The sequence below is a fragment of the Haliotis rubra genome, unplaced genomic scaffold (assembly GCF_003918875.1).
Source record: "Haliotis rubra isolate DU_JTF1 unplaced genomic scaffold, ASM391887v1 Scf542, whole genome shotgun sequence".
Classification (NCBI taxonomy): Eukaryota; Metazoa; Mollusca; class Gastropoda; order Lepetellida; family Haliotidae; genus Haliotis; species Haliotis rubra.
This window is the reverse complement of record NW_025767238.1, coordinates 443494-515582: the sequence shown is the minus strand read 5'-3', so window position 1 is coordinate 515582 and position 72089 is coordinate 443494. Positions and strand designations below refer to the sequence as shown.

The following is a 72089-nucleotide window of genomic DNA, read 5'->3' as shown; positions in this document are numbered from 1 at the left end:
GCGTTTCTTGTTTGGGATAGTATATGTACATTCCAGAAGTTGAATCTTAGTGGACTGATTCTGATAACACCATTAACTGAATTGTTTAGTACAGGCTCGACTAACTTGGGTCTCGTCTCGATTCCGTTATTTACAAGAGTGAGTGAGTGAGTTGTCGGCTTTGTAGTACGCCGCTTTCAGCAATATTCCAGCAATATCACGACACGGGTCACCAGAAATGGGCTTCACACATTGTATCCATTTTAGCAAGCGAACCCGGTTCTTCGGCGTGACGAACGAACGCTTTAACCACTAGGCTACCCCACCGCCCCTTTATATAGTACGCTGAAATACAGATAGAGTATCCCTTAATAACGTAATAGCAAAAAGGGACAAGTTCAATTTCTGCTCTCTGAATAATGTCCATTGAATTGCATGGGCGGTGGGAAGCCTAGTGGTTAAAGAGTTTTGCGAATATTGCTAATAACCTACTGTTTATTCGTCCTGAATGTCAATTGGTTATTAATTATAGTATCTGTTTTGTGTAACCAAACCTGGACAAGACATGCTTTGAAATGTGACTTGTGGGTTTGTTTGTCGTTTAACGCCGCACTCGGCAATATTCACCTATATGGCGGCGGTCTGTAAATAATCGCGTCTGGACCAGTCAATCCAGTGATGCATGAGCATCCATCTATTGGGATACGATGACATGTGTCAACCAAGTCAGTGAGCCTGACCACCCAATCCCGTTAGTCTCCTCTTACGACAAGCATGAGTTGCTGAAGACCAATTCTAACCCGGATGTTGACAGGTACGCTATATTATACAACGAACGTGCTGCCGCAGTGCAGGCTGTTGCAGCATTGGTGGGATATTGGTGTCTTAATTAGTAGATCTAACCACCGCCACTGGTAGGGTATCGTTATTCCATTAATACTGATCTATAATTGACCATTAACGTCCTATGTTATTCAATAATTGCAATTTGTCTATTTGAATAAGGCAGTTACGGATGTTAAGGATTGCAACCAGTGGCCTTTCTGACCTGACTGACCGCCACAACATGTACTTCAGAGCTAAACAATTAATGGACTTCTAATTAGCGTGAGTCATAACAGCCGGCGTCAGTCTGTAAATAAGCCCTTCGTTTTTAACAAGGACGGAACACAGCTAGTTCGGTTTCTAAGGTGCCATCATTTACTGTGCAGAGTTAGGGCCCTTTGACTGGCCAGGAACTTGTGATCGTATGTTAGGTTCCAAATAAGCACTGATTCTTTTTCTACGCTTTCAAGTACCGTCTTCCAGCAACAAGCTGAAATTCCTTCCAAACCGAGATGAACTTAATCACTCGATCGTCAACGCAAAATTTAATTTCTAAGAAGACGGTTAACATTACCGTCGCATAGAAAACTGTCACTCTCCTTTTGGTCCCTCCCTCTTTCTCCCACTAAATTAGCATATACAACTAGGCTCCGCCCACCCCACCTACTAAATGTGTCTCTGCAGCGATGACCAGTAAATGGTAAAAGTGCTGACGCAGCACATTTTCCAGTGGCAAGAAGGTCAATTAATGTAAATGTTATGTTTATCAGTTCGCAGCTCCAAAACGATCTCTGTATAAGTGATTCAAAAGTTGACTCGAATTTATTCTACCGTGAAAGCGAAGCCAAAAATTCGAAAGGGCCGTGTCATTCATCTTTTCTTCACATCTTTTAATGCGGTTTGGAAGTATTGCAGCACAATGGGGCGGGTCTGAAAGAGATTTGACAGTTTAGCCGAGGCATTTCAAGATGAATGGGCTTTGCGGTATTATTGCGTATGCTAATAGGTATTCAAATCTTGTCATATGGGTCATATGTTGACATATAGGTGCCCCGTAACCGCATCTCATTGTGTACCGTTTAGTTCAATCCCAGCCGATGACCCTGACTGTAGGTGACACTTTATGTGTTCCCGATCGTACAGGAGCTCGGAGTAGTTTCGCGATCTTAAAGGATCCGCAGGCCGTATGTCCCGTTTAAAGAGACTTACACAGTCGTATGTAACATAATCGAAGTATGCCAAATATCTTATACACACACGTCTTTCATTGTCAATTGTAAACGTAGAATGGGATTGTAGACTGAACTGCAAAGATTGATTGCTTGCTTGAGTGATTGATTGATTGCTTGATTTCCTAAAAGAAATCTTCATCCCTTGTGCGATGCCGACGACAACAATGATAATAAAAATAATTTTCTTACTGGAATAATAAATATTTCTGTGAAGCGTTTTAAGGATAACAGTCGTACTACCCTCACTGCCTACCAGGTACCCATCAGGTTATATTTAGAACAGGTTTTCATGAAAAGGTGAGCGTATCCTGCCGCACAGGTGCCAACCGTAACCAAAACATTTAAAGTTCACCTGAAGAGTGAGTGAGTGAGTTTAGTTTTACGCCACACTAAGTAATAATACATCTATAAGGCGGCGGTCTGTAAATAATCGCGTCTGGACCAGACAATCCAGTGATCAAGACCATGAGAATCGATCTACGCAACTGGGATACGATGACATGTGTCAACCAGCGCCTTGAGCAAGCACTAGTTGCCTGGATATGTGCGCTATATAAATATCTTATAATAATAATAATACGATGACATGTGTCAACCAAGTCAGAGAGCCTGATCACATCCCGTCAGTCGCTTCGTACGACAAACATGGGTTACTGAAGATCAATCACGGATCTTCACGGGTCAAAAACAGTGCAACAAATGGCTGAAGTCCAAATAATTTTTGTTGACGTGTCTGCTATAAGACGTTTTGAAAGCCTGGTGTTCTGAATGCTGTATCCCTGATCAAAGAACTGTTGAGGTAGCTTGTTGTCCGAGCTTGTACGCAAACTGCAGTTTGACGAGTTACTGGAGGGTCAATATGATATCGACCATACATGAAGCTCTAAATTGTCATAGGGTCTACCCCAATGCTGATATTGTCGGATGGTTTGAGAACCGTTGAATAGAATTACGGTCATAAAACGGCTACCCGAGTGTCCATGAACTAGATCACTTCAAACACAGGTGTACGAATGAAAGATGTAGTGTCCAAGGTGTTCGAGGTGGTGAAGTGGAATGTGGGTTAACGTCGCAATGTTTGCACAGAAAAAGTGACGAGTATTTGCATTGTCTGTGGCTGTTTTTACTTTGCAGGATTTATGCCGTGTTTTGTCCATTGAGATGCCACCGTTTAACACGGATAACTCGACTTAGCGCCAACCAATAATTGATGTATCCGTTATCACTTTCTATGACGCGGTCAGGGAATCGAACCACGCACTTTCCGCTCTCCGGTCTGACACCCTGTCTACTGGACCACGGACCGACCAGTATGTTCTAAGAACTCGTCCCAACAGGTCGTTTTAAACGATAGAGTGTTCGACTTTCGGGGTGAAAGTCTCGAGTCCTTGTCGTAATCTGTAATACTCAAAGTAAAATCAGCCGGTAGAATATCGCAAGGCCCCGAGCACTTGCTCCATCCCATCCTAATTGTAAACAATTGAAATACGGATGTCTTTGTGCTTTGTAAAAATATACTGAAACAAAAGGAAATTTAACTTTATTTAATCAAACGTTCACAAATTTCAAGAATAAGGGGCCACAAATGTTTAATTCTCTAAATATGCAGCTTTTTAATCTAGTCGGTTACCAGTGAAAGCTCGTAGGGACTGTATGTGAGATTGGAGTTAAATTTAGATACTGCCTTGTAATTAGCCTTGCACGAGTCTCTAAGGTTTAAAAATAATAGTATAAATGATAACGTCTAAAAAAAACAATAAACAACAGACTAGGCCTAGGGTCTTTACTGCACTGTCTGCTTATCAAGACTTGCCTCTTCGAGGGATAGAATTACTATACATCCAAGGACTCAGTATTCAGTACAGCCTTGGAGCAAGGCTACCTTGTGATATACAGGATGTGTTTAAAGCGGTGGAAAACGTTACCACATCCAGTTGCCTGGCTGCCTAAAATGATTGATAGAATCATGCTGCCATGTTGTCATGCTGTCATGTAAAACCGTGTGTATTCCCGTTTGATGTGGATTAAATATGACAACCAAGAAGTGGTTTATTCGAAGGTCACGTACTTGATACGGATGTCACAGCTGTGTTTTGAACCTTAACGTTTTAATATTGTTTTCAGCTTGGAAACATTCTGATAACGTTTTCACTGTCATATCGAAATCCAATTTTCAATTATATACTTTAAGTATATATTAATATTATATGTGTATATACTAAATATTCCTGTACTCTTTACGAGGAAAACTCGTATGAATGTACATGAATGTACAGATGCTTTAATTGCTGTTGTTTTTGTTTGATGCAACGTATTTTTTTAACTCACTATAGTTTGATAATCCCACATAGTAGTTAGGCGTTCATAGTGGTTAAAGCGTTCGCTCGTAAAGCCGAAGGCACGGTTTGATTCCCCACATGGGTACAATGTATGAAGCCCATTTGTGATGTCCCCCGCCGTGATATTGCTGGAATATTGCTAAAAGCGACGTAAAACCATACTCAGTCAGTTAGGCGTTCATCTTCTCAAGTTGAACTCGAACAGCGCCAGACATGAGCCTTTGCAGGCTCGACCTCGGCTGACCTGGATTACGAGGGAAGAGGACCTGTGCTCTGACCGTGTGTCGGTATACAGTACTTACTCAGCAGACCGCACCAATGCATCACGTGATACACGATAAGGCCATACCAGCATTTGCATTTTTCGGTTCATGGAATTTCATCAATCATTACCTGAATATCACAGTCGGAAAAATAAATATTACTCTTTTCTATCCGTGATTTCTAGGTGAAATTAAAGCAAAACTTCACTAAAAGAAACTTATGATAATTATGTCATAACTTTACTCTGGCCACTGCAATCTCCATATCAAGAAGACAAACAACGGGAGCTTACGGAAAATATACCGCATTTCCTACAAAAAGAAATGAGCATACACTTCCACTGACGTGTCCGATCGTTCCGCTAAATCCCCAGTAAGAAATTAACCTTCAGAATAGGACGAGTTCCACCTACATCTTGTCACGTTGTATGTGATGTACAGGTCGTTCGTAAATGTACAGGCTCGACTAACTTGGGTCTCGTCTCAATTCCGTTATTTACAAGAGTGAGTGAGTGAGTGATAGGCTTTGTAGTACGTCGCTTTTAGCAATATTCCAGTAATATCACGGCGGGGACACCAGAAATGGGCTTCACACATTGTAGCCATGTGGGGAATCGAACCCGGGTCTTCGGCGTGACGAGCGAACGCTTTAACCAGTAGGCTACCCTACCGCCGAAATGTTTGGGATTTCGGTCTGCTTATAATGATTTGCTAAAGTAGAGAGAGTAAAAGGAACAAAAACGAAACACCTAGAAAAAAACGCAAAACAAACTGAAATGTGTGAGGCGTATTCAATGACTTGTGACCTCCTCAAGGCCAGCGAGTACACGTACTGACACCAGTAACTTTACAACTTGTTTAATTAAGCAATATCAGGTCACCTTCTTTGACGTTCCCGGCGTTTATAGAAGACGTCGTGGTATATACATGAATTACACCCATCTTTTGATGAATTTATGGACAACTTGTGGAGGTAAACAGGGGCATCTATTTGTACCCACTCTGTTATTGATAGTCACTGAAATGGATATAAAAGTTTCCGCTGACACTGTTTATTTCTTTGTGTTGATCGCTCTTATCTATTTGCGAAGGTGTCTTGATTTTAATATTATTACTGAGTTATTGATATATACGCAGAGAAACAAATAAAGGAACACAGGAAAATTCAAGAGTTCCTTTATTATTTTCCAGTTTTCATCACCACAGCGCTATTCAAAACTGGTGATGAAAACTAGAAAATATTAAAGGAACACTTGAATTTGCCTGTGTTCCTTTATTTGTTTAAGTACGTATATTATAGAATAATAGTGTTTGAGTGAGTGAGTTATGTTAGTCGCCGCTTTGAACGGTATTTCAGTTATATTACGACTTGTCAGCTAGCAAACCTAGAAACATAATGTTTTGCGAACCCGGTTTTGAAACCGCAGTCATAAGTTTCTAGTGTCTTCGGTCCCTTGGACATTTGGGGCCCCAGTGCAGCGGTTGCTATGGATACTGTAACACATATGCTGCAAACAACGCAAAGAGACGTATACATGTGTACCGCCTGAAAGAACACAGACAGTGAAACTCGACATCGATTCGAAAAGGTTTAGAAATGAAATTCGCTTTGCGGTTTAGTAGTCAAAGGGGATGGCTGTGTTGAGTTACATTCTTTGGGCATACCATAGACATATTAACGCAGGTTCAAGGTTTGTAAATATTATTTATTATCCATAAGGTGAAATATAAGCAGTGTCATATATATCATATGTGCACATATCACATTTACCTAGCAACACATTTCTGTATTTCGTTGTGTGTGACGTCATTAAATAATTGAACGTGACGTCAATGAAGGGGGCTGTCACACCTGCTTACCGTGTTTAACTGCACAAATGTACATGAATAAAATGGATAATAAAGAAATTATCACACTCGAGCAAACTTTCAACACTCGTTGATTAGAATAAGATGTAACTTTGATAAACTCGTGTTGATATATTTGAAATCAGAAGACACTTGGGTGAGATTGCGGAGGAAAAACATAATTCCCCAAGAATCGCTGCCCTGTTATGCGAAACTTGCGCGTCATCAACATTTCAATTCCATTTGTGTCCATTCGGCGTGCAAGAATGCTTTGATGCTGGGTTCGAATCCCAGATTAACCCAGAATATGTTTCGAGATGAGTCATTAGCATGCACGTGTTCGTTGATCTCACCACAGCTGTAAATATCTGATACCTCCATCATTTCGTTGTTTTCTTTCACATTAAGCTAAGAAGCCGTGATATAACTGAATAGATAGGTCAGTCTAAGTAAACTTAGGCTCAGTATTTGCTCGTTACACTGCTATACTGATAGTAACGAATAATACTGAGCCTAAGTTTACTTAGACTGCCAGTTAGGTCGACGTTGTATCAGAAGTGTTCAAGATGAGTAAAATACTTCAGCCAACTGTTTGACAGCCTATGGCGCCGATTTGATATATGATATGTAACTCTTGGGAGACAGAATCATTTTTCTGACAATTATTAATCAACACGAATACATACAGGAATACAAACAAGAAGGAATCTCAAGAATACATACATACATACATATGGTATATATATCCAAATTAATTTTGCACATGAGTACAGCGCCTCAACTCAGTGAGTGAGTGAGTGACTTTGGTTTAACGCCGCTTTTAGCAATATTCCAGCAATATCACGGCGGGGGACACCACAAATGGGCTTCACACATTGTACCCATGTGGGGAATCGAACCCGGGTCTTCGGCGTGTCGAGCGAACGCTTTAACCACTAGGCTACCCTACCGCCCCAGTGAGTGAGTGAGTCAGCCAAAGCACGAACAAACGAGCACAAAAGATGCATTTTTAAATAATACAGTAACAACCGCACATGAGGCCATCTCCCCCCCGATAAACACATCCACTCAAATGTACCCATTGCATCTGTTTTACCGCACGTCACAGCCTCTGACCCGTGTCTCCTGAAGGTCACAGCTTCAAGGGTCACGGGTTAATGCTCCTGCTTTGTTTTAAGCATGTACACACAGTGCATGTGGGTCTGCTGTTGACTCATGTTCTTTAAAGCACGCTGACGATTTCCCCATCCCCTGGTGACAACACAGAGGTAGGTATGAAATTACGGAAGCCTTATGATGCCACTGTGGTCGCGTTATTTTCTCGAATAATACCTCGATTATTTTCTCGTTGTTTTCTCGAAATTTTCGATTGTTTCTCCATGCTTGAAATGAACTTGAAATTACGAGATATATTCGACATTATAAGGAAATATTCGATGTTACGAAGAAATTCGAATTTCCGTGAAAATTGTTGAAATAACGAGAATAATCAAGCAAATGCACGTTTTAAAGAAGTTTCGAGTTTTTTAAGTGCACATGTACACTTGGTTGGTAGTGGTGGTGGTGGGTGGTGGTAGTCGTAGAAGAAGTAGTAGTTGCAACAGCCGCGGTAGTAGGAGGAAGAAGTAGTAGCAGTACTAGGAGTAGTAGTAGTAGTTTAGCCGCCGCCGCCGTCGTCGTCGTCGTAGTAGTAGTGGTAGTAGGAGGAGGAGGAGTAGCAGTTGGTGTGGTGGTAGGTAGTAGTAGTAGTAGTAGTAGTAGTAGTAGTGGTAGTAGTAGCAGTAGTAGTAGTAGTAGTAGTAGGTGGTAGTGGCAGTTGCGGTGGTGGTGGTGGTAGTAGTAGCAGGAATTGTGGTGGTGGTAGTAGTAGTAGTAGTGGTGGTGGTGGTAGTAGTAGTAGTAGCAGGAGTAGTAAGATAGTAGTAGTAGTAGTAGTGGTGGTGGTAGTAGTAGTATAGTAGTAGTAGTAGTGGTGATGGTAGTAGTAGTAGTAGTGGTAGTAGTAGTAGCAGGAGGTAGTAGTAGTAGTAGTAGTAGCAGGAGTAGTAGTAGTAGTAGAAGTAGCAGGAGGTAGTAGTAGTAGTAGTAGTAGTAGTAGTAGTAGTAGTAGTGAGTGGTTGAATCTTTCTCTACGAGAGTAAGCTAAAGCCACCACTTCCTCGTATCGTCGTGGTGTTAATGGTAGGAGACGCCTTGTGTCACCAATGCGTGGCATCTCTCACTGCGGAGACGCGTGTTCATCTGTCACGTATCTTTATTCAACTTCCAAGTCCAGAGGAAGTGGCGGTCGTTGCGGGCATCCGAGAAAAAAGAAACTTTTAAAATATTTTGTATGACTGTTATCACGTTTCTTTTTACTAAAGATCGAGTGTCGGAATTAAGGTGGTGTAGTTTTAAAGCATACGCGTGTGTCCAAAATCTCAGGCGTTGTCTATTGGGCTGACAAAAACTGAAAACATAATCTAGGTGAAGCCATGGTGAGTTTCTGGGACTCTTTAGACATGCAAACTTGCATCGAATACATGTATTGTTATATCAACCCCTTTGTTGATTACTTTCCATTGTTCATTTTCCTAGCAGATTTGTTTGCTATTTAACACCGCACTCAGCAATATTCCAGCTATATGGCTGCGGTCTGTATGTTACCGAGTCTGGACTAGACAATCCAGTGATCAACGTCATGAGCATCGACCGATGAGATAGGTTGAGAAAGGTGTCTCCTATACGATGCCGTTTAGAAGAGGTCTTTAGCATCACAAACCTTTACTAAGAGACTACTAACGGGATCGGGTGACTTTCTTGATGCATGTCCGGGTTCGATTCCCCACATAGGTAAATGTGTGAAGCCCATTTCTGGTGTACCCAGCGGTGATATTGCTGGAATATTGCTAAAAGCGGTGTAAAACCAAACTCACTCACTATCTGGTCCTGACTCGATTATTTACTGACGTAGACATTATTGTAGCTGAATAATGTTTTAATGAATTACACATATAATCCAAAACTGTGAGCAATCGTCCTCAAATTTTCAGAATAGGTAAAACCAAGAGGTAAACATCACAGATTCGATATAAACAATATAGGCAGTTAAAAAATACTCAAAACTCAAAAAAATTTAAATGTTAGAATAAAATGCTGCTTAATAATACGATTCTCCACGTATTTTCTTAAGGGCCATGAAATATTCATATATATGACGATCAATAGTGACCATCGCCTTTCATAGTAGAGTTCTACTTCAAGTATTTACATAGATGATGGAGAAATGAAAGCAACAACACCCGACAGCAGAACAACACGCGAGATCTCGCGGTAACACCTTCACTATACCCGTGTTTGTATGTTTGTGTTTCATTGTGGATATAATTCATTGAACGAGAATATATATTGATATCAGTCAAATAGAAATGGGAAAGAACTTTCATCTTTCGTTCACAGTATATTTAGTATAAATACAAGAACGTAGCACCTAAACAGTATGACGGTTAAATGGCAAGGGTGTACACTAGACTCTAAAAGGCCATTGGGCACGTATGTTTATCTTGGTGAGATGACCCAGTGAGTTGAATATCCAAAGGCTTTGACAGCGTTTCTCACAATAACTCGTGATATACACTGTAACATACAGACCATCTGTTTCAGTTTGGGGTAATACCTTGGCTGGAATCAAAGACTTTCTTTCATCAAGGAAGCAATGTGTACTTACCAATGGAAGCAGTTTACTTGAACTTACTTTCCACTGTGGGGTCTGTGTTGTGACCATTCTGAATTCTTGAATAATACGCGATGCAGCTGGATACGTTTAATTCTAAGAAAACAGAGTTTATGATTTTTAGTCATATTAATATTTGTCAAGTACCTGATCTTGTTTACGATCACTCTATGTATTGGGGCGTGTCAAATTCACACAAACAGGCGTTTTAACTGATCTAATAATGTTGCCTCTGTCACGGAGAGAGTTTCAGAAACTCGTTTCATGAGAAAATTAATATTTGCTCAGACATTGGGTCTCTAGGCGTTCCCTTTACACTTGAAAGGGTAAAGTTAGGAACAATGAAGAAATGCCAAATCTTGTTATGTTATGAAACTGGTTGGCCGGTTTCACGTTTTAGAAGAAGACTTTGTGCATTAACACAAACTTCGTTATTTTCTTGCAACCTGCTCCAGGTATACCAAACATCTTTCTGAATCCTCAGAAGAACTATCAAAAGCATAAATATATTATAATCCAAACAAGGGAAATAGGGTGGGGAGGCGTTCGGGCCTATTTGAAACATATACCCGTAGGGTTGGAACTCCGGACCGCCTGATTTTGTCTCTGCTGTGTCCAGGTATGTCCTCATCATGGCCATGCACTATGCGTATGTCATACGCATTCAGATATAATTTCAGATAATAATAATAATGATAATCAAAGTGCAGCCATGGTAGAAAAGTTCAGGTAAAAGCTTGATGGAGTTCTGAAGGTGGAACTGGTTGGAGAGTGAGCGAGTATGGTTTAACGCCACTCTTAGCAATATTCCAGCAATATCACGCGGGTGACACCAGAAATGGTCTTCACACATTAAACCATGTTAGGAATCGAACCCGAGTCTACGGCGTGATGAGCGAACGCTTTAACTACTAGGCTGCATCACCGCTCCGATGGAGTTCTGAAGGTGGACTAGGTTGGAGAGTGAGTGAGTGAGTATGGTTTTACGCCGCTTTTAGCAATATCTCAGCAATATCACGGAAGGGACACCAGAAATGGGCTTCACACGTTGAACCCATGAGAGGAATCAAACCCTAGTCTTCGGTGTGACGAGCGAACGCTTTAATTACTAGGCTTCCCAACCGCCCCGGAATAGGTTGGAATACAAGGGGAGTACAAGTACGAAGCACAAGGGGATGACACGATGATGGGTGAGTGAGTGAGTGAGTTATTATTTAACGTCACATCGGCAATATTTCAGCCATATCGTGACGAGAACATATTTGATTTTGAAGTGGAATATATGTATAATATAAAAACCTGTCGACGAAGGACAGTATAACAACTAGAATATCACAATTAGAATTATAACTAGCGTGGAAAGTTTAAAACTAATAGCGCTATATGGACAATACAATATAACACGATGGTGGGAAGGAGAATCATCCAAATCGAGGCTTTTTGGACGGAAAAAATCTTCCAACCAACACACCTGATTCAGTACCTTTCGCGAACACCTGGTGTCATCAGTGATTTTCATTGATCCGTTCATATAACAATCACAGCTATTTCTTTCTTTTCACCAAACGGAATGTGATTCTGAGGATAGTCAAGGCTGGGTATTCTTTCACAATGACGTTCTATATTACGAAACAAACTAAGGTTTCAATTTATTACCACCTAAAGCACCGATTGCCCAACCTACTTTACACGACACCACTGCGAATGTCAAGGTCATTGAACTAGTTCAGAGCCTATCGCCTCAGGTTTCTACAACGCAGTTCTATTGAATGGAAGCTCTGAATGAGCTACTCTAAATCTGCTTACAGAATTGCTTCTTTGAAACTGAGTCCGTATGTGTGAGTTCGCTGCAGTCCGGTCGCTTGTAACAAACAACTTTGGCCTGGCATATTTGGGACGCACCATTGGATGTTTGGAAAATGGAGGCTGAAACTGAAAAATATTATTCAGCTCAGGAAAGTTTGATTCGACAAATTTGATTGGTTAATTCCGACTAATTTAACCTTTTGAATTTGAAATGTATAAACTTCTGAATTACCTCTTGTTGTGCATAACGCCTGTTTGTGGAGCAAATTGATCACGCCAGGCTCACTTTACTAAAACAGTAGTGTCCCTAGTATTGGGTCGATAGTTTTCCACATAGCAAGGCCAACTTCGTTTCCAATAAATTCAAGTCCAGTCCTTGGCCATTCATGTAACATGTAACTCAGAAGGTTTGATTGTTTGGTTGTTGCTCAGCAATATTCCAACTCAAGAGTGAGTGAGTGAGTTTATTTTTACGCCGCACTCAGCAATATTCCAGCTATATGGCGGCGGTCTGTAACAAATCGAGTTTGGACCAGACAATTCAGTGATCAACAGCATGAACATCGATCTAAGCAACTGGGAACCGATGACATGTATCAACCAAGCCAGCGAGCCTGACCACCCGATCCCGTTAGTCCCTCTTACGACAAGCATGGGTTACTGGAGATCAATTCTAACCCGGATATTCACGGATTCCAACTCATTGGGTACCGACCTTCGTGTTGAGGGAACCAAGCTGCTTGTTGGTATTGGTGTAGCGTGTAACCCGTTCGGCTCGTAAACTGGCATGGCTCATGTTGACATCCTGTGGGTGGGTCCGTGGTTCACGTTATCGTACAACGGTTTCTTTGGTCCTGGCTCTAATCCTTAACAGATCAAAGTCTGAGGCCCCTGACCTTGTTGAATCAAAACGAACGTTCGTTATAGAACGCGTGAGTGAGTGAGTGAGTAAATTGATAATATGACAGTTTTGTACCAAGTCTGTTACATTCAGTACTAAAACCCAGGGCCTAGATTTTCGAAGCACTCTTAGCGCTAAGATAGTCGTAAGTGCCATTCATTAACATTAACTTACGACTATCTTAGCGCTAAGAGAGCTTCGAAAATCTAGGCCCAGGAACATAACCAGGGCCAAACTGGAATCTAAATTGACGATCATGGGTTCCTGACACACCCAAGGGACGCAACTGTTCACAACGAAATCTTGCGCTTAAGACGGAAGGTTCAGCAATGCACCAGGGCCAATAAAGGACTACACACACATATCCTCGCGGGTTTCCTATTCTCGCGGTAAACACGTTTTCTGCCGATATCACCGATGCGCGACACGGAGCGGTTGTTAACCTTGCCGACCGGTAACTAGGAAGTGGACCAAGTCTGCGAGTGATCAAAATCTTGCAATGTCACGAATATTGGTGAGTTTATACCAACTTGGACATATAACTTTCCCCCGCCCTTTCCGGCATGATTGCTCTTCCATGACTCCACAACGTTACTCTCTCGATATACCGCGAGAATGGGAGAAGCCTCATGTCGTCAATGGCGGATGGCATTGTTTATCACCGGGCTCACAAAGGGTAATTCACCTGATGGATCTAGCAGCTGATAGATGCAGATGATAGAGAAGGTCCTTCATTTAAAAACAACAAGCATTCATACGATAAGAATTGTTTGTGTTATTTTTTCATGGGGTAGCCTAGTGGTTAAAGAGCTCGCTCGACGAAGACCTGGATTCGATTCCCTACTTGGGTACAATGTGTGAAGCCCATTTCTCACGACCACAGCCGTGATATTGCTGGAATATTGCTAAGAGCGGCGTAAAACCTTACTCGCTCACTTGTATATAATCATTCGTACCTTCTCGTGTCATTCCGGCTGTAGGTCACGGAAAGAGGCGAGTAGTTACGAATGGTATATAATGTACAAAGCGGACATAAAATAACTAGACGGAAACCTCGATATATCCGTATAATTTCATATTTCTTTTAGCATCTACCGACGAGCGTGTGAAAGAATGCCTTGGAAAGCGATAAACAGAATTCAGAAGAAAGTGTAATCTCAGTGCGAGGAGGGTTCCTCCTTTAAGCAAGTTTCAGCTTGAGACGAGGAAATCGAACCGGTGTTCGGAATGGCGAGCAAACGTTGAAACCACTAAGCTACCACGACACCAGCCTGGTTCCCTGGGTCTGTTGCGCCTGCGCTAACGCTCAGTGTCGGAGCGTTAGCGCAGGCGCAACAGACCCAGGGAACAAGGCTGCCACATCACCCGTTTTCTCTCAAGGACAAAACTGTCTATGTAATGATTGTATAAGTCACGTTTGATAATGTCGGTTAAAGCCTCACCCTCGTTGAAACCGAATCACCCCCGTCTGCTTTTCTGAACTGGATAAGCTCGACTTTCAACACAGAACAAAAAAACAATCTAGTCCTCCTCCGTGTTTCTTTGTCATGTTTCTTCTTTTCAGATGCCTGATAAATCTGAAATCTTCCATCTGAGACAGCCGCTGTTGCAGAGGTCGTCACAGACGTCGGCTTTAGTGACAGAAGACGACAAACGGGCGGACCGACATGCTTTTGAAGTCATTCGGACATGTTTGACACATGACTATTTCTTTGTTGTTTAACATCGAGCTCAGCACTTTTTAAAGCTATATCTTGGTAAATAGATCTCCAAATAATCGAGTCTGGACAAGACAATCCAGTGACTTACATCTTCAGTATCGACCTACGCAACTGGGATACGATGACACGTGTCAACTAAGTCAGGAGCCTGAACACCCGATCCCGTTAGTCACCTCTCACGGGCAGGCCAGTCAGACCAATTCTTATCCGGATCTTTCCGGATGGATACTTGAGATTGGCGTTAAACAAACAAAGTGAACGAACAAAACAAAAACCATTCGCACTTTACTTTCACTTACACCGTTTCAACCACAGCCACCCGATAATTTACTGTGTATAGTTCACTCACTTTAACATCTCTTCACCGTGCATCTACTCATAAAAACAAAATCTAGTTGCGCTTTAAAAAATACTTTCATTAACACCGCTGTAGTTGAAACATTCCGTTAATTTACCATCTATTCTAGCTTCACAAATAGCTGGATTCAAAAACCTCTATAATTTGTACTACCACTTAGCTTCCATTAGCTTGCCTTCTAAATGCACTTTTCTATCATTAACATGACTTCATTAGATATCTACTAACGTATCTACAATCAATTTGAACTCCAATTATCACCAATATATACCCATTTATTCACCATCTACTTGCACTTTACTCTCAATCTATATCTAACTTTTTGAAACCACAATCCTTTTGGGCTTTACCCTCTCTGGAAGCCTTTCTACCCAATATCCATCCCAGCACACCTCCACCCCCTATTCAACATATTGTTGCAGTTTATCCCCATTTAAAGAACTTCCACCCATTAAACAAACGTATTGTTGTAGGTCATTCCTATTCAAAGAACTTCACCCCATATCAGTGTGCGAAATAGTTTCCAAATTTTGCTAGCCAGTTACTAGCCAACAAAATAATTCACTAGTCCGAAATTTAAATGTAGTCACTGGTTTCATCATTAAGCTGCTAATATGATGAACAGTTTTATAAGGCCATAATCTTGCATGATTTAAAAGTGTGTTACAACGTAACAAGTCGGAGAGAGTGATATATTTACAAAATGACCCCATGAACATTCGCTAGCTAGTCGGGCCAGTGTCTATGGAGATTTACTGGCCCGCCTGGATTTTACTAGCCACGGGCTAGCGGGCCAGTGGCTATTTCGCACACTGCCCCATATCCACCCATTAATCAAACATATTGCTGCAGTTTTCTCCCATCTGAAGAACTTCGCCTCACATCCACACATTAGACATATATCTTACTGCAGTGCACTCCAATTTAAAGGATTTCGCCCCATTCCCAACCATTAAACTCCCATCTTGTTACGCTCATCTCTTACCAACTCCAGTGTCATCCCCCAATGAAGCCCGACCTTTTTATGAACGTCATATGACACCACAGCTCGTGAGAAATCCTCATTGATAACCATCACGGTCTATCACACCAAGGTCTTAATTGTTATTTAACAGTTATGTATTATACATGTTCTCATACACAGACATTGTTAGATCATTTACCGCTTCGGTGGAACCATAAACACTGGCATGGCGTCTCTCTGTTTGCACCTGTATTACACAGAATTTGATTAAAGTTTTGTTATTGGGGAGATAGTGGTATCCTCTTACACACCTGGATGAACGAATTGAAGGCCTGGCTAATATATACTGAAATACTGGAATTCTATACGTTGTTTGTTAACTTGATATTCCGTACAAGGCAACATGCGGAGAACAGGTATATCCACTGATACTGGCCTGAAAGGAATTCGCTGATGGCGACGTTTTTCACATTCGTACATGACGTAGCGTACGAGTGAGTGAGTGAGTTAAGTTTTAAGCCGGACTCAGCAATATTTCAGCTATGTGGCGGCGGTCTGTAAAACATCGAGTCTGGGCCAGACAATCCAGTGATCAACAACATGAGCATCGATCTGAGCAACTGGGATACGATGACATGTGTCAACCAAGTCAGCGAACATGACCACCCGACCCCGTTAGTCGCATCGACAAGTATGGGTTATTGAAGATGATTTCTAACCCGGATTTTCACGGGTCCTTGACTTTTTTGTTCATTCAGCATGTGTGGCCTCTGGCCCATATAGAGATGATACATCATGCAGTCAGCGAGCTTGACCACCCGATTCCGTTAGTCGCCTCTTACGATAAGCATGGGTTACTGAAGATCAATTCTAACCCGGACCTTCACGGGTCACGTAGAGTACGAAATCGCACAGAGTACTTGTAGCGTACTCACCAGCCAAGTACAGCTAAGGGTAGATAATCTGTTGAGTTAAGGATTTGCGCTGATGTAATTTAATCTTGTGTTTATGGAGGTACGTGAGAACCTCGGTGCGCGCTTCGACAGATCTTGGATTAGCGGTATTCAAGGGCACCTTTCTCAGCTTTTATTAGTGGTAATACTAACTTGTCTCATTTTGTGTCAGCCGTTTCAAACGCACTTGGTCATAGGATTAGCGTTATAAGTGAGTGTAGTTTTACGCCGCCTTTAGCAATATTCCAGCAATATCACGGCGGGGGGACACCAGAAATGGGCTTTACATATTGTACCCATGTTGGGAATCGAACCCGGGTCTTCGGCGTGACGAGCGAAAGCTTTAATCACTAGTCTATACCCATTTAACGGTATACAAACATTTTTTTATTTGTAAGTAAACATAGTTGGTGACAAGCTAGGTTCCTGTGTATGGTGTAACTGTTATTATTTGTGTATTACATCTGTATGTTTTGTCAACTATGTTTTGTTATATTTCTTTAAATACTTTATTGTTATATGTACTTCAAATGTATGTCATATGGGGCTGTGGCCTCTCACTGAAGAAATAAACTATTCTGTGAACAGTCCGTAGGAACGGCGCACCTGACAAATGTAAATGGGGCACAACACAAGAGATCAGTAGCGACTGTGTCCACCTTGTGCATTGATGTGGCCATAAAATGTCCGAGTCCCGTGCTGGGATTCGAACTACGGACCTTCTGATCAGAAGTCGGACGCTTGTCCACATGACCAAAGAGGTTAACCCCGTCAGCAAGCTGACACGGTAAGGATGCCATCTGTTGGATGACTTCACGCCCTGCTACATACTCCCTCGTCAACAGAAGGCACGTCCCGAGCCGCATAGTTGGGTACTGAGACTTATTTTGCTCAAATTTCATATGAACGTGCTCAGCCCCAAGTTGAGCGCCAATGTAACGGCCATAAAATTTCCGAGTCCCGTGCTGGGATTCGAACCACGGACCTTCTGATCAGAAGTCGGACGCTTGTCCACATGACCAAAGGTAAGGATGTCATCTGTGGGATGACTCCACGCCCTGCAACATTGATGTAGGGCTGGCACATTCGCCTCATTGAGGCCAGTAAAAGTCAATGAAAGTAATGGGTAAGATGATTAGACGGACTTCCTGCAGCGTTGTTGAAGGATTCGGGTCGTAAACGCCGCTCCATTTCATTCCCGTGAAGTGCCAGTGAGTGACAAATCTGGGATCTTGCAGGACCATTTTTCGAATCTGTCATGTTTCTTTCAAACTTCTTATAATTCGAACAACTACTGCTTTGTTACGTTTCTTCAACCATTTCAACCCACTCTTTTCTGGTTCAAATCCAAAAGTTCATTCACAAGATAACCAATGAAAACATCCCATACCTTTTCCCACTGACTATACATATGAAAACAATAAAGCCTGACGTCAAATGTTCTCTTTTGTCAGTATTTCCAGAACAAACTAAACTGACGTTCAAAAGAAAGTACACACCTGGTTCTTTGGTAAAATAGTTTCTTTAAAACAGCATTAATATTTAAAAAGTGTTTTGTGTGTGCTTGCACTAGGCCGGGCTCATCCTCGATTGAAACAGTGCACCATATCGTGCCCAGCAGAGCGTAGGAACTGGTGTTTGGACCCATACCTTTGTACATATGCACGATACTTGGCTGACTTAATTTTTAAACATACTGAGAGCAACAGGGATGTTTTCGTGAGAATCTACTTGCTTTACTCTCACATACCGACACATGCCTCCACGGAATACCCAATTTAAAGTATGATATGCATCGCTCTGTTAACCTAGAATCTGAAGTTACCTAGTCACCATGAATGGGCAAAATATTTCAGATACCACCATTTAAATCCAAGGCTGAACTGGCAGTTTGTTTAAATTTGATAACGTCAGAATGTGGAAGGGATGATTAGATTACAAAAAGTAGATCCCTATGCAGAAACAAGAGTATCCTGAACAGTATTTCTTTCATGACGATAGCTTTTAACATAAAGAAAGAGTATGTACGCCTGAGGCATTGAAAATTGTTTGACAATATGGTTGAGGGCTACAAGAATGCTTTGTATGCGATCTTTTCTCAGATCCAATGTCCACTGGTTTAAGCAACTATTGCGTAACGTTCTAGAATTATATAAGGGCGGAGTACTAAGCTATTGTATTCATGCACGATTTTTAGTGTTACTTTATGACGGAATTGTTTAAACTTTAAAAATTTCGAAATTATTGTAATAGTGATTCATACAAATATGCTCATGATATAATCGGGAAAGTACAGCCGGCTTTGCTTTTATCAGAGATCTGGAAAGGGTTTTGACGCTTTCAATTGACTATTTTAGGAATGAAACTGTAAGATAAACAGAATATATTGTCGCAATTTTCATGGCGTAAATATTTTATAAATGTGTATTTTGAATACTGTTAAATTCTAGTAAAATACAGTTTATATTCCTAATATGTCTGATATTGGTTGGTTGGTGTTAAACGCCGCACTCAGCAATATTCCAGCTCTATGGCGGCAGTCTGTAAATAATCGAGTCAGGACCAGACAATCCAGTGATCAACAGCATGAACATCGACCTACGAAATTGGGATGCAATGACATGTGTCAACCAAGCCAGATAGCCTGACCACCCGATCCCGTTAGTCGCCTCTTACGACAAGCATGGTTAGCTGAAGATCAATTCTAACCAGCATCCTGTCTGATATACCCTGAAAGGCTCGCATAATGCAAGTTTCTTTTCCTAATATATCATGTATAATTATCGGCACTGACTTGAATGATAAAAACGTATTCCAATTATTTCTAACATATCAGGCTGCAATATAAACAAAGGCTCTCACTTTGGTATATTGTTATATTTATACCAAAGACATATATACTCTTCAAAAAAAGTAGGGGAACCTGAACTTTCAATTTGGATAGGAAGTATAAGCGTTAACAAACGTTTCAAAGACAGACATCTTATGAACACCATTTCTCTTTATCACCACTCCTAAACACAACGCATGAGATGCACGTGCACAACGCAGTAGCCCCATACATGTGCGTGGGGTGTCATTCTTGATTTTGACGGTTTCAAGAAGGTCGATAAATCACTGTAGACCATTAACTTTGACAATCATCTTGCATCACACAGTTCTTATTGTTTGTTTCTAGCCGTTTATATTGTTTGAAAATGAAAATCATACACGCAAATTTCACGTCATACACCAATCATCTTTCAAGAGCTATTACTGTACAAACAACTATGGTCATAAGGCAGTGAAGTGGTGATGCTCTCTCAAAACATAAATTATTATCATATCAACATTGATTAACTCCGATATATCTCCCATTTCTTTCAATCGTAACTTAAAAATAAAGTTGCCCTGCATTTTTTAAGAGTGTGTAAAGACTATATACTCCCAGTCTGTGATATGGAAACGCTGTCCGCCAGTGACGTATATGTACTGACTGACACAACTGCGCACCTGTAACTAACTAGGCGTCATCTCTGAATCAGATCCTCACAGGAAGTCGGTCAAGAATGCTTATGGCCGTATCATCTTCCCTTCGTCTGTTGTGGCGTGACTGCAACCTTGAACACATCAGTTGAAATTATGGATCGGTGGATTAACCCTAGTTCTAATGTTACGCCGATCAAGATACAGTTCCTGACAACAGGCAATTAGGTGTAATTGGGTTACGTCAACCCCCAGGTAGGAAGACTGGGTTACAGCGTCAACGTCAACAGTCACGAATATCAACAAACACATTCTTGATGTAATTGGGTATCTTTTGCAGAGTAAAGTTGAATATGTACACTGTGTGATTGCCAATTGGATTTCAAGAATTTCTGGAAAGAAATAATCTATTTCCACAAATACAGCCTAATATCACTGTAAATACTCAGTATTACAGAAACATTCACCCCATCAAACAAAGAGGATTTTATGGCGTCAGTTAAATGACAGTGGGTTGGACTCATTTCATTTTTATCTGATAATCAACCACCCTTGTCATGTTAACTGACTTTTATCTGAGCAAACGCCGAGCTCAGTTACGTCAAGACTTGCCGGTCGTTCCCCGACCTACCCCCACCGTGCAATTGTCAGGTTCTACATTTCACATGCAATGGTTTTCTGAATAGTTCGTTTCACACCGAAGATGTTTAACAGATTGCACAGTTTAACCAACGTCAAGACATGACATTTCAAATCTGATCGCATTGGGTGAAATACAAACTATTGAAGCTGTGCGTGCCTCCACAGATCATTGTGTGTATATCACTCATTCTTGAAGCTGGACACTCTTATACCAATGATCGTGTGTAATACACCATTGAAGCTGTGCATTCCGTCACAGATCATTGTGTGTATATCACTCACTGGACACTCTTATTGAAGATCTGTGTAATTCCGTGCATTCCGTCACAGATCATTGTGTGTATATCACTCATTCTTGAAGCTGGACACTCTTATGTCAATGATCGTGTGTAATACACCATTGAAGCTGTGCGTGTCTACACAGATCATTGTGTGTATATCACTCATTCTTGAGCTGGACACTCTTATGCCAATGATCGTGTGTAATACACCATTGAAGCTGTGCGTGCCTACACAGATCATTGTGTGTATATCACTCATTCTTGAGCTGGACACTCTTATGCCAATGATCGTGTGTAATACACCATTGAAGCTGTGCGTGCCTACACAGATCATTGTGTGTATATCACTCATTCTTGAGCTGGACACTCTTATGCCAATGATCGTGTGTAATACACCATTGAAGCTGCACGTTCTTATACATTCTTATAGATGTTTGAAGCAGTGTTCGAAATATCCGCTGGTGCGCTAGCCCGTGGCATGTAAACGTCCAGTCGGGCCAGTAAATCTCCACAGTCACTGCCCCGACTGGCTAGTACATTTTCATGGGGTCGTTTTGTAAGTATCATCGCTGCGGCTTATTTCAGCATAAAAAAATATTTCAGAAATTCAGACATGTGTTTTCTTACTTGTTTTTGATGGTATTTTACCTTTTTGTAATCCCTTGCTTGGTTTCTTCATTCATATTTCGGGCTAGTGAATTGTTTTGTGGGCTAGTAACTTTCAACCATAGCTAGCCCGACTGACTAGCAAAATTTCGAAACTTTTTCGCACACTGGTCTGCAGCCATTCCTTCTTTTCCTTATCATTGTGTGGGGCGGTGGGGTAGCCTTGTGGTTAAAGCGTTGGCTCGTCACGCCGAAGACCCGGGTTCGAATCCCCACATGGGTACAATGTGTGACGCCCATTTCTGGTGTCCCCTGCCGTGATGTTGCTGGAATATTGCTAAAAGCGGCTATAACCAAACTCAGTCAGTCAGTCTGTCCTTATCATTGTGTGCAATATACACTCCTTCTTTACAACATGCTTGTACAGGTCATTGTGTACAATATACACTCCTTCTTTACAACATGCTTGTACAGGTCATTGTGTACAATATACACTCCTTCTTAACAACATGCTTGTACAGGTCATTGTGTACAATATACACTCCTTCTATACAACATGCTTGTACAGGTCATTGTATGCAGTAGACACAAATGATGTATATTTAGATCAAATAGAATTCAATAAAGTTGGAATCTCCAAGATCTACCAAGCATCTGGTTCTGCATGCGATGTGGTGAGTGAAAGCTGAACTCTGCCAACACACCCGAGGTCCCAGGCGCGGGCTCCATGAGTGAGTATATATGACATTTCACAGCACTCCAGGTTATAACGCCTAAGCACGGCCATAATGAGAATAGAACTCAGGACGTTAGCTTGACGAACCAACACCTTCCCCACTAGGCTAATCATCATCCCAGCAGGGTGGATACCCTCAACGACATGCATTATTGGTAGGTTTTCCTCTGTAATGCCATGATTCAACACTTCAGCTTCAACAAACCGACTACCTTCATGCAACGTAGCTGAATAAAGGTGAAACAAACGTTTTAAACGGCCACAAAAACTTTACAATGTAAGCCAAGTTTATTGAACTGTTCCGAATGTATCATGAACATGTGTTTTGGATCACTATCAAAAAGAGATATCAGGTGTCCGCAAAAAGTCCTTTCACCTACCATTTACACGCAACCTTAATTCCTTGAAATGATTCCCAGCGACATTCAGAGCTTAAACGAATTTACTCACTAACCACATCAAATTTAAATTAAATTCTTTCTAAAGCGAGACAATTAAACTAACTTACAAAACTCTATGCAAGGTAGCTAAAATTACGTTATTCTGCGTTAAACAGTTAATTTTGACAGTGAAATTTCACACTTCTCTAATTGATCTAGCCAGTTGTCCCAATTTGGACTGTGAGCTTACCAGTCGTCCCAAGTTTGACAGTCCTCGGCTCACACATGTTAATTAATCCCTGATTAGCCAGTGATTGTGGGAGCTACTGTAACAGAAGCTTCGGACACAACCAAAAACTAAGACTAAAACAAAAAAGACTAAAACTAAAACAGTTTATTCTTGAAAGTCCATCACTTCAAAGTCACCAATCACTTAAGCGCGTGGTCCTGTGCTTAAAGCACAGGTCACAAATCGGTGAAGTTAAGCAGCGTCGAGCTCGGAGAGTCCTTGGATGGGTGACCGTGTTTGGCAGCTTGACTCCTGAGAGTTTCTAGGACTTGAGTCCTGCCCCACAACGAAGCACATGTGACACATGTGGTCTCACCTTAAGCAAGTGAGTTTGTTCAAAATTGTCTCTGTTCACCCAGCAGGAAAATGGGTACCCGGTGGAAAAAGTCATATGACTATAACCTTCTAGCGCCTAACAGGCAGCTTGGGTTATCCGGGGTAATAATGGCCTTGATTGTTAGCGCTATGAGCATACCTAGTGTGGAGTTTGGCGCTATATAAATGGACACATTATTATTATTATCACTGAGCAACACTGCCACAGTCAGAAAGATATGACGCTATAACGCCATGTCGTCACATGTCATGTATTCCAAACCAAGTTGGTACAAAGTTGCTGAAGCATTTTCAACACCGTTTAATCGCTAATTGTTGTACATTTACATTTCCTATGACGTCTAAGCAACCTTCTACTATCCAATTTGATATCATAACATTCTTTATCATTCCACACATTTTTAACACCCTGAGATGTACAATGGGATGGTTTGACAAAGCATTTAGATGCATCTTATAAGACATTATTTAACATAGAAATAGACACATCAACATCAGCATGAAACATATCAGTGGCATTGCTTATAGATAACTTAGTTTCCTCACAGGACAGATTGTTCACATAAACATCCACCTTTGACTCATCCCAAACATATTTATCAGTCCCTGTACAGCTTTCAGTGACAAGCGTTTGGGTTCCTGTTGAAAACGTCAGTGGCAGATGTTTAGATTCACATGTGTTTCCAAGTTCAAAGTCCCTTATATAGGACCACAGTTCAGGGTATGCAATACAATAATCTATCGAACTTGCAGCATTATCACAAAAGAAAGTAAATCTACCAGTTGGGGTAGAGACTCGACCGTTCAGGGTGGATATATGCTGACGTACAAAGGAAAGTACACACCCAGTATTTGGGGACTACGATACAAGAAACAACATTAACGTAACTATTTTGAAAAGTGTACTATTGTAACTTCCAAGAAACACACGTTGTTGTGTATGTTTTTTGACAAAACACCCCAGAGTATAGGGCATGGGATATCATGGCCTTTGGAAAATAATCCCAAAGCACCAGGTGTGTACTTTCTTTTGTACGTCAGTATATTTAGAGATTGGCACAGCTCCAAAACAGAATTACCAAACTGATTGACATTATTGTCCTCATTAGTTCTCGGACCGCCGTGGTATTGCTGGAAAATTGCTAAAAGCGGCGTAAAACCCAACTCACTCACTCACTCATTAGTTCTCGGTGGTGATAATCCATCATAGAAAACATCATCTTCAGCCACATGTCTGTTTGGTTCAATACAATCAGGTAGTTGACCAGCCCTTGAGTTGGTGTCACCACATAATATAATTAATGGGTCTGATTTAAGCTGGTCCTTATTAACTATACTGATGGGCAAAAGAAACTTTCTGTTGCAAAATCTTTCATAATATTAATTCTTTCAGAAATTATAATCAAATGCAAATTGCCCCATTGTTATTGCCAACAGCAAGAGTTTGATTCTGACCGACATCAGCGCTGAAACTGACTTCTTGACAACTTTGCATCGAAAACAGCAAAATGCACGCGTTTTACAAGTAAGGGTAAAATGCACGTGCATCTAGTGTATACAACCACCTCAAAGTACAGAGCAGATCATACTTCAGCAGAAAACCACTTTACAATGCCGAGGGTAACTTCAGCAGAGCGAGAGAGGGCCATCTGAGTGCTGCCAATGGGTGCTACAACGGGTCACGTTGCAAGAACCTTCAATTTCTCCGTCGTGACCGTCAGGAACCTTCGTCGGCGTTACCAAGAGACTGGCCAGACCTCAGACAGGCCCCAGGCAGGCAGATCCCGGGTGACAACTGCGCAGGAAGACCGCCACCTGAAGACGTTACAGCTTAGAAACCGCTTCCTGACGGTAACGTCATCAGCGTCAACAGCACTCGGTCACCCAGTGAGTCGAAGGACAGTGACAAGGAGACTACGGGCCTGTGGTATCAGGGCCTACCGAGGAACGCTGCCGACAGACAGACATCGTCGCTCGAGTCGTCCAGAACTTCTTTCACGCCAACAACGTCAACGTCCTGCCATGGCCTGCACGCTCACCTGACATGTCGCCAATTGAGCACTTATGGAACCACCTTGATAGAGTTATTTGACGGAGACAGAATCCACCAATTACAGTACAGCAAATGACGCAAGCCCTTGTCGAAGAATGGAGGCATATCCCAGCTGACGTCATCAGACGCCCCACAACTTCAGTCAGAAGACGTGTGTTTGCATGTATTCTAGCCAGAGGTGGACATACTCGCTATTAGAGACTTTTGTTCACGCTTTGCTGTGTTTCTCAAATGGACCCACTGATAGTGAATTCTCTAGTTTGACCCTATGTCGACCATAATCTGTTCAATAAGTTCTCAGCCCTGTTAAAAATTGAACGTCTGTACTTAGCACGTGCCCATGTCATTGCTTCACAAATTATCTATTGCAAACTTCGATTTCTTGTTTTTGGTTTTGAGTGAGATCAAATTGAACGAGGTGAAAGTTTCTTTTGCCCGTTAGTATATAAACATACATATGGAACTGAATTAAGCAACACTTAATCCATAGACCTATAATTCTGTGAATTAAGAAAACATCATTATTCTGAATGATTTATTAACATTTTGCTTTGACATGGTGTCTGTGTGTAGATATATTCAATGCACGTGCAACAGCGCTCAATGCACGTGAAATGTCATACCTCAACATTGTTGAAATGGAGGTTTTACTGATAACATGTCACACTGTCTCCTTTCAATTTGGATTGAATATTCAGTTCCATGATTGTATATTCCAATATTGAGTTCCATGATTGTATATTCCAATATTGAGCTCCATGATTGTATATTCCAATATTGAGCTCCATGATTGTATATTCCAATATTGAGTTCCATGATTGTATATTCCAATATTGAGTTCCAATATTGAGTTCCATGATTGTATATTCCAATATTGAGTTCCATGATTGTATATTCCAATATTGAGTTCCATGATTGTATATTCCAATATTGAGCTCCATGATTGTATATTCCAATATATTCCAATATTGAGTTCCATGATTGTATATTCCAATATTGAGTTCCATGATTGTATATTCCAATATTGAGTTCCATGATTGTATATTCCAATATTGAGTTCCATGATTGTATATTCCAATATTGAGTTCCATGATTGTATATTCCAATATTGAGTTCCATGATTGTATATTCCAATATTGAGTTCCATGATTGTATATTCCAATATTGAGTTCCATGATTGTATATTCCAATATTGAGTTCCATGATTGTATATTCCAATATTGAGTTCCATGATTGTATATTCCAATATTGCGTACCATAACTGACATAACGTTGAGCGCAATCCTTTCATCGTTTCAAGACAATGTTGAGGCTTGTCAGGCGCTTGGCAACCCACCTGACTGTAGGCGTAGCTGCCGGTGAACATGTAATTGTTGTAGTGCACGAATGTCCGGGGCTTGACCTTCAAATTCCTTCTAAAGCGAAGTAAAACCTCACTCACACAGTGAGTGAGTGAGTGTGCCAGCGAGCGATTGAGTGATTGAGTGAGTGGGTGGTAAATGAGTGAGTGAGTGAGTGGATGAGTGTGCGAGAGAGCGAGTGAGTGTGTGAGTGGGTCGGTGGGTGGGTTTTGGTGAGTGAGTGCTTGAATGGTGAGCCAGCGAGCGATTGAATGAGTGAGTGGGTGGTGAGTGAGTGAGTGAGTGAATGAGTGTGCGAGAGAGCGATTGATTGAGTGAGTGAGTGGGTGGATGGGTGGGTGAGTGAGTGAGTGAGTGAGTGAGTGAATGAGTGTGCGAGAGAGCGATTGATTGAGTGAATGAGTGGGTGGATGGGTGGGTGAGTGAGTGAGTGAGTGAGTGAGTGAGTGAGTGAGTGAGTGAGTGAGTGAGCGAATGAGTGAATGAACACGGTTCTACGCCGCATTTCGTAATTTTCCACCCAGAAAGAATCTTCACAAAAGCTCACTAGATAATCTACGGGATGAGACACATACTCCATGAGCTCAACACCTCGTACAGATCCTGATACACAATGATCCGCCCACAGTCCGTGAAGTGAAGCAATCCCACCTGACCGTAAGCGTAGCTGCCGGTATACATGCTGTTGTTATAGTACACGAATGTCCGAGGCTTGACCTCAAGCTCCATGACCTCTGTGAGGTTACTTCCGCTTGGGTGCATCCTCATCACCCGCCTCTTCTCGTTGAAGTAGAGTCCGGCTGGACCCAGACTCACCGCGAATATATCAGACCCGGTGTACAGCGCCAATACCTTCGACCCATCGTAACTGACGGCGATCAAAGAAGCGTAACATGCGGCATAAACCATCTTGTTTTGGGGGTCTACTGTGATGCTCTGGGGGAACCTTCCAACGAAGGATTCGTTGACGAGACTCGTAAAATGGCGTCCTTCAGTCGTCACCCTGCTGATGCTGAACTGAGGGAAGTGAGTCGTGAGGAAAAGGAGTTGTCTCCCCTCGTCCACAGCCATTCCATATGTGAGTATCTTCTTCTTGAACACACTCATTTTCGAACTGTCTAACGGAAAGCGGAATATCCTATTGGGATGCCTTGTGCCTATAAGTATTCTTCTCTGCCGTGCTATATACACAACAGAATGTACCCATGACCTTGTTATAGCAGGGTACGGTTTGAGGGAGTTGTTCTTTAAGTGAAGTTGCATGCTCTCGTCCCTGTTATAAGACAACGGAACAATGATAATTCGGGGATTCTGTGACGTCTTTGTCTGCAGGAACATCGTCGACGATGTGTCACAGTCTCTACGTGTTTTGACGTCTCCTTTAACAGCGTTACTTCCGTTAAGCTTCGTCGCATTGTGGTCAAAGTGTGTTCCGTCTCTACTACTCAATGTCTTTGTTAGTACAGTGACATTGTGTTCTAACTGCATCATTCGTTTTTCAATAGTTTTTATCGAGATTACTCTTTCCTGCTCGACTTGTTTAACACGCCTTGTCAGTATGCTGATGTGGGCCTTTAAATACGTTACAGAATCTCTCAGTGTGTTTTCCTCTCTTACCTGTCGTCCAGAGACGCTTTCATTACAAGTGGACTTCAAAAGTTTGTCCCTCAACGTGTCTCTTTCCGTCTCCGCTCTCGTAGCATGCAGTGTCAATATGTCCACTTGAGCTTTAAGGTGTCCAACGTCGGATTTAAGACTGTTAACTTCACCCAGAAACATTTCGTGGATGATCTCAGCAACAGAACCGTTTCTGAGAATCTCGGGAAGTGCATCTTCAAAACGAGACTTGATCAAGCTGTCAACCTGGTTCAGTTCCTCTTCGGTGATGTTGCTGCTGGTGCAGGTTCCAAACAAGACAATTGTCACAGACACAAGATGTAGAGTTGATGTGGCCATGGTGGCTGTGACGGTATCACTCGGTGGGGACGACGCGATGACAACCGGAAGCCCCGCCATCATCACTACGTGGGGTGAAGGAGAGTAGGAAGTGTGTGTCTGAAGTGGATGTGAAGAGGGAATATCGACCTGACGTAAACCGTCCATCTGTGTTGGGCGACAGACATGCTTAAAGGTTCTGTCCAATAAATTGTGCTGATATCACGGTTATTGTGCTGCACGTGCACTGCAGGTTGTACATGTGATGCAGCTCCATGCTGCACGTGCACTGCAGGGTGTACATGACATACAGCTCCATGCTGCACATGCACTGCAGGCGTACATGACATACAGCTCCATGCTGCACGTGCACTGCAGGGTGTACATGACATACAGCTCCATGCTGCACGTGCACTGCAGTGTCTACATGACATACAGCTCCATGCTGCACGTGTACTGCAGGGTGTACATGACATACAGCTCCATGCTGCACGTGCACTTCAGTGTGTACATGACATACAGCTCCATGCTGCACATGCACTGCAGGCGTACATGACATACAGCTCCATGCTGCACATGTACTGCAGGCGTACATGACATACAGTTCCATGCTGCACATGCACTGCAGGCGTACATGACATACAGTTCCATGCTGCACATGTACTGCAGGCGTACATGACATACAGTTCCATGCTGCACATGTACTGCAGGCGTACATGACATACAGCTCCATGCTGCACGTGCACTGCAGGCGTACATGACATACAGCTCCATGCTGCACGTGCACTGCAGTGTACATGACATACACATGCTGCACACTGCAGGCGTTCCAGTTCCATGCTGCACATGTACTGCAGGGCGTACATGACATACAGCTCCATGCTGCATGTGTACTGAAGGCGTACATGACATACAGTTATACAGCTTATGCTGCACGTGCACTGCAGGGTGTACATGACATACAGTTCCATGCTGCACATGTACTGCAGGCGTACATGACATACAGCTCCATGCTGCATGTGTACTGCAGGCGTACATGACATACAGTTCTACATGCTGCATGTGTACTGCAGGCGTACATGACATACAGCTCCATGCTGCATGTGTACTGCAGGCGTACATGACATACAGTTCTATGCTGCACGTGCACTGCAGTGTGTACATGACATACAGCTCCATGCTGCACGTGTACTGCAGGCGTACATGACATACAGTTCTATGCTGCACGTGCACTGCAGGGCGTACATGACATACAGCTCCATGCTGCACGTGTACTGCAGGCGTACATGACATACAGTTCCATGCTGCACGTGCACTGCAGGGTGTACATGACATACAGTTCCATGCTGCACGTGCACAGCAGGGTGTACATGACATACAGCTCCATGCTGTACGTGCACTGCAGGGTGTACATGACATACAGCTCCATGATGCACGTGCTAACCATTCTGAAAATTCTGAATGTGGGAAGCACGGTTTCTAACACACTAAGCCCACAGACATGTGCTGTTTAACTGTATCAACCCTGCTAGCACACTGACTATTGAGATCCGGAATGTGGTTTAAAAGTGTTTTATCAGACAAAAGTCACAATCACACCGCACTGATACCTTGACAAGGTGAAGATGCGGTCATCGAGGTAGAGTGAGTGAGTTTAGTTCTAGGCCGCTTTAGTCGACTTAGCGCCAACCAATCATTGCTGTATCCATTATCCCTTTCTATGACGCGGTCAGGGAATCGAACCACGCACTTTCCGCTCTCCGGGCTGACACCCTGTCTACTGGACCACGGACCGACCAGTATATTCTAACAAATCGTCACCACAGGTGTTAAACGCTACAGTGTTCGAGTGAGTGAGTGAGTTTAGTTTTTAGCAATATTCCAGCAATATCACGGCGGGGGTCACCGGAAATGGGCTTCAGACAGTGTACCCATTGAATCGAACCCCGGTCCATGTGGGGAATCGAACCCCTAGGATCTTCATGCGTGACGAGTAGACATAGTTATGAGTCATTGGTCAAACCAGGTAATGGGTGCGCAGTGACGGCTACCATAACGTGTCCATCTCAACTGGTTAGCGATGTTGTTTTACGCCGCACACAACCTAATCCAAGCTACAGAGAAATACAGATATAACAAATTCAAAGAGATCACTAAGTTTAGCTCGTTATAACTACAGTTCGTTATATGCATTTCCGGGCGGCAGGGTAGCCTAATGGTTAAAGCGTTCGCTCGTCACGCCGAAGACCAAGGTTCGAATCCCCACATGGGCACAATGTGTGAAGCCCATTTCTGGTGTCCCCCGCCGTGATGTTGCTGGAATAATGCTTAAAACGGCGTAAAACCAAACTCATCAGTATATGCATTTCGATGTAAACATACAACAAGCGGTCAAGACAAAAATACAAACAAAACAGTTTGTTATATCCGTCAGTTCGATATAAACATGTTCGTTACAAACGTACTTCACTATATATTACGGCAAATAATCGAGTCCATATACACCCATGACTGAAAGCATGAGACACGATTCACGCCGGTAGGGTACCGTGAGTCTATTTTCCGTTATGGAACCTGACAACACTATCCATTTCAACAGAGATCAGCCATATATACCCGGAATATTGCTGAGTGTGGCGTAAAACTAAACTCACTCATTCACTCAACAGAGATCGACTAATTCCGGTTTGGAATAATAATTGGTGAACTCGATCTTCAATTGGAAACAAGGAATGAAAAACAAAACAAAACCAGTACTGAAAAAAATATATTTATTCTGATTATCAACACAAATCATAACGCTGTTTTATTTTCATAATGAACGCTTTAAGCTTTCGAGATATCAAGTAGGGGTTAATTGGATTTAGCACTGAAACCCCAGTTTCCCTGTTTCCCTGTACAACGTTTTTTCCCCTGCACAATGCGGACATTTCCCGAAAGCTCATTCTCAGCACGTTCAAGAAGTACAACTACACAGTTATAAATACCTTCGGCAATGTGTCCATCATAAAGAGGCACATCAATGTATGTAAGAATATGTATGAATAAAACACGACCATACTACAGTAATTATGTAGTTATACAATACTGTACACGGTAATAATTATAGGTAATAATTTGTTATGAGGTATAATGCGGCAAATGGAAGCTATGACTACTTTACGAGTAAGTTTCAGAGTTTAGTTTTACGCCGCAGTTCCAGAAATATCAGCGAACCTAATAATTCTGGACTATCTCTGAGTTACACTGAATTCCCTAAATTCGAATACTAAATGTCGTGAATTCGATAACTTTCTATTTTCGAGGTTCATTGTTGTGCCCATACACAAAGCGTAAATCCGGCCTCTCAATATCAACATACGTGTCTACACGAACAGGGCTGTGTGCTGGGCTTGGTACCATATTTCTGTCATTTATCTGGCTGCTATAGACACCAGCGATTATGTTGGATATATTGAAACCCCGTTTATCCGGAACCTATACATACCGGACAGTTACGGCTGGGAATGTGTAGGTATAATTGAACCTAAGTGCCCAACTGAATCTCACGTGGTAATTCCTTGGAAAGAGAGTTGGAAATTTGCATCCCTTAGGGAGTTAGAGAGTTGCATCCCTTAGAGAGTCATAGAGTTGCATCCCTTAGAGAGTTGCAGAATTGCATCCCTTAAATACGTGCATCCCTTAGATAGTTACAGAGTTGCACCCCTTAGAGAGTTACAGAGTTGCATCCCTTAGAGAGTTACAGAGTTGCACCCCTTAGAGAGTTATATCCGAGGAAGTATGAAGGGGTGTGGTAGCCGCTTTTGGCAATATTCCAGCAATATCACAGCGGGGGACACCAGAATAGGGCTTCACACATTGTACCCATGTGGGGAATCGAACCCGCGTCTAGAGCGTGACGAGCAGATGCTTCAACTACTTGGCTACCCCACAGTTCCCGACTGACTGACTGACTGAGTTTGGTTTTACGCCGTTTTTAGCAATATTCCAGCAACAGCACGGCGGGGGACACCAGAAATGAGCTTCACACATTGTACCCACGTGGGGATTCGAACACGGGTCTTCGGCACAGTTCCCGACAGAACAATGACAAAATGATGATGGTCGATACAGAAAATGTCTATTGATAACTATAGCTAATATGAATGACACGTCGTGCTTGTAAATCGTAGTAACGTAGCTACATGGTGCTTTATGATATATCACATGTTGATGATAGACCCGTGAAGATGCAGGTTAGAATGAGCCTTCAGTAACCCATGCTTGTGGTAAGGGGCGACTCACGGGATCGGGTGGTCAGGCTCGCTGACTTGGTTGACACATCGGTTCCCAATTGCGCAGATCGATGCTCATGCTGTTGATCACTGGATTGTCTTGTCCAGACTCGATTATTTACAGACCGCCACCATATAGCTGGAATATTGCTGAGTGCGGCGTAAAACTAACTCACTCACTGTTAATGATAAGACGCACGCCGTAAGAGCTATGCGGAATGGAATAGAATTCAACCAAAGTTAATATAAATACCAAGGCCAAACATATTCAGACATCAAGAGATAAATGCAATATACGTTTATCGTCAGTTTTTTGTTGTTGTTTTCTTTTGTTTGTTTTTGTTTTGTTATAGTTTATCAGATGGTTTATTGCTTAAAACAGTAATATTCCAAGTTTATGACCCGAAAGAGCTGCCCGGAATGAAAACCAAATTCAACCAAATTTTATATGAAGGTCAATTCGTGTAGTTTATGAGATAAATGCAATTTATGTTTATCGTCAGTTGTTGTTTTTTATCAGATTGTTTGATTTAAAGCAGTAATATTCCAACTGTATGACCACGGTATATGGACATACGAGTCCGGAACATTCAACCCAGTGGTCGACATCATGAGCAACGATCACATTGTTGGTAATGACGTGTGTGTCTCGTGTACCTGAAGATTTCGGTTCTAGAAGCTAAGTTACTCATATTTTGCAAGGGCTAAAGATATATCGAAAATCTCGGCACATAAGACAAATTAATACGTTATGTCACTTTCATGACGTAAATTGCCCACATCCGGGTTTTTTCGGCTCTGAGTCTTCTCATCCGGGTTCTTTGACATTATGCTTTCACATCTTGGTATCGCCTTCACTGACGTTGTATTTAGCGGTGAATTCATCATCCTCGACTTCCGGTATGCCCCCCTCAGGCAGTTCCCAGTAGCGATAATCGTCAAACAGCTCACCTGGCTCCGGATTGTCCCAAACCTTCATCTTCAGGATGGCCCCTGAAGGATAAAAATACTCTCTTGCATCTTCCAAAGAACTGGGTGTTTTTGCCATTCCTTGGCATTACAAAGACCATGGAATAAATGAGTATGCCTGGCAAAGACAATTGACTTCCACTGACCTTCAACCAAAACATTTTGCCTTTTGGTCAAAATGCGCCTTGTACTAAAAAAGGGTGTACGTTTTTTGCAGTATTTACGGTTTCACAAAAGAGGCTATATCATTTTTTTCTAGAGCAGGCAAATACGAAAGCCTTATGCTGCCACTTCTGTAGCATGTTATAAGTTTTTCTGGGCACTTCGATTAATTTCTCGTTGCTTCGAGTATTTTCGCATTCCTTCAACTTTCTTTCAAAAACTGGAAGTAACGAGAAAATGCTCGAAGCAATGAAAAAATAGTTGAAGCGACGAGAAAATAATCGAAGCAACGAAATATAATCGAAGCAACGAAAAAAATATTCGAAGCAACGAAAACTTTCGCTGAAAAAATATTTTATATTACAAAAGTGGCTTCATTAGGCTTTCGTAGGCAGAGCAAATCAGCTGACAGTATGATCGAAGTTTGGCTATCTCAGCATTGGTTGTGTCTCAATAGCCATGGCATATGTCGCGACAAAATGGAGCACAAAGATATTGATCAAAGTTTAAATATCTCAGCACTGATTGTGTCTCAGTAGTCAAATTGCCCGTACAACAACCGTGGCACTTAAACTGACCTGTAAATATCCCTCCCACGATGGCCATCCCAAGCGACAACAGCAGGGCATAGATCTGGAACGCTGCTTGCTGCCCGGCCGTTCGCCCCAGCCCATGCAGCTCGGGTACAGGATAGGGGGTGCTGGAGTTACCCACGTCAGGGATGGGGGCACGGGCGGGAAATATCTCATATAGGCTGAAAAAAGGAGAATTATATACCGGTGGAAATAACCAAACACACAGTCATTGAAAAATAGTATCTAAATGTATTTTGCATTGATGTGTGAGTGTACATGTGATATGTCACTATGTGCGATGATCAACAGAGTAATAACTTGTTTTCTTTGAAGCCAAGAGGCCTCGAACTGTTCTACCTGGGTATAATGGCACCCTGGGTATAATGCCACCTTGGGTATAATGGCACCCTGGATATAATGCCATATTTTCACCTGGACAAACGGAGGCATTATAACGGTGAGATGAGGTGAGGTGAAATTGGGTTTATCGTCGTGCTTGAGAATATTTCGCTCATATGACGACGTGCATGCGTGTGTATGTGTATGTGCAGCTGCTTGTACTAGCCCAGACTGAAGCTGGTTTTATAGTGCTACCCAACTGAGATACAATGCCGCAGTAAAGCATGAATACCCCACTCAGACACATTATACTGACTCCGAGCCGACCAGTCCTTGTACCCAGTAATGCCGAGCGCCAGGCAGGGACCAACAAGTACCATATTTTAACGTCTTTTGGTATGACGCGGTCGGGGATCGAACCGGCATTATAACGAGGGTACACTATATATGATAGTGTGTCAACGAAACACTTTATGAAGCCCTCTTTTAAAGCATTTAGAAAGTGTAGTTATCAGAAGGGATAAGATATATGGATGAACAACTTCCTTACTACAATTTGGAGCTATATTTCGGTGTTGGTTCCATCATTTACTGTTTCCATGTTTATGTATAGCGTCTATCAAGATATTCCTACAGTCTTCTACATCTAACATTAAACCACTAGGGAAAGTTATGTCCATTGTTCTTGGAAGTGTTTTATTAGCATAATTGAATAACTGCCCTAGGGCAATTATTTCTATTTAAAAACATTAAAATTGTACTCATTTTGATAATTTTCATCATGCCTAATACATGACACGCGTATCAAATAAGTATGCCCTCGTGGTGTAAGCCGTTTAATCACCCTCACTACAACAGTTATTTAAATAAACTCTGCTCGGGCCGTTTAAATAACTACCTTGTAAGGTGATTAACCTATACCTACCGTAATAAACACATTTCAAGTCTACTGTTTTAAAGATAATTTGGGTTTAAGTGTTTACATTTCGCGAAATTTCACGAAGCAGAAAATCAACATAAGTGTGTACCTTTCACCATAGACATTTTCTGTGGCTAGCGCGGCTGTCACTGCGCCACCGATTCCCGCCATAATTCCCGGCATGCCGTGCAAATTGTTGACTCCACACGTGTCGTGGATCTTTAGTTTAGTGCTGACAAAAGGCTGAGAACATGAAAAACGACGTAGTGAGTGGGTGAGTTTAACGTCACATTCAACATTAAGTTAGTTGGAGGTATATTTCAGTAGGACAAAATTATGGAACCACTTACGGAAATAAAGTACATTATTCTTTTCACAGTCGTTGCTGTATTTAAAAGAAGAATATTAAACTGTGAAAATAAATATGATTTAATTCTTATTTTTAAAGTCGTCTACAATAGTCACATACCTTCCTGTCAACCAATCACACAAAATAAACCACGATGGTGTTTAGCCAATCACAGCGAGGATAACATTGTGAATGTACCACGATGTGTTATTATCCAATCAAAGAGAGCATAACAACTTGAACTTACCGAGATGTATTTATAGCCAATCACAGACAGGATCGCGGCCACTGACCCAATGACAAGTGCGCCCCATGGCTCAATGTTCATGTTTGCGCAGGTGCCAACTGCAACGCCCCCTGCCAGAGTAGCGTTCTGTATATGTTCCTGCAATGACATGTTACAGCATGAGCAAGTTCACTCGATACATGACAGGTTTACCATCCGGGTTTCGAGCTGACAGTGGACCCGGATCACATGGCCAGCGAATCCGACTACGACTAAGGGAGGCAACTCTTATAATCGCGATGTAGAACTTCAGATGGAATGGCACCAGTGCCTGATAGTACTGTCTTAAGTACGTTTGTTTGCAATGCACTATTAGATCCAGGAGATATACAGTAAAAATATGAAATCAAATCATCCATATTATTACACTTATTATTGTGTGTTATTACACTTACTATTGTGTGTTATTACATTTACTATTGTGTATTATTACACTTACTATTGTGTGTTATTACACTTACTATTGTATGTTATTACACTTACTATTGTGTGTTATTACACTTACTATTGTGTTATTACACTTACTATTGTGTGTTATTACACTTACTATTGTGTGTTATTACGCTTACGATATGGCTGAAATACTGCCGATGCGACTTAAAATTGTAACTCACTATTATTGTGTGTAAATAAGGGTACTTGTTTGTCCATTTAACATAAACTGACGTACAAAAGAAAGTACGCACCTGACGATTTGGTAAAATATTTTCTTAAAAACAGCGTTAAAATGAGAAAAGTGTTTTGATTGTGACAAACGTTGTGTACGTGTTGCAATAACACCAGATATCGTACCCAATTACAACGTTGCTTGCAAAATATTTGTTTATTTGGGAATAGTCCCAAAACACCAGGTGTGTACTTTCATTTGTACGTCAGTATATGTTAAGAAGTTTATATTCAATATATCTCTTTTAATGATAGCATTATGAAAAACAATAACCTACTTCTCCCTGTGAAAACGTTTATTACCAAGTTCCTGGTTTGGATCGGTGCCTAGTAACCTATGTCAGCCTTGATTATGGACTAAAATGGACTGAATGGTCAGGCTCTGGGTTCTGGTTGACTGCATGTAGTTATGAACCGTTTGCAACCGTGACTCGTGCTTTCAGTTTCTGATTTGTCTGGTACCCACAGTCCGTATTCATACTGCTAGATCACTGCTGACTGCTGACTGCTGACTGCTGACTCTAGCCTAAAATATCATGCCCACCCCAGTACTCACCATTTCAAACTTCCCATGCTTCTGAACAACAGCAGACATAGCAAACGTTATACAGCAGCAGGCAGCCAATGAGAAGTAAGTATTTAAGATAGCCCGGTGTTGTTCGTCTCCCTCCGCGGCGCCGCCATTGAAGCTGGGCCAGTACATCCACAAGAAAATAGTTCCTGTTAGCAACAACAAACAGACAAACATAAATACTCACAATTTTAAAAGACTGCATAATAAGTTATATACATGTAACCTTTGCATAAAAAGGGCGGTGGGGTAGCCTCGGCGACTATGCTTGTCGTAAGAGGCGACTAACGGGATCGGGTGGTCAGGCTCGCTGACTTGGTTGACACATGTCATCGGTTCCCAATTGCTCAGATCGATGCTCATGCTGTTGATCACTGGATTGTCTGGTCCAGACTCGATTATTAACAGACCGCTGCCATATAGCTGGAATATTGGTGAGTGCGGCGTAAAACTAAACTCACTCACTCACTCACTAACTACTACTACTACTACTACTACTACTACTACTACTACTACTACTACTACTACTACTACTACTACTACTACTACTACTACCACTACCACTACTACTACTACTGATAATAATATTCCATTTATCATGCGCATTTCTCCATGATCAATGCATGCTTGAAGCGCCCAAAAGATCGGATTATTATTACGCCGGATAACACAAGCTGCCTGTGAAGCGCTAGAAGTTTAATGGTTACATGACCTATTTCAACGGGTACCCATTTTCAACTCAGTTGCCTATGGTTACTCACCAATCATGGAGAAAAGGTCGGAATGGTAGACAGGCCCCGCCTTCTTAGACGTTGTGGCGTCCTCGCTATACAAAACCCTTGATGCCGCTAGGCCGAAGTAGGCGCCGAAAGCATGGATAAAGCATGGACTCGCCTACATCGGAAGCCTGGAGGTAAAGGGTTCAATGTTAAAGGCCATTGACATTGCAGATTTAAATTTTTAAGCCTTCGTTGACGATTCGCTGATTCAGCATGTACAAAGGTTCTAATTATTTTCACGCATCGATCGTCGTCGTCCATCGTCCCAGTCATCTGTGAATACATGCCGTAAATGTCCCACTTTGATGTGCAGAATTGTGTCCCTTTATGTTCCAATCAGCTATGATCGCGGGTTCGAATCCCGGGTGTTCCGGGATATATTGTGTTTTGGTTTGCCAGCACCATACCAGTGTTTGTGGTAAAATTCCAGGAACTGCACACACCCTAATATATCTGTTTATATTTAAAGTAATAAACGATGCTTCGTCTCGCAATAAACACTATATGGCTGAACCACTGTCGATGAGGGTCCACCGGCACTCACTTACTGGAATATTGCACTCACACTCACTCACTCCTCACTCACTCACTCACTCACTCACTCAGTCACTCACTCACATTGTACCCGGGTGGGGAATCGAACCGGTTCTTCGAGGTGACGAGCAAATGTCTTAACCACCAGGCCACCTTACCAACCTGTTCAATAACCATGCTAACTCATACGAGTCACTTCAGGCTGTTCACCCAATCACTCACTCACCCAATCACTCACCCAATCACTCACTCACTTGTATATCCATAAAAATTCTCATCATTCTTCATCACCTCAACTTCTAAAATGCCCATCAAAGAAACAATTATATACTAGTATATTCAGAGGCTAAGACTTTTCATGGGGCGGTTGGGTAGCCTAGTGGTTAAAGCGTTCACAGGTCCTGTCGAAGACCTGGGTTCGATTCCCCACATGGGTACAATCTGTGAAGCCCATTTCTGGTGTCCCCCGCCGTGATATTGCTTGAATATTGCTAAAAGTGGCATAAAACCATACTCACTCACTCACTGTTAACACACTGTCACCCTGAAGTGATCGGTTGACAGTACTCACGTGGAACTTCTCGACACAGATCCACTCGTTAATCTGGATGAGAACAACCTCGATGAGGGTCATGACCATGAGCTGGAGGGGGGAGAGCTTTCCCAGCACGGCACCGAACGATATCAGCACCCCAGCGGCAGAGAAGTCAGCGGACATCATCCTGAAACAGGGGAAATAACTCGCATATATAACCGAACCCACATTAATGTCATTGGTTCTCAGATCAGATTTGGAGGAATCTCTCTTGGATCTCTTGGATCGGGATGCAATGCATTCACTATCACAATACACAACTATCAGATGCAATGCATTCACTATCACAATACACAACAAATTGGATCAGATGCATTAGATTTACTAGGTCACGTGACTATCACAATACACAACAAATTGGATCACATGCAATAGATTTACTAGGTCACGTGACTATCACAATACACAACAAATTGGATCACATGCAATAGGTTTACTAGGTCACGTGACTATCACAGTACACAACAAATTGGATCAGATGCAATAGTTTTACTTATAGTCGGTTTGGCTCAAAATCGGACCGATGAACAATCAACATGCAATAGTTTACTAGGTCACGTGACTATCACAATTTTTCCAGAATTTATGACCTGAAAATAAAAAAGTTGTTAAACAAACTATCATTAAAATTTGGACAGAGTTCACTGTTTGTTACGAGGGAGGAGTACAAAGGGAGGAACAGCCTGGTGTACACGGAGAGCACGTGCACAAGTGCCAACAAAGTCATTGATTCATTAACCTGTGCTGTGCCGTCTCCGTCCTTTTTTGCACACGTGGCTGTTCCTCTCTTTGCACCCCTCCCTCGTAACAAATACTGAACTGTGTCAAGAGTTTAAAGATAGTTTGTTAAACAACCTTTTTATTTTTAGGACATAAATTCTGGGAAAAAATCACAGAGTTGGTCTGATCTTTTGATTATGATTAGTGTTTCATTGAGTACTATATGTTTAGTAGTTTTCGAGTTAGGTTGCAATTCATCGGTCCGATTTTGAGCCAAACGGACTATAGTTCACGTGACTATCACAATACACAAAACAGCCTGCAACTAAGGACACCGCTTTCACTTTTCAGAAAACAAGATTTGTTATAACAATTTGTGATCTCCGGTGCTGGAAAATATGCATGACTAAATGACTGAGAATGAGTATATATTGAACAAAACAAATTCCGGATAACAAAGAATCATGGATCTTTTCGAAGATATTTTCACAGTGAAAACTGAGCACGCCGGTCGTTTCATTGAAAATATTCCACAAAATGTTCATGGTTCCTAACTATTTGTGTTGAGTATATAACCCAAATTGTGTGAGTCGTGCAAGCTACTGAATATACACGTACACGCTTCAGACATAAATCATGATAAAACAACATGCAAGAATAGAGATCAGCACTGAGTTATCGTTCTTACTCTGGAACGTAGACCTTGAACTTCTCTCCGGCCGTGACGTCAATGTGCAACAGGCCCCGGATGATGGTGGTCCACTGAATGGCGAAAGCTGCAAGGAGGAAGTTCAGGCCCACGGCGCTATAGCCGTACCGCTTCAGAAACGTCATGAGGAAGCCGAAGCCCATGAAGATCATGCCGTTCACATCCTGGAAGCCTAAAAGAGAGGTAAAAAAAGAAGGTTAAATGAAACAGGCCCCGCCTACTACTGATTCTTGGCTGATAACAGAAAATGCGGGTCTTGTGTTGTGTACATTCTTGTATGTTAACGGTTAAATAAGCAATATGTGAACATAACATACTTTGTGTATTCTTCTACAAGGACGGACTTCAAATTATGGAGAGCTATGTAAAAAGAAGTCATCTTAGAAAAGTTAAAAGCTAAACCACATTCATCTTCATCCACACTTTTAGGTTATTCAACCCTGCGTACACGCAGATAAAAGCTCTGTAACTGGAACAAAACAAAGCTCAAGTATCTCTTTATTATGAGTACATGTTAAATTATTGAATATCAGTTATTTTAAGTGAAGCAAAACATTTATTCAATTAAGAGCTGTTTGACGCAGCTGTTTTGTATCCTTTCCTGAAAGGTGAAGCTGTAATATGATTTCTTGTATTTTTCCATGAATACACATGCACTTTTATTGTTTGTTTTTTATTCCGTGGTATTACTGCAGACGTCGTTTTAGTTTTCACAAAAAAAGCAAAATCAGTTATTTGTCTGCATTTTAGTGCCACGTGTTTCTTAATGTCTTCCAGTAATGAGGTATAGTCCGTTTGGCTCAAAATTGGACCGATGAATTGCAACCTAACTCGAAAACTAATATACATATAATATTGTCGTAAAAGCCGACTAACTTGGATCGGGTGGTCAGGCTCGCTGACTTGGTTGACACATGTCATCGGTTCCCAATTGCGCAGATCGATGCTCATGCTGTTGATCACTGGATTGTCTGGTCCAGACTCGATTATTGACAGACCGCCGCCATATAGCTGGAATATTGCTGAGTGCAGCGTAAAACTAACTCACTCACTCACTACATATAATACTAAATGAAACGCTGATCATAATTAAAACATCAGATCAACTCGATGAGGCTTTTGCAGAATCTATGTCCTAAAAATAAACGAGTTGTTTAACAAACCATCATTAAAGTTTTGACACAGTTCACTTTTTGTTACGAGGGAGGAGTGCAAGGAGAGGAACAGCCAGGTGTGCGAGAAAGGATGGAGCCGGCACAGCATAAGTAAATGAATCAATGACTTTGTCGGCACTTGTGCGCGTGCTTCACGTACACCTGGCTGTTCCTCTCTTTGCACTCCCCTCGTAACAAATAGTGAACTGTGTCAAAATTTTAATGATAGTTTGTTAAACAACTTATTTATTTTTCGGACATAAATTCTGCAAAAAAAATCACAGAATTGGTCTGATGTTTTGATGATATGATAAGTGTTTCATTCTGTATTATATGTTTATTAGTTTTCGAGTTAGATTGCAATTCATCGGTCCAATGTTGGGCCAAACGGACCATACCTGTAGATGACTTCCTTTAACAAGCCATCTATACTGGCATGTGTGTGAAGGGTGGCTGAAGGACAGCTGCAAGAAGATTTACAGGCGGTGTAATGCACACCGTACCATCATCTATACCCAGGCGCTGAATCACACCCCGTATCAACTTTAACAGCCAGACGCTGAAGCCACGAAGCGGAGCAAGTCTCGTAACAACGAGATTATGGCGTTGACAGGCGTGACCTCATATACGTTGTAACATGGCCTGACTATATAACCTGTCCCACCTCATGCGATTTGTTGTTAGTGTCACCGTGAATATGCCCAGCCGTAGAGGCGGATGGTGTCTTGTCCTGGAACGTTTACTGTTCAGGACGTAGATCTGGTTTCGAGTTCCGACTTGGGTACATTTCGTGAACTATTTATTGTATCCTCTGCTGTGATAACGGCCGAACCAATGCCCAACCAAAATTCAGCTCATTCCTTCACTTTACGTATATATTGGTTTTTGTTTGCTTGTAGTTCTTACAACAATCATGATGTCATGCATAGTACAGCCATATTCGAAGTTCCATCTTTGTTCTGTGGTTGGTGGGATTTGTTTTTTGTTTAACGCCCCACCCAGGAATATTCCAGCTAAATGGCAGCGGTCTGTATATAATCGAGTCTGGACCACACAATCCAGTGATCAACGGCACGAGCATCGATCTACGCATTTGAGATACGATAACATGCATCAACCAAGTCAGCAAACCTGACCATCCGATCTCGGTAGTCGCCTCTTACGACAAGCATGGGTTACTGAAGATCAGTTCTTCACGGGTATATTTTAGAATGCTTCTCTACACGAATAAAAGCGTGTAAAGATTCAGGTGAATTATAACGTCTTCGGAACCGGACGTTATGCGTGATATTACGACACCATGGTTTATGTACATGTATATAGTTGAAGTTAGAGGACAATGTCGAGTGGACCCGAGTGGACCCACAGGGACGTGTCACGCTTAGAAACAGCGTTAGAAAGACATATGGGTATATAGACCCTACCCTAGAACTATATAAAAGTCCCACACGCCCCTGTGGACCCGAGTAGATCTGTCACGTGACGTTAATAAACTGCAGTCAGGCAAGGTGTAGTCGATACATTGTTAGCCTGAGCGTAAAAAGCTTGTTGGGAAAATGCACAAATCTTGATCACTTTTGTCCTGGCTTTCGTTTTAAGGAAACAATGTTAGAAATACTCGTTTCCTCTTCCCCAAACACTGTGTTACACATCATACACACCTCACCATCAACAATACAGCTGGATGGTGGATCCAATGATGTAATCCCCTCCCAGAGTCCATGCAAAACGGAAGTGAGTCAAGTGAAAAGTCGGTGCCATGAAGTCCGAGTTGAACACACCTTCAAGGTCACTGAACTCACGCGGTAATCGACGAGACTGACTTCCTCAAACGTTGTGCAAGGTGGTGGCGTGTGAATGCTGTGTGTGATTTTTGTCTTTTGTTTTGTGTGTGTGTGTGTGTGTGCATGAGGGATATCTATATTATTTTAATCTATTTTTATTATTATAGGGCAGAATTTTAGAATTTATTTTCTCACAACACCGATTTTAGGGACCGTTCTCAATTTATGGCTAGCGGGGTGATGATGATTTTGACCTGGGGAGGTTGGGAGCGGTTATCAATTTGGTATACATGCTCTAGTGGGGCGACATGCACGGGGATGTCACTTCGTACATTGAATTTAGTTTTTGCATGCACATTGTAAATGCTTCTCCCTAAAACATCATAATCCCCCACCCACCCCCCACACACACACACACACACACACACACACCTCCACACCCCTTCCCCGCCGTAAATAATGAACGGTCCCTAAAGGTTAACCACGTATTCGTGCAAAATGTTATAGAAGGTTTTCACCCTTTTCTATCACGTTGATAGGTACCTATTAGAACAACCAATATCTTGTTGAACAACCGTATTTTTACTGTAACGTCAGTTGATGAAAATTAGGTTCGAAACAATGTAAGTTAAAAATTTGATTGCCTGGCAACTCAGATGTTATGTCAATCTGACAGCCATATCAATAGAACGAGTGAGTGAGTGAGTGAGTATTGTTTTACGCCGATTTTAGCAATATTCCAGCAACATCACGACAGGGACACCAGAAATGAGCTTCACACAATTGTACCCATGTGGGGAATCGAACCTTGGTCTTCGACAGGGCATGTGAACGCTTAAACCACTAGGCTACCCCACCGCCCGATGAAAAGTCTTAGCCTCTGAATATACTAGTATATAATTGTTTCTTTGATGGGCATTTAAGAATTTTTATGGATATACAACTTCTTATATTCTGTGAAAGGCGATGTTTCGACACAGATTCTAATGTCATCACTTGCTTAACAATGACATTAGAATCTATATCGAAACGCCCTATTACTCTTCCGTAACGACCAACTAAATTCATTTATTTCTCAAAAAGAACTACACACCGTGACACAGAAGACATGTTTTTGTATGATACTAATTTGTATTTAACAGGATGTCGGTCATTTTGCACAACTATTTGCCGAAGTGAAGTCATTTTGCATGGAATATTGTATAAACGCTTCAACGGAAACAGATAAAGATAGAAGCCGGTACATAGGTTAGGCACACATATATATAGTCACACTCAAAGTTTTTTTGCACGTGAATTTTGCAGGGCTACTGATTTCTTTAACATTTCTGTCCTCTACCATCGACACTGGTATTTATTTAGGGTTGGCCTCTATATTTGTCCCAAGTTGGGCAGGTCAGCTCTAGTAGGGTAATGTTCGGCCTGTACAGTGTTAACGCTTGGTAATGTTCGGCCTGTACAGTTTTATCGCAGTGTAATGTTCGCCCTGTTAAGTGTTGACGCTGGGTAATGTTCGCCCTGTGCAGTGTGAACGCTGGGTAATGTTCGCCCTGTTAAATGTTAACGCTGGGTAATGTTCGCCCTGTGCAGTGTTAACGCTTGGTAATGTTCGCCCTGTTAAGTGTGAACGCAGTGTAATGTTCGCCCTGTTAAGTGTAAACGCAGTGTAATGTTCGCCCTGTTAAATGTTAACGCTGGGTAATGTTCGCCCTGTGCAGTGTGAACGCTGGGTAATGTTCGCCCTGTTAAATGTTAACGCTGGGTAATGTTCGCCCTGTGCAGTGTTAACGCTTGGTAATGTTCGCCCTGTTAAGTGTAAACGCAGTGTAATGTTCGCCCTGTTAAGTGTAAACGCAGTGTAATGTTCGCCCTGTTAAATGTTAACGCTGGGTAATGTTCGCCCTGTGCAGTGTGAACGCTGGGTACTGTTCGCCCTGTTAAATGTTAACGCTGGGTAATGTTCGCCCTGTGCAGTGTTAACGCTTGGTAATGTTCGCCCTGTGCAGTGTTAACGCTGGGTAATGTTCGCCCTGTGCAGCAGTGTTAACACAGTGTAATGTTCGCCCTGTGCAGTGTTAACGACGGGTAATGTTCGCCCTGTGCAGTGTTAACACAGTGTGCTGTTCGCCTTCTTCAGTGTTAACGCTGGGTAATGTTCGCCCTGTGCAGTGTTAACGCTGGGTAATGTTCGCCCTGTGCAGTGTTAACGCTGGGTAATGTTCGCCCTGTGCAGTGTTAACGCTGGGTAATGTTCGCCCTGTGCAGCGTTAACACAGTGTAATGTTCGCCCTGTGCAGTGTTAACGCTGGGTAATGTTCGCCCTGTGCAGTGTTAACGCTGGGTAATGTTCGCCCTGTGCAGTGTTAACGCTGGGTAATGTTCGCCCTGTGCAGTGTAACGCTGGGTAATGTTCGCCCTGTGCAGTGTTAACACAGTGTAATGTTCGCCCTGTGCAGTGTTAACGCTGGGTAATGTTCGCCCTGTGCAGTGTTAACGCTGGGTAATGTTCGCCCGGTGCAGTGTTAACGCTGGGTAATGTTCGCCCTGTGCAGTGTTAACGCTGGGTAATGTTCGCCCTGTGCAGTGTAACGCTGGGTAATGTTCGCCCTGTGCAGTGTTAACACAGTGTAATGTTCGCCCTGTGCAGTGTTAACGCTGGGTAATGTTCGCCCTGTGCAGTGTTAACGCTGGGTAATGTTCGCCCTGTGCAGTGTTAACACAGTGTAATGTTCGCCCTGTGCAGTGTTAACGCTGGGTAATGTTCGCCCTGTGCAGTGTTAACGCTGGGTAATGTTCGCCCTGTGCAGTGTTAACACAGTGTAATGTTCGCCCTGTTAAGTGTTGACGCTGGGTAATGTTCGCCCTGTGCAGTGTGAACGCTGGGTAATGTTCGCCCTGTTAAATGTTAACGCTGGGTAATGTTCGCCCTGTGCAGTGTTAACGCTTGGTAATGTTCGCCCTGTTAAGTGTGAACGCAGTGTAATGTTCGCCCTGTTAAGTGTAAACGCAGTGTAATGTTCGCCCTGTTAAATGTTAACGCTGGGTAATGTTGTTCGCCCTGTGCAGTGTGAACGCTGGGTAATGTTCGCCCTGTTAAATGTTAACGCTGGGTAATGTTCGCCCTGTGCAGTGTTAACGCTTGGTAATGTTCGCCCTGTTAAGTGTAAACGCAGTGTAATGTTCGCCCTGTTAAGTGTAAACGCAGTGTAATGTTCGCCCTGTTAAATGTTAACGCTGGGTAATGTTCGCCCTGTGCAGTGTGAACGCTGGGTACTGTTCGCCCTGTTAAATGTTAACGCTGGGTAATGTTCGCCCTGTGCAGTGTTAACGCTTGGTAATGTTCGCCCTGTGCAGTGTTAACGCTGGGTAATGTTCGCCCTGTGCAGTGTTAACACAGTGTAATGTTCGCCCTGTGCAGTGTTAACGACGGGTAATGTTCGCCCTGTGCAGTGTTAACACAGTGTGCTGTTCGCCTTCTTCAGTGTTAACGCTGGGTAATGTTCGCCCTGTGCAGTGTTAACGCTGGGTAATGTTCGCCCTGTGCAGTGTTAACGCTGGGTAATGTTCGCCCTGTGCAGTGTTAACGCTGGGTAATGTTCGCCCTGTGCAGCGTTAACACAGTGTAATGTTCGCCCTGTGCAGTGTTAACGCTGGGTAATGTTCGCCCTGTGCAGTGTTAACGCTGGGTAATGTTCGCCCTGTGCAGTGTTAACGCTGGGTAATGTTCGCCCTGTGCAGTGTAACGCTGGGTAATGTTCGCCCTGTGCAGTGTTAACACAGTGTAATGTTCGCCCTGTGCAGTGTTAACGCTGGGTAATGTTCGCCCTGTGCAGTGTTAACGCTGGGTAATGTTCGCCCGGTGCAGTGTTAACGCTGGGTAATGTTCGCCCTGTGCAGTGTTAACGCTGGGTAATGTTCGCCCTGTGCAGTGTAACGCTGGGTAATGTTCGCCCTGTGCAGTGTTAACACAGTGTAATGTTCGCCCTGTGCAGTGTTAACGCTGGGTAATGTTCGCCCTGTGCAGTGTTAACGCTGGGTAATGTTCGCCCTGTGCAGTGTTAACACAGTGTAATGTTCGCCCTGTGCAGTGTTAACGCTGGGTAATGTTCGCCCTGTGCAGTGTTAACGCTGGGTAATGTTCGCCCTGTGCAGTGTTAACACAGTGTAATGTTCGCCCTGTGCAGTGTTAACGCTGGGTAATGTTCGCCCTGTGCAGTGTTAACGCTGGGTAATGTTCGCCTTCTTCAATGTTAACGCTGGGTAATGTTCGCCCTGTGCAGTGTTGACGCTGGGTAATGTTCGCCCTGTGCAGTGTTAACACAGTGTAATGTTCGCCCTGTGCAGTGTTAACGCTGGGTAATGTTCGCCCTGTGCAGTGTTAACACAGTGTAATGTTCGCCCTGTGCAGTGTTAACGCTGGGTAATGTTCGCCCTGTGCAGTGTTAACGCTGGGTAATGTTCGCCCTGTGCAGTGTTAACGCTGGGTAATGTTCGCCCTGTGCAGTGTTAACGCTGGGTAATGTTCGCCCTGTGCAGTGTTAACGCTGGGTAATGTTCGCCCTGTGCAGTGTAACGCTGGGTAATGTTCGCCCTGTGCAGTGTTAACGCTGGGTAATGTTCGCCCTGTGCAGTGTTAACACAGTGTAATGTTCGCCCTGTGCAGTGTTAACGCTGGGTAATGTTCGCCCTGTGCAGTGTTGACGCTGGGTAATGTTCGCCCTGTGCAGTGTTAACACAGTGTAATGTTCGCCCTGTGCAGTGTTAACGCTGGGTAATGTTCGCCCTGTGCAGTGTTAACACAGTGTAATGTTCGCCCTGTGCAGTGTTAACACAGTGTAATGTTCGCCCTGTGCAGTGTTAACGCTGGGTAATGTTCGCCCTGTGCAGTGTTAACGCTGGGTAATGTTCGCCCTGTGCAGTGTTAACGCTGGGTAATGTTCGCCCTGTGCAGTGTTAACGCTGGGTAATGTTCGCCCTGTGCAGTGTTAACGCTGGGTAATGTTCGCCCTGTGCAGTGTTAACGCTGGGTAATGTTCGCCCTGTGCAGTGTTAACGCTGGGTAATGTTCGCCCTGTGCAGTGTTAACACAGTGTAATGTTCGCCCTGTGCAGTGTTAACGCTGGGTAATGTTCGCCCTGTGCAGTGTTAACACAGTGTAATGTTCGCCCTGTTCAGAATTAACACAGTGTAATGTTCGCCCTGTGCAGTGTTAACGCTTGGTAATGTTCGCCCTGTGCAGTGTTAACACAGTGTAATGTTCGCCCTGTTCAGTGTTAAAGGTGGGTAATGTTCGATTTCTCACATGGGTACAATGTGTGAAACTCATTTCTGGTGTCCCACGCCGTGATAATGCTGGAATATTTCTATAAGCGGCTTAAAACCATACTCACTCACTCTCCAACCTATTCCACCTTCAGAACTCCATCAAGCTAAAAGCCGCGTAAAACCAAACACGCACACTTTGTTTGGTGCCCAGGCCTCTGGTTGAAAGGGATCCATGTAATACTGATCTAATTAAGTCTTTGGTTGTGTGTTTTATGCCATGTCAGACAATTTTGTATTCATGTTTTACACTACATCAATGAATGAACACTGACCGCTCAGATGATTCCCAATAATACCTTCAACATGTTCCTTTTCTTGAAATTACCGGTGAAGATCCAGGTTAGAATTGATCTTCAGTAACCCATGCTTGTCGTAAGAGGCGACTAACGGGACTGGGTGGCCAGGCTCGCTGACTTGGTTGACACATGTCATCGCATCCCAATTGCGCAGATCGATGTTCATGCTGTTAATCATTGGATTGTCTGCTCCAGACCCGATTATTTACAGGCTGCCGCCATATAGCTGGAATATTGCTAGGTGCGGCGTAAAACTAAACTGACTTACTCACTCTCTTGAAAAGTGTTGTCAGTTACGCAACCTACCGAAAGTAAATATCGTCTTTTGAATTATGTTCGAGGTGATAGGGTTCATATCAATGTTATGCTAATGGTGTAGCTATCTTCTATACTGTTCTCCCGTTTCAACGCTTGAACAATTCTTATTCATACACATTTTTATCTTGAGATTGAAGTTTCATATATTACCCATCAAGAGTTTAGACTCACTAGTGTAAATGCACCCACTTACCTCAGGCAACTGTTCTAAACTAGATTTTGCAAAATATTCCATACTGTTTAAAGGTATTGTTTACACATGAACTGATGTATTGTAAAACAAATTCGTAACGTTGACAAGATAATGTCATGAGTTCAATAAATGATGCAACTCAAAATTGGCTAATACTCAACAAAACTTTACACCAAAACGCAGCTGTTCACATGCACGATATTTGCACATGTTTTTCAGAAAATTGATCCATGATCCTCGTGCAATTCATCTGCATAAGGTTTAAGGTCCCGCAAGTTAGTGGAGAAATTCATCTTCGATGTAACCATGTATATATACATAACATATAGTGAGTGCTTTAAGTGAGTCTAAACTTTTGGTGGGTAGTATATATGATAACATTTGGGAACGTGTATATAAGATCCAAGAAACATTGCTAAGTTTTATTGTTTCAATAATCAGGACACTTGTTAATCCGTACAATGTGACTACAAAACGGCACCTTGCAGATTAACAGGGCTATGACTTCCGATTCATAAATAACACACGAATATTCGTGGGTTACATCTGGATCAGTGGCCTTGACTGAAATATTCACTTGTATCATACTGGCACGACAATTGCGAATATCTAAATGAATATATCACATGATTATGACTGATACAAATCCACGTAAGACTGATAACAGTCATATCAATCTCACTGATTGACGTTTATTCCTGATGTCACCAGTGAAATACCTACCACTGTGACACCTCATATAAAAGTAGGCCAATACAAGAAGGGTCAGAATCATGTACTTACTGCTATAGTATTTCTTCACCGGTGAAGAGCTGGTATCGGTGTCCTTGGGTTTGGATGTCGGACCATATTTGGCCATGAATGCAAATATTAAAATAAATGCAATTTGGCATACAAATATGAAAATCGGTAACTTTCCTCGTTGCCAACTCATTGTTTCTTCTCTCAGTGCACAATAGGCGAAAAACTGTCTCCCACAAGTACTAATCTCGAGAAGTTTTCCAATACGTAATTACACTCCGAGTTCTTGCGATGTCAATTTGACCCGAGCATTAGTGGGCGGGGCATGAGCCGTCCAATCAAATTGCGTATACTAAAAGCAGATAGCCTAGCCCATACTGTCAACTGACTGTGCAGCCACGTGTGACTGCTTCGGTAAGTGAGGCCCTCGAACGACTTTAACTCTCTTTGTCAGATGTCCTTGGTGGGATGAGCCAATTGGGCCGAGTTAGATCGTAACTTGATATACCACATAAGTCTGTGTCATAAGGTATTTATTCATACCCTAACATGAATAACGTCATACCTCTTTACAATAGTTTCGAGTTTGGTTTACGACAGATTGTATAGAGCTTTAAACCATGGCCTCTCTGATATCATTCCGATATGGACCGACTTGGTAAGGACGGTAGTTTAATTTGTTCTCTTGTTTAAAATACAACTAAAAAGACAATTCGACACTTCCATTTTGCTATTATTAATCTGTCACGCCATTAGAGATTAAGTATGTGATATGAATGAATCACGTGACCTTTGGAGGGAAAATATGATAATTATTGATATAAATATTTTTATTAATTTGTTGAAAAGCGAGCATCGACATCTGGACTCGAACTCGAGATGTTCCGCTACAAGCTAGTGACTGTATTCCTCTGATGTTGTTAACTAAATGTTAAATACTAAGCCTCGAGAGTTGAATTACTGAATCAATGCTCCGCATTATCGAATCAACCAGTTGAAATATTGAATCAATGCGCTGCACTATCGAATCAACCAGTTGAAATATTGAATCAATGCGCCGCACTATCGAATCAACCAGTTGAAATATTGAATCAATGCGCCGCACTATCGAATCAACCAGTTGAAATATTGAATCAATGCGCCGCACTATGGAATCAACCAGTTGAAATACTGAATCAATGCGCCGCACTATTGAATGAACCAGTTAAAATATTGAACAATCGAATCAACCAGTTAAAATACTGAATCAATGCGCCGCACTATGGAATCAACCAATTGAAATACTGAATCAATGCGCCGCACTATCGAATCAACCAGTTAAAATATTGAATCAATGCGCCGCACTATGGAATCAACCAGTTAAAATATTGAAACAATGCGCCGCACTTTCGAATCAACCAGTTGAAATACTGAATCAATGCGCTGCACTATGGAATCAACCAATTGAAATACTGAATCAATGCGCCGCACTATGGAATCAACCAGTTAAAATATTGAATCAATGCGTCGCACTATGGAATCAACCAATTGAAATACTGAATCAATGCGCCGTACTATGGAATCAACCAATTGAAATATTGAATCAATGCGCCGCACTATCGAATCAACCAGTTGAAATACTGAATCTATGCGCCGCACTATCGAATCAACCAGTTGAAATACTGAAACAATGCGCCGCACTATCGAATCAACCAGTTAAAATATTGAATCAATGCGCCGCACTATCGAATCAACCAATTGAAATACTGAATCAATGCGCCGCACTATGGAATCAACCAATTGAAATATTGAATCAATGCGCCGCACTATCGAATCAACCAATTGAAATACTGAATCAATGCGCCTCACTATGGAATCAACCAATTGAAATACTGAATCAATGCGCCGCACTATGGAATTAACCAGTTAAAATATTGAATCAATGCGCCGCACTATCGAATCAACCAATTGAAATATTGAATCAATGCGCCGCACTATGGAATCAACCAATTGAAATATTGAATCAATGCGCCGCACTATCGAATCAACCAGTTAAAATATTGAATCAATGCGCCGCACTATCGAATCAACCAGTTAAAAAATTGAATCAATGCGCCGCACTATGGAATCAACCAATTGAAATATTGAATCAATGCGCCGCACTATGGAATCAACCAATTGAAATACTGAATCAATGCGTCGCACTATCGAATCAACCAGTTGAAATATTGAATCAATGCGCCGCACTATGGAATCAACCAGTTGAAATACTGAATCAATGCGCCGCACTATGGAATCAACCAGTTAAAATATTGAATCAATGCGCCGCACTATCGAATCAACCAGTTAAAATACTGAATCAATGCGCTGCATTATCGAATCAACCAATTGAAATACTGAATCAATTCGCCGCACTATGGAATCAACCAGTTGAAATACAAATCCAGTTGAATCAATGCGCCGCACTATGGAATCAACCAGTTGAAATATTGAATCAATGCGCCGTACTATGGAATCAACCAGTTAAAAATATTGAATCAATGCCGCACTATGGAATCAACCAATTAAAAATATTGAATCAATGCGCCGTACTATGGAATCAACCAATTGAAATACTGAATCAATGCGCCGCACTATGGAATCAACCAGTTGAAATATTGAATCAATGCGCCGCACTATGGAATCAACCAATTGAAATATTGAATCAATGCGCCGCACTATGGAATCAACCAATTGAAATATTGAATCAATGCGCCGTACTATGGAATCAACCAGTTGAAATATTGAATCAATGCGCCGCACTATGGAATCAACCAATTGAAATATTGAATCAATGCGCCGCACTATGGAATCAACCAATTGAAATACTGAATCAATGCGCCGTACTATGGAATCAACCAGTTGAAATATTGAATCAATGCGCCGCACTATGGAATCAACCAGTTAAAATACTGAATCAATGCGCCGCACTATGGAATCAACCAGTTGAAATACTGAATCAATGCGCCGCACTATGGAATCAACCAGTTGAAATACTGAATCAATGCGCCGTACTATGGAATCAACCAGTTGAAATACTGAATCAATGCGCCGCACTATGGAATCAACCAGTTGAAATACTGAATCAATGCATCGCACTATCGAATCAACCAGTTGAAATACTGAATCAATGCGCCGTACTATGGAATCAACCAGTTGAAATACTGAATCAATTCGCCGCACTATGGAATCAACCAGTTGAAATACTGAATCAATGCGCCGTACTATGGAATCAACCAGTTGAAATATTGAATCAATGCGCCCGCACTATGGAATCAACCAATTTAAAATACTGAATCAATGCGCCGTACTATGGAATCAACCAGTTGAAATATTGAATCAATGCGCCGTACTATGGAATCAACCAGTTAAAATATTGAATCAATGCGCCGTACTATGGAATCAACCAGTTGAAAATGTATTGAATCAATGTAATACTGAGACCGCACGTACTATGGAATCAACCAATTGAAATATTGAATCAATGCGCCGTACTATGGAATCAACCAGTTAAAATATTGAATCAATGCGCCGCACTATGGAATCAACCAGTTGAAATATTGAATCAATGCGCGCCGCACTATGGAATCAACCAATTGAAATACTGAATCAATGCGCCGTACTATGGAATCAACCAATTGAAATATTGAATCAATGCGCCGCACTATGGAATCAACCAGTTGAAATACTGAATCAATCGCCGCACTATGGAATCAACCAATTGAAATATTGAATCAAATGCGCCGCACTATCGAATCAACCAGTTGAAATACTGAATCAATGCGCCGCACTATGGAATCAACCAATTGAAATACTGAATCAATGCGCCAACTATGGAATCAACCAGTTGAAATATTGAATCAATGCGCCGCACTATGGAATCAACCAATTGAAATACTGAATCAATGCGCCGCACTATGGAATCAACCAGTTGAAATACTGAATCAATGCGCCGCACTATCGAATCAACCAATTGAAATATTGAATCAATGCGCCGCACTATGGAATCAACCAATTGAAATATTGAATCAATGCGCCGCACTATGGAATCAACCAATTGAAATATTGAATCAATGCGCCGCACTATGGAATCAACCAGTTGAAATATTGAATCAATGCGCCGCACTATGGAATCAACCAGTTGAAATATTGAATCAATGCGCCGCACTATGGAATCAACCAGTTAAAATACTGAATCAATGCGCCGCACTATGGAATCAACCAGTTGAAATATTGAATCAATGCGCCGCACTATGGAATCAACCAATTGAAATATTGAATCAATGCGCCGCACTATGGAATCAACCAGTTTAGAAAAATATTGAATCAATTCGCCGCACTATGGAATCAACCAAGTTGAAATACTGAATCAATGCGCCGCACTATGGAATCAACCAGTTGAAATACTGAATCAATGCGCCGTACTATGGAATCAACCAGTTGAAATACTGAATCAATGCGCACGCGTACTATGGAATCAACCAGTTGAAATACTGAATCAATGCGCCGCACTATGGAATCAACCAGTTGAAATATTGAATCAATGCGCCGCACTATGGAATCAACCAGTTGAAATATTGAATCAATGCGCCGCACTATCGAATCAACCAGTTGAAATACTGAATCAATGCGCCGCACTATGGAATCAACCAATTGAAATACTGAATCAATGCGCCGCACTATGGAATCAACCAGTTGAAATACTGAATCAATGCGCCGCACTATGGAATCAACCAATTGAAATACTGAATCAATGCGCCGCACTATCGAATCAACCAGTTGAAATACTGAATCAATGCGCCGCACTATCGAATCAACCAGTTGAAATATTGAATCAATGCGCCGCACTATCGAATCAACCAATTGAAATACTGAATCAATGCGCCGCACTATGGAATCAACCAGTTGAAATACTGAATCAATGCGCCGCACTATGGAATCAACCAGTTGAAATACTGAATCAATGCGCCGCACTATTGAATCAACCAGTTGAAATACTGAATCAATGCGCCGTACTATGGAATCAACCAATTGAAATACTGAAACAATTCGCCGTACTATGGAATCAACCAATTGAAATACTGAAACAATGCGCCGTACTATGGAATCAACCAATTGAAATACTGAAACAATGCGCCGTACTATGGAATCAACCAATTGAAATACTGAAACAATGCGCCGTACTATGGAATCAACCAATTGAAATACTGAAACAATTCGCCGTACTATGGAATCAACCAATTGAAATACTGAAACAATGCGCCGTACTATCGAATCAACCAGTTGAAATACTGAAACAATGCGCCGTACTATGGAATCAACCAATTGAAATACTGAAACAATGCGCCGTACTATCGAATCAACCAATTGAAATACTGAAACAATGCGCCGTACTATGGAATCAACCAATTGAAATACTGAAACAATGCGTCGCACTATCGAATCAACCAATTGAAATACTGAAACAATGCGCCGTACTATGGAATCAACCAATTGAAATACTGAAACAATGCGCCGTACTATGGAATCAACCAATTGAAATACTGAAACAATTCGCCGTACTATGGAATCAACCAATTGAAATACTGAAACAATGCGCCGCACTATGGAATCAACCAATTGAAATACTGAAACAATGCGCCGTACTATGGAATCAACCAATTGAAATACTGAGACAATTCGCCGTACTATCGACTCAACCAATTGAAATACTGAAACAATGCGCCGTACTATGGAATCAACCAATTGAAATACTGAAACAATGCGCCGTACTATGGAATCAACCAATTGAAATACTGAAACAATGCGCCGTACTATGGAATCAACCAATTGAAATACTGAAACAATTCGCCGTACTATGGAATCAACCAATTGAAATACTGAAACAATTCGCCGTGCTATGGAATCAACCAATTGAAATACTGAAACAATGCGCCGTACTATCGAATCAACCAGTTGAAATACTGAAACAATTCGCCGTACTATGGAATCAACCAATTGAAATACTGAAACAATGCGCCGTACTATCGAATCAACCAATTGAAATACTGAAACAATGCGCCGTACTATGGAATCAACCAATTGAAATACTGAAACAATTCGCCGTACTATGGAATCAACCAATTGAAATACTGAAACAATGCGCCGTACTATGGAATCAACGATTTGAAAACTGAAACAATGGAATCAACCAATTGAAATACTGAAACAATGCGCCGTACTATGGAATCAACCAATTGAAATACTGAAACAATGCGCCGTAATTATGGAATCAACCAATTGAAATACTGAAACAATTCGCCGTACTATGGAATCAACCAATTGAAATACTGAAACAATGCGCCGTACTATGGAATCAACCAATTGAAATACTGGGACAATTCGCCGTACTATGGAATCAACCAATTGAAATACTGAAACAATGCGCCGTACTATGGAATCAACCAATTGAAATACTGAAACAATGCGCCGTACTATGGAATCAACCAATTGAAATACTGAAACAATGCGCCGTACTATGGAATCAACCAATTGAAATACTGAAACAATTCGCCGTACTATGGAATCAACCAATTGAAATACTGGAAACAATTGCGCCGTACTATGGAATCAACCAATTGAAATACTGAAACAATGCGCCGTACTATCGAATCAACCAGTTGAAATACTGAAACAATTCGCCGTACTATGGAATCAACCAATTGAAATACTGAAACAATTCGCCGTGCTATGGAATCAACCAATTGAAATACTGAAACAATGCGCCGTACTATGGAATCAACGATTTGAAATACTGAAACAATTCGCCGTACTATGGAATCAACCAATTGAAATACTGAAACAATGCATCGCACTATCGAATCAACCAATTGAAATACTGAAACAATGCGCCGTACTATGGAATCAACCAATTGAAATACTGAAACAATTCGCCGTACTATGGAATCAACCAATTGAAATACTGAAACAATGCGCCGTACTATGGAATCAACGATTTGAAATACTGAAACAATTCGCCGTACTATGGAATCAACCAATTGAAATACTGAAACAATGCGCCGTACTATGGAATCAACCAATTGAAATACTGAAACAATGCGCCGTACTATGGAATCAACCAATTGAAATACTGAAACAATTCGCCGTACTATGGAATCAACCAATTGAAATACTGAAACAATGCGCCGTACTATGGAATCAACCAATTGTAATACTGAGACAATTCGCCGTACTATGGAATCAACCAATTGAAATACTGAAACAATGCGCCGTACTATGGAATCAACCAATTGAAATACTGAAACAATGCGCCGTACTATGGAATCAACCAATTGAAATACTGAAACAATGCGCCGTACTATGGAATCAACCAATTGAAATACTGAAACAATTCGCCGTACTATGGAATCAACCAATTGAAATACTGAAACAATTCGCCGTACTATGGAATCAACCAATTGAAATACTGAAACAATGCGCCGTACTATCGAATCAACCAGTTGAAATACTGAAACAATGCGCCGTACTATGGAATCAACCAATTGAAATACTGAAACAATGCGTCGCACTATCGAATCAACCAATTGAAATACTGAAACAATGCGCCGTACTATGGAATCAACCAATTGAAATACTGAAACAATGCGTCGCACTATCGAATCAACCAATTGAAATACTGAAACAATGCGCCGTACTATGGAATCAACCAATTGAAATACTGAAACAATTCGCCGTACTATGGAATCAACCAATTGAAATACTGAAACAATGCGCCGTACTATGGAATCAACCAATTGAAATACTGATTTAAAGAGCTGAAAATGAATCTACAAACCGCATCTCTAAATCATCGAGTAAACTTTTAGCAATATTACGGCGGGGGGACACCAGAAATGGGCTAAACACATTGTACAGATGTGGGAATCGAACCCGGGACTTCGGCATGACTAGCGAATTGCTAAAAGCGGCGGAAGCATCAGACATCGTCTGAAAGAAGTGGGAATTCAAGCAACGACGGGAAGGGGGACAATGTGTCTATCGACGAACTAGGTTCAACAGGTGGACAGAGTTGGTGGAGACAGCGTCATGGTGACGGGGTGGGGGTGGGGGGGGGCATGACGTGCACAGAGCTAGTGGTGGTACAAGGGAATCATACAGCAAATCGCTGCACCGACCAAATCCTGCGACCTCACCTCCTCCAACTTTTTTTTAACCGCCAGAGGGAGCTTTTTCAACACGACGACGCTCGACCCCACACAGCCCATGTAACAGGTGCCTATCTCGCCAATGCAAACATAAATGTCCTTCCCCTGGCCTTCAAAATCGCCTGGTCTGAACCCGATCGAGCATCTATAGGACGAACTTGATAGACGCGTCTGTAAACATCGCCATCGTCCTCAGACACTTGCAGAACTTGCCAGCGCGGTAATTCCCCAAGCGAAAACCCGTCGACTTGTGCAGTCCATTCCAAGGCAGTGTGTCGAACAGTGACGGTTGCAAGTGGGGTGTCACCAGGTACTGACCTTAAAGCCCCTTTGTGTCCACTAGTGCTGGTCCGATTAATTGAAATAATCGAAGATTGGTCGCAGTGACTAAACGACCAAGCAATCGATCATGTTTTCTCCTAATCGAACACAAACAATTCTGGAACACTTGTTTTCATAAACAATATTTTTCACATGGTTTGTTTTGTCTGTTATATTTCATAAGCACTACAAGCTCGTTTCAAGTCATGATGGAATTTATCTTAAAGACTCCAAGAAATTTATGTTCCTGACATACTAGTCATCCTTTAAAGATGTGTACTTTTGCCGAAAAACCAAAAAGAACTACATGTTTTTTTCTTATTTTTATGTGCATTAACAAATTTCATTAATGACGCTAGCCAATTTGTTTCGATAATTGATCGGTTGTTATAAACCAATCATCAATTATGAGATTTTAACCAATTCCCAACACTAGTGTCCACGCATGTGCAGTGAGTGAATTGAATTGATGCTGAGAATGCCAACAATACGTATGTCCATCAGTGTGTCAAATTTCCTTCACCCATGTTCAAGGTTTCTTTTTTGGTGGTGGTGGTGGAATTGGGTTTAACGTCGTGCTTGAGAATATTTCGCTCATATGACGACGTGCATGCGTGTGTATGTGTATGTGCGGCTGCTTGTACTAGCCCAGACTGAAGCTGGTTTTATAGTGCTACCCCACTGAGATACCATGCCGCAGTGAAGCATGAATACCCCACTCAGACACATTATACTGACTCCGAGCCGACCAGTCCTTGTTGTACCCATTAATGCCGAGCGCCAGGCAGGGACAAACAAGTACCATATTTTAACGTCTTTTGGTATGACGCGGTCGGGGGTTAACCATTGAGGGTACACAGTAAGTGAGTTTAGTTTTACCACTCAGCAGTATTCCAGCTATGTGGCGAGTCTGGACCAGACAATCCAGTGATCAACGGCACGAGCATCGATCTACGCAGACATGTGTCAACCAAGTCAACGAGCCTGACCACCCGATCCCGTTAGTCGTCTCTTACGACAAGCATGGGTAGCTGGGTGTTAGATTCTGACCGTCAATGCTGTATGAGAACATTATTTAAATCAGACGCCAGATTGCATAATGTAGCGTCAGTTTTATTGTCGTCGTCGTCGTCGCTGCCATCAACATCAGAACTTGACCCTGAGTCATCGACCTCGGAATGTTTCAGGCTGTGACGAGATTGGTTACAATATATGACTCACCTCCAAGGTCATTTGATGATGCAGGTTAGGTGAGGCGGACAGGGGGGAGGGCGGGGGTTTGCGGTTGAGGGGGTCGCAGATATATACGGTCATGCTCTTTGTAAGAGAACCGTTCATCTACAGACACTTGGTTGGACACGTACAGTTCCGTTCAAAATAAACCTCCGCTTCACTAGGCGAACACCAGGTTGTGAGTGAGTTAGTTACTTAGTTTTAAGCCGCTTTTAGCAATATTCCAGCAATATTATTATTTTTTACAGATTAAAAATTGTATGCAGCAGAGAGGGTTCGGGTGATCCTGGCACAGCAATATTATTATTATTATTATTATTATTATTATTATTATTATTATTATAGGATATTTATACAGCGCACATATCCAGGCAACTAGTGCATGCTCAAGGCGCTGGTATATCACGGCGGGCGGCACCAGACATGGGCTTCACACACTGTACCTATGTGGTGGATCGAACCCGGGTCTTCGGCGTGACGAGCGAACGCTTTAACCACTTGGCTACCCCACCAGGTTGTGTATTTTGAACAGTACAGTTGATATCCTTTTGATAAAATTATGTAGTTTCTACTGAGATAAGATTTCCCAATTATAGTGAAAAAAATGAGTCTGTTAATTTTTTCTTCTTCTTATTAAATATAGAGAAAAACACATTCCAGAAACGTTGTGATCGCCAGAAGTGGAACATCATTAACTCTAGTCAGCTTATTGTCTTCTGATATATCGTTTCAAATACGTAAACAGCTTGGCGATTCTGGGTAGAATGGACTTCAGTAACCCATGCTTATCGTAAGAGGCGACTAACGGGATCGGGTTGTCAGGCTCGCTGACTTGGTTGACACATGTCTTAAATTATTTACAGACCGCCGCCATATGGCTGGAATATTGCTGAGTGCGACGTAAAATTAAACTCCCCCACTAATTCGTAAGAGACGACTATCGGGGTCGGGTGGTCAGGCTCGCTGACTTGGTTGACACATGTCATCAATTATTTACAGACCGCCGCCATATAGCTGGAATATTGCTGAGTGCGGCGTACAATTTAACTCACCCACTAACTCGTAAGAGACGACTATCGGGGTCGGGTGGTCAGGTTCGCTGACTTGGCTGATGCATAGAATGGTATCCCGTGTAGATTAGTTCTCATGTTGTTGATCACTGGATTGTCTGGTCCAGACTCAATTATTTACAGACCACCGCCATATAGCTGGAATATTGCTGAGTGTGGCGTAAAATTAAACTCACTCACTAACTCGTAAGAGACGACTATCGCGGTCGGGTGGTCAGGTTCGCTGACTTGGTTGATGCATATAACGGTATCCCGTGTAGATTAGTTCTCATGGTGATGATCACTGGATTGTCTGGCCCTGCTATATTGCCTGTCGTAAAACTGCTGGACTATTGCTGAATTTAGCGTTTGGGCGTGCGTGTTTGTGTGTTTTGGCAAATGCTGAGGGCCGTCTACTGAATTTACGTAATAATTATTCGTTCTTCTCATATTTCTCACATTACATAAACATCCTTCATGCACTTAAGGGGCGTTGGGGTAGCCTAGTGGTTAGGGCGTTCGCTCGTCACGCCAAAGACCCGGGTTCGTTTCCCCACATGGGTATAATGTGTGAAGCCCATTTCTGGTGTCCCCTGCCGTGATATTGCTGGAATATTGCTAAAAGCGGGATAAAATCATACTCACTCACTCATGAACTTTCACCATCTAGATTACACCTGACTTAACAAGAGCCCCCCTCACAAGATACATGATGAACGCTCCAGTACTTGCATCACTTACTCCATATCCGTGAGTGTTATTTTTGAAAGTTGACCTGCTAGATCAAATTATATGACCTTGACATTGTACACAGTGAGATCAAAATGCCTTCGTGTGAGATCAGCTAGTGAGCCGTATTCATTGAACTTTTTATTTGACTGAGTGAAGCATAAGAAATATCGAAACGTCCTTGATGTATTACTCCGATGCGAAGATTCGAACCCGGTTGTTTGACCAGGGAGTCGAACTTTTAAATCTGCCACCTACTACTGCCGCCCCTTATCAGGGTTCGTCTGTCCCTACCAGTGACCGATAGCGCGAGCATCGATACGTTGGGTATAAGGACCTACACTCCATCTCCAGGTACTCGTATGTACACAAGCACAATTGATTGATTCATGCGGCAGCTTTATTGACTGAGTCATTTGTTTGAATTATTCGATTAATTGAGTCATTTGTTTGAATTATTCGATTGAGTTATTTGTTTGAATTATTCGATTGACTTATTTGTTTGAATTATTCGATTGACTTATTTATTTGAATTATTCGATTAAGTTATTTGTTTGAATTATTCGATTGAGTTATTTGTTTGAATTATTCGATTGAGCTATTTGTTTGAATTATTCGATTAACTGGGTTATTTTTTTGAATTATTCGATTAACTGGGTTATTGATTGATTGTAGTATGCACATGACTGATTGATAGGTTGGTGAGTTATTTGTTTGAATTATTCGATTGAGTTATTTGTTTGAATTATTCGATTGAGCTATTTCTTTGAATTATTCGATTAACTGGGTTATTTGTTTGAATTATTCGATTAACTGGGTTATTGATTGATTGTAGTATGCACATGACTGATTGATAGGTTGGTGAGTTATTTGTTTGAATTATTCGATTTGAGTTATTTTATTTGAATTATTAGATTGAGTTATTTGTTTGAATTATTAGATTGAGTTATTTGTTTGAATTATTAGATTGAGTTTAAGATTTATTGAGTTATTGATTGGTGTTTGAATCCACATGATTGATCTATTGATTGCTGAATTGGTGGGTAGGTAGGTTGGTTGGTTGGTAGGTAGGTAGGTTGGTTGGTAGGTAGGTAGGTAGGTAGGTTGGTTGGTAGGTGGTAGGTTGGTTGGTAGGTAGGTAGGTTGGGTTGGTAGGTAGGTAGGTGGGTAGGTTGGTGGTGGTTGGTTTGTTGGTTGGTAGGTAGGTAGGTTGGTTGGTAGGTGGTAGGTAGGTAGGTAGGTAGGTTGGTTTGGTTGGTAGGTAGGTTAAGGTTGGTTGGTTGGTAGGTAGGTAGGTTGTTGGTAGGTAGGTGGGTAGGTTGGTTGGTTGGTAGGTAGGTTGGTAGGTAGGTTGGTTGGTTAGGTAGGTAGGTAGGTAGGTTGGTTGGTTGGTGGGTAGGTAGGTTGGTTGGTAGGTAGGTTGGTTGGTAGGTAGGTAGGTTGGGTAGGTAAGGTAGGCTGGTTGGTTGGTTGGTTGGTGGAGTAGTTAGTTGGTTGGTAGGTAGGTTGGTTGGTAGGTAGGTAAACAGGTAGGTAGGTTAGTAAGGTTGGTTGGTAGGTAGGTTGGTAGGTTGTGGTTGGTTGGTAGGTAGGTAGGTTGTTAGTAGGTTTAGGTAGGTAGGTAAGAGTAGGTTGGTTGGTTGGTAGGTAGGTAGGGTTGGTAGGTTGTTAGTTTGGTAGTTGAGTTGGTTGGTTGGTAGGTTGGTTGGTTGGTAGAGTTGGTTTGGTTGGTTGGTAGGTAGGTTGGTAAGTAGGCTGGTTGGTTGTCTAGTCGTGTATGTTGTATCGTAGCCACGTCCCGATCTAGTTACCGATTTAAATGCTCCTCCTCGTCGACCCATACAAACCTATGCAGGAATGTGTCGTCAATGTGCACAGCGCCATCTACGATTAACGTGTACAGGAACTTAAGAATATAAAACCTAAAGTGTTGGCTTTGCGGTTGGAATCGCAATAATTTCTCAATCACGTAAACATTACCGTTCTTCTTGAATGTGAAATGAGGTTAATTCAGACAAATCTCAAAGATATGTTAATATTTATGTGAGCACAAAAGGTTAGAAACCCCGACTCCTGTTCGCGATCCGTTCAAACCTGTGGCATGTCATCAATAGCTCATTGGATCGCTTGTACAAAGACTTTCTTTTCCACGGGTTGTCACATTGGTGTCAATAGATCTGATAAAAGCCGGACAGTTGGAATCGGTCGAGGTCACCTTCCCATGACATTAACCATTATTTGGTTAGTGCCGGCATTCATGTGCACAGATGAATGAACGACCTTGTAGACGCCACCCTAGCGGAAGTAGGTCAAGTCATTTGATGATCTCTACAGAACCTCATGTGGCAATGTGAGTGAGGAGTAGTTTTACGCCGCTTTTAGCAATATTCCAGCAATATCACGGCGGGGACACCAGAAATGGGCTTCACACATTGTACCCATGTGGGGAATCGAACCTGGGTCTTCGGCGTCCAGTGGCAGTGACGTTGAGGATAGGAGAGTTTGGGAGTTAGATTTTAAGCCACTTTTCGCAGAATTCAAAATATCACGGCGGGGATTCACAAAATGGCTTCACTCAGTGAGAGCATATAATATACCTCATGCCAATAATGGTTTGTCACCCACCTCCCACCCCAACCCACGCACCTTACACCCCACCCCTCTCCAATTCACAAAACTTGAAGGGTTGACAACCATTATTGGCATGAGTATGTTTAGAAAGTCCGAACCTGGTGTTTCATCATCATCGCCCTCGCCTTCTTCATCATCATCATCATGGGGCGGTGGGGTAGCCTTGTGGTTAAAGCGTTGAAGTTCATCGCGAAGACCCGGAGTTCGAATCCCCACAAGCGGTACAATGTGTGAAGCCCATTTCTGGTGTCCCCGCCGTGATTTTGCTGGAATATTGCTAAACGGCGTAAAACCAAACTCAGTCAGTCAGACCGGAATCATTATAACGGTATATCCGGTACTCCACACACGGACAAAGAAGAAGGTGGACTTGACCAATAGTTCAACACGTTTCGCCGTTTGCAGGTGTATCAAGTTGTCAGTGTAGATATTTACCAGGAACCAAGTCGGTGAGCTGTGAACACGACCCTTCAGCGCAAGGCATCAGCTGATTACCCACGTCCTTGACACACAAAACCCCTATGACATGAGGTGTGTAACTTACCAGGGAGAGGGGAAGATCAGGTTACACACACAAGGACGGTGGAAGAGAAGAATGTTATGAAGTATTAGCAAACGCTTCATGATGATGACGATACCCGTCTCGGAGTCCATACATTACCCAAGCACAGCAACAGATATATCAGAATCTATTTCAGATTACATCAAATTATATACAAATTATCAAATCAACACACCTGAAATGTTTCTAAATTTTATATATATGTATATGTACACATATATGTGTATGTTAGTCTGTCGTACAAATTTCTGCATGGGCTCCTTTTTATTGGATTTTATTCTAATTTAAAACTTTTTTCTGTGAAATATATACATTTCAGAGACTAGCTGTTAGTCTAATGTGTGTGTGTGTGTGTGTGTGAATTTCGAAGCCTCCTGCGTATTCCTCTCTCTTCGTGGTTTACGGAGTCTCGAACCTTCATATTCCTGAATTCTTTACTTGGACAACGGTCGTGATACCGTTTGATACGTATAATTCTGCATTAAACCCGGTTCAATCGCGCGTGATTTCGTTTGACACAATAAGGTAGGACTGGATAAGAGTTCACACTACACAAATCACACAATAAGGAGGAAGGATAAGAGTTCACACTACACAATTTCACACTACACAATAAGGAGGAAGGATAAGAGTTCACACTACACAATTTCACACTACTACACAATAACGAGGAAGGATAAGAGTTTTATTTAAGTCCATTCAATGGTTTATCCATCAGTTAAGCAGTGTAGTTTGTTTCGACACATTAATTGTATCCAACGAAACACTATCGCTCAAACCGAAACCTTCGCGAATAATACCTCTACGCCTTTACCGTTCACAGTGACAAAACACTGTCGACCAGACCGATGTTTTCTCCGAGAAGAGAAGCGAATAATGCCGCGGGACCTTTATCTTTCACAGAAACAACACGTATGGTAAATATGTTGCCACATCCACGGTACATGTATCGACTTTATGTTCCATTGCGTTTACAAAACATGTAATTACAGGCACAGGTGGTTTCAGAATCTTACGTAGAGCTAAATCTCCTTTAAACTCCGATTAGAAATTGTATATGAGGTAAGTTTCCACTCTCATGAAAAAGCCACTGGTGCATGTCGGGGAAATGACGTCACTGAGCAACCTGAATCTCGCGAGATGTCTTTCACGAAGACAAATCCAGGTCACGCAATGGCTGAATGGAAACCTGAACGCCCAGACGGCGAGGTGGGCAGTCTGAGGTTTCTGAACTAGTATCTCACCCCAAAGCCCTTGACAGACATTTCAAACGACCTCTAAACATTGAACAGTGGAAAAATACCAAGCAATGTCAAAAACCGGAAAGGTTACAGAGCAGAACCAAACCTGTGCCACAGCAAAACACAGGTCAAGTCACGTGATGGTCTCTACAGAACCTCGGGTGGCAATGACGTTGGGGATAAGAAAATTTGTGAGGGAGTTCGATTTTACGTCATTATTCGCAGAATTCCAGTTATCACGGCAGAGAATTCTCAAAAATGGCTTCACACACTGAACCTCCCAGATAGCATTCGGACGTTGGCCCAACGTTGGCAATGTTGGCAAAACCATTGCCAACGTTGGGCCAACGTCTGAATGCTATCTGGGCTATAGTATTTAGAAGAACGGACGTTTCTTCATCATCATCATCATCATCATCATCGTCGTCGTCGTCGTCGTAATTAATCATCATCATCATCAACAACAACAACAATCGTCAACATCATCAAAAACATTGTCATAATCACATCATCTTCGCCTGTCGTTGAATACAGCGAGTTATTTTTGGTTTGACACAACTGAGAAAACATGAATAAAGAATGTGTGCGAGTGAGTTTAGTTTTACGCCGCTCTTAGCAATATTCCAGCAATATCAACGCGGGGGACACCAGAAATGGGCTTCACACATTGTACCCATGTGGGGATTCGAACTCAGGTCTTGAGTGTGACGAAAGGACCAAGCTTTTACTTAAGGAGACATAAAGTTCAACACATCAAATTTCGGCAAAACCGTACTTTGTGGTTCATAGACTATCCATTCACAGATGAGCGTAAACACATCACAAACCCCAGGAAAAACGCTCAAACACATGGTGCATTTTGGAGTCATTTATTTCCGTGAAGACCCGACATAGAATTGATCTACAACTCCAAATTGCGTAGATCGATGCTCATGATGTCAATCACTGGATTGTCTGGTCCAGACTCGAATATTTACAGGCCGCCGCCATCTAGCTGGAATATTGCTGAGTGCGGTGTTAAACAACAAGTTGCATTACATTGCAATTGTGCAATGTACAGGACAGAATTATACAGGTACATCGACGTCAGGTAACACTTGGGTTTGTTTGTTTGTTGTTTAACGCCGCACTCAGTTGTCTTGCAGCTATATGATATATAATCGAGTCTGGACCAGACAATCAAGTGATTGACATCATGAGCATCGATCTACGCAATTGGCGAGTCTGACCACCTGATCCCGTGAGCCGCCTCTTACGACAGGAATGGGTTGCTGAAGATCAATTCTAACCCGGTTCTGCACGGACAACAACAGTTTGGGAAGCAAGTCTTGTCGACAGATACTGTAAATTATGTTATGTAGATTTTATGTCCGCATCTGTTTATTTGGACATGAATGCCGTCTTTTCTTGGGACACGACATTCTCTCATAGGCGGATCCAGGCGTTGGGTGCAGGGGGTGCGCACCCCCTTTTTGTCCTGAAAGTTTATTAAAGGAACTCTCGTAAAAACGGGTGAAAACGAACTGCACGCACACGCACGCGCGCGCGCGCGCACACACACACACACACACACACACCTGAATGACTGTGGTTGAATGAGCTGTCTACTTTGAACTGTATTCCAGTCATATCACGGTGAGTCGTCCCTTTAAAGTCGCTTACATCCATGCTAACCCAACCGTGAAGATCCGGGATAGAATCGATCCACACTGCAACTCCAAATGGCGTAGATCGATCGCCTCTTACGACAAGCATGGGCTGCTGAAGACCAATTCTAACCCGGATCTTCACGGGTAACAGTTGGAGGAGCAGGTGTTGTCGACAGATACTGTAAATTATGTAGATTTTATGTGTGCATCTGTTAATTTGTATACGGATGCATGAAATGAGTGCGGGACTGTGGTCAAATGAGCTGGCTACCTTGATCTATATTCCAGTTATATCACGGCGGGTCGTTCGTTTAACATGGGAGGAAAACCCGTAGTAAAGCTGGGCTGAGACCTACTGTGAGTGAGTGAGTGAGTTTAGTTTTACGCCGGCTACATGGCGGCGGTCTGTAAATAATCGGATCTGGACCAGACAATCCATGGATCAACAGAATGAACATCAATCTACGCAATTTGGAACCGATGACATATGTTAACCCAGTCAGCGAGCCTGACCACCCGATCCCGTTAGTTGCCTCTTACGACAAGAATGGATTACTGAAGATCAATATTCTAACCCGGATCTTCACGGGTTAGACGCAAAGTGAGTGAATTTAGTTTTACGCCGCTTTTAGCAATATTGGAGCAATATCACGGCGGGGGACACCAGAAATGGGTTTCACACAACCCGAGTCTTCGGCGTGACGAGCGAACGCTTTAACCACTAGACTACTCCACCGCCCCTTGACCCACTAGTATTGGTAAGATGTACACACACCAATTGTAGGGTCGAAAAAGGATTCGAACCTATGATTAAAGGTTTCAGGCAGCCAAAGTGACGCAGTTTTGCACAACGAAGTAGTTGTTGATTTACCACGCTTAGCGCTAGTTCAGGTTGACGGGCACCGGTCTGTAAATAATCAAGTCTGCGCCAGACAATCCAGTGATCAACACCATGAGTATCGATCTCCGCATTAGGGAAACAATGACAAGTATCAACCATAAGCGAGCCTGACCACCCGATTCCATCGGTCGCCTCTTATGAGGTGAGGTGAGGTGAAACGTCGTGCTTGAGAATATTTCGCTCATATGACGGCGTGCATGCGTGTATATGTGTATATGCGGCTGCTTGTACTAGCCCAGACTGAAGCTGGTTTTATAGTGCTAGCCCAGTCAGATACCATGCCGCAGTGAAGCATGAGATACCCCGCCTCAGACACATTATACTGACTCTGAGCCGACCAGTCCTTGTTGTACCCATTAATGCCGAGCGCCAGGCAGGGACCAACAAGTACCATATTACCAACATCTTTTGGTATGACGCGGTCAGGGGATCGAACCCGCGACCTTCCGCTCTCCTGGCGGACGCTCTAACCACTACACCACGGAGGCGGTTCGCCTCTTACGACATGCATGGGATGCTGATGACCAAGTATAACCTGGTTATTCACCATTAAGAAATACAATGTGCATATTGTGAGCTTGTCTGTTTAGTTCATTCGTCCTGCTTCTACTGGCAAACAAGGATAAGTTGGACCAGCGCAGAGAACGCGTTTACGAGAAGTTGGCGGTGCACACGGATTCCGCGCGTAGCTGCACACGCCTTGCTCATAAGACTCTCGCGTGGACGGTGTAGCAAGTCGGTAATATTCGGATATATGGATATATATTTCGAGAGAATTAAGCACGGTCAGATAATACATTCTCATACCCGAGAAGTGGCATACAATGTTATTAAGTACATGGAGAAAGATGAGGTGAGGTGAAATTGGGTTTAACGTCGCGCTGCAGAATATTTCGCTCATATGACTCCGAGCCGACCAGTACTTGTTGTAACCATTGATGCTGAGCGCCAGGCAGGGACCAACAAGTACCATATTTTAACGCCTTTTTGGTATGACGCGGTCGGGGATCGAACCCGCGACCTTCCGCTCTCCGGGCGGACGCTCTAACCACTACACCACGGAGGCGGTCTCATGGACAAAGAATGTACATCTTCGAAACAGGCACTGTTAAAAACAAGCTATGCCACCGGTTTATCTCTCTTCACTGCTATAATGAAAGATAATTTTAACTGTAACCCTTTAACCGCAGGGTTTTCAATATGTATGAACGTCGTCTTAAACATCGTAATTGCATTCAGTCAAGGTAATAATAATAATATGGTGATAATAATGCTTTACCCATCCACAAGGTGCAACTGTTCTGTGCAACTGTTCTGTGCAAGTGTTCTGTATTTTATGTATCATAATCTTGGTAATATTGCCAAATATTTTATGATTTTGTTTATATATTTGAACGCAATTTTAATGTATAATCGTGTCTCGTTGGCCTGAATAGGCCGGATAGTTTCTACAACTTGTCGATGAAATGTATTTTTATATCTGGAGAATGTGTGACACGGTAAAATAAACTAAGTTTCTTCTTCTTCTTCTTCTTCTCTCTCTCTTCACTTAGGCGCATCCGAGCAGGTGTCGATCGTGATAGTGGGGCAGAGTAGTTTCGTTAGCCCAAGCAAGTCGCGAAATCGTCCTGTGATTAAATCCCAACTCGATGATTTCAACCAGTGCACATTCGCCAGTTTGTGCAAAACTCATATGTAGTGTGAAACAACTGCCAACCCTTGACAGTATCCATGAGATGGTCAAAACAGATCTCAATTATACGGGTTCTCGAGAATGTTTACGGTTAACTCTGAAGCAAATGGGATTGAGATGGCACAAAACGAAGTAAAATCGCAAGCTACTGATGGAAAGGAAAGATATAGTTGCCAAAACGAATGTAATAACTTACGAGCAATTAAAATACCGAGCTAAAACCGGCCAATCATCTTTATTGATGAAAGGTGGTTACATGTGCACCACACTGTCCCAAAATGTTGGCAACTGGAGGGTGACATGGATATAGGTGGGGTTCGACCACCGTCTGGGTCTGGATCTCGGCTGATAGTAGTGCATGCAGGTTCTGAGAACGGATTTGTGCCAAATGTACTGCAAATATTTGAGGCTAAACTCAAAACGGCAGATTTATCACGATGAGATGAATTTTGAGAATTCCTCATAATAGTTGAGTGAAAAATTGATACCCCATATTCCACCCAACTCCGTTATTGTTATGGACAACGCTCCACTCCATGGCAAGCAAGTTGACAAATGCCCAACAACCACCAATAGGAAGGATGACATCAAAGCTTGGCTAAAAAGGCACGATAT

General features: G+C 42.3%; 1 protein-coding gene and 1 long non-coding RNA gene across 2 annotated transcripts; one reads left to right on the top strand and one right to left on the bottom strand.

Moving 5' to 3' along the window:
• Window positions 1-30853: 30853 nt before the first annotated feature.
• On the top strand, window positions 30854-32892 carry LOC124253517. The gene is made up of 3 exons (XR_006892226.1): window positions 30854-30940; window positions 31165-31167; window positions 32878-32892. It is a non-coding gene; the product is annotated as an uncharacterized LOC124253517 (long non-coding RNA).
• A 717-nt stretch (window positions 32893-33609) lies between these two features.
• LOC124253516 (ammonium transporter Rh type A-like) lies at window positions 33610-51531 on the bottom strand. The gene is given in 10 exon segments (XM_046687312.1): window positions 33610-34252; window positions 34969-35144; window positions 36333-36466; window positions 36820-36957; window positions 38081-38244; window positions 38857-38977; window positions 38979-39002; window positions 39980-40130; window positions 41412-41604; window positions 51286-51531. Coding segments are annotated over 10 exon segments (1410 nt in total). The 5' UTR covers window positions 51437-51531; the 3' UTR covers window positions 33610-34094.
• Window positions 51532-72089: the final 20558 nt, after the last annotated feature.